At 44.0% G+C, this 71,556-nt stretch overlaps 4 protein-coding genes across 11 annotated transcripts in view; 3 read left to right on the top strand and 1 right to left on the bottom strand.

The window, feature by feature from the left end:
* The first annotated feature begins 4,850 nt into the window (after positions 1 to 4,850).
* klc1b (kinesin light chain 1b) lies at positions 4,851 to 38,948 on the top strand. 5 transcript variants are annotated; one of them, XM_083658525.1, is made up of 16 exons: positions 4,851 to 4,901; positions 14,108 to 14,378; positions 14,958 to 15,188; positions 17,820 to 17,901; positions 18,564 to 18,792; positions 19,332 to 19,419; positions 20,359 to 20,460; positions 21,448 to 21,621; positions 22,362 to 22,461; positions 24,244 to 24,296; positions 24,573 to 24,640; positions 24,987 to 25,095; positions 26,096 to 26,245; positions 36,079 to 36,203; positions 36,523 to 36,580; positions 37,236 to 38,948. In XM_083658525.1, the coding sequence occupies exons 2-16, from the start codon at positions 14,130 to 14,132 to the stop codon at positions 37,308 to 37,310; spliced, it is 1,893 nt and encodes a 630-aa protein (XP_083514651.1). In that variant the 5' UTR covers positions 4,851 to 4,901; positions 14,108 to 14,129; the 3' UTR covers positions 37,311 to 38,948. The 5 variants fall into 5 exon arrangements, with proteins under 5 accessions (XP_083514651.1, XP_083514653.1, XP_083514654.1 ...); XM_083658527.1 differs by having other exon boundaries at positions 26,096 to 26,218; XM_083658526.1 differs by lacking the exon at positions 4,851 to 4,901 and adding an exon at positions 8,098 to 8,315.
* A 1,300-nt stretch (positions 38,949 to 40,248) lies between these two features.
* On the top strand, positions 40,249 to 51,546 carry erlec1 (endoplasmic reticulum lectin 1). 4 transcript variants are annotated; one of them, XR_014553667.1, is made up of 15 exons: positions 40,249 to 40,500; positions 40,692 to 40,796; positions 41,390 to 41,470; positions 41,638 to 41,721; positions 41,823 to 41,886; positions 43,195 to 43,241; positions 43,333 to 43,556; positions 45,021 to 45,162; positions 46,228 to 46,389; positions 46,970 to 47,029; positions 47,595 to 47,719; positions 47,969 to 48,046; positions 48,663 to 48,738; positions 49,491 to 50,806; positions 50,939 to 51,546. XR_014553667.1 is itself a non-coding variant. In XM_083658441.1 (14 exons), exons 1-14 carry the CDS (start codon positions 40,357 to 40,359, stop codon positions 49,560 to 49,562), a joined length of 1,464 nt encoding a protein of 487 aa, XP_083514567.1. In that variant the 5' UTR covers positions 40,249 to 40,356; the 3' UTR covers positions 49,563 to 51,546. The 4 variants fall into 4 exon arrangements, 2 of the variants coding, with proteins under 2 accessions (XP_083514567.1, XP_083514568.1); XR_014553668.1 differs by having other exon boundaries at positions 49,491 to 50,498; positions 50,543 to 51,546; XM_083658441.1 differs by having other exon boundaries at positions 49,491 to 51,546.
* A 2,651-nt stretch (positions 51,547 to 54,197) lies between these two features.
* Positions 54,198 to 56,510, bottom strand: gpr75 (G protein-coupled receptor 75; the record flags this gene model as incomplete). Its single annotated transcript, XM_083658172.1, has 2 exons — positions 54,198 to 55,115; positions 55,812 to 56,510. 2 exons carry the CDS (start codon positions 56,508 to 56,510, stop codon positions 54,198 to 54,200), a joined length of 1,617 nt encoding a protein of 538 aa, XP_083514298.1.
* Positions 56,511 to 61,716: 5,206 nt separating this feature from the next.
* Positions 61,717 to 71,556, top strand: part of ptk7b (protein tyrosine kinase 7b) — a 123,546-nt gene continuing 113,706 nt past the window's right edge. Inside the window, exon 1 of the mRNA XM_083658009.1 lies at positions 61,717 to 61,955. Within this exon, the coding sequence (XP_083514135.1) occupies positions 61,832 to 61,955 (124 nt within the window). The 5' untranslated portion in view covers positions 61,717 to 61,831. The remainder of the gene's footprint in view (positions 61,956 to 71,556) is intronic.

The raw sequence follows: 71,556 nt of genomic DNA on the forward strand, positions 1-71,556 counted from the left end.
ACCCGAGGTTAAAACCACGGCAACGCACTTCTGACGGAGTGGACGACAGCCGCATTAGCTATTTATCTTGGAAAAAACTAAACAAAGAAAACGAAAAATTTTGCTTAGTTTCCACAATATGGTTGTTGTTTTACATCCCTGCACTACACCACTTCAATCAAGATTTGCAGTACGCCCAGAAAAGATGTGAATCCACGAAATTTAGAGTGTTCTCCCGTTGAGTTACTGTTTAGAGAGGCTGATTATAGGGGCCCGCGCTACCGCAGCTGACCACTGCGAGCCTGTGCGAGGTTCTTTTGGCGCTGTCACGCTTCCAAAAATAAAAAATGGCGGAGGCTGCTGGGCGCTGATGTTGCAATGGGGCAATATGGAGCTGTCATTTCTTTCCATAAAAGTTCTTTGCTCATGGTTCTCAATGGTTTAGCTGTGAAGCTAACGTTAGCTGTAAAGCTAGTGGAGCTTTGAAGGATAAAGTTTGTCAGTAAAGTTCAGGAGGAAAAGTTCCTTTGACCGTGTAAAAACGAAAATGTCTAAAGTCCAGAAGCTGAGAGCTGTGGTGAAGCAGCGTCTAACTGCGGCTGTTGAAGATAAACTGCTGGACGCTGTGCGGTTACACAGAGAAGCCTTGCAACCAGACCTCCAGCAGCTGTTGGTAGAAGAGGATCCCGCTGAGCAGCAGGAGTGGAGCCCCAGTCTGCACCAGGAGGACCCAGAGCCCCCACAAATTAAAGAGGAACTCGGCATCGGTCAGGAGGACCCAGAGCCCCCAAACATGAAAGAGGAACAGGAGGAACTATGGACCAGTCATGAGGGAAAGCATCTTCAGGAGGACCCAGAGCCCCCACACATTAAAGATGAACTCTGGATCAGTCAGGAGGGAGAGCAACTTCAGGAGGACCCAGAGACCCCACACATTAAAGAGGAACAGGAGGAACTATGGACCAGTCAGGAGGGAGAGGAGCTTCAGGAGGACCCAGAGCTCCCACACATTAAAGAGGAACAGGAGGACCCAGAGCATCCACACATTAAAGAGGAACAGGAGGAGCTCTGGATCAGTCAGGAGGCAGAGCAGCTTCAAGGGCTGGAGGAGGCTCATATCACCAAGTTCCCATTCACAGCTGTCCCTGTGAAGAGTGAATACGAGGAAGAGAAACCTCAGTCCTCACAACTTCTTCAAAGCCAGTCTGAGGAGAACAGAGAGGCAGAGTCTCTAGCCAGCTGCTCCTCAACTGAACAGATGAAAACAGAAGCTGATAAAGAGGACTGTGGAGTATCAGAACCAGCCAGGAACTTATATCTTATATACTTCTATCCAGCTAGTAATTCACAACCAACTAGTGATGACAAAACTTCAGACTCTTCTGAGACTGAAGACAATGATGATAAATGGATGGTAAATAGTGAATCCCAGTCAGGTTTATACTCACAGAAAAACAGTGAAGTTCTTAGGAAGAAACACTTCAGCTGCTCAGTTTGTGGTAAAAGATTTAGTCATAAAGGAAACTTGAAGGCACACATGGTAGTCCACACAGGAGATAAACAATTTCATTGCTCAGTCTGTGGTAAAGGTTTTACTCGTAAACACCAGTTGAAGATACACATGATAGTCCACACAGGGGCTTATCAATTTAACTGCTCAGTCTGTGGTAAAGGTTTTACTCGTCAAGACCACTTGAAGACACACATGATAATCCACACAGGAGATAAACCATTTTCTTGCTCAGACTGTGGTAAAGCTTTTGGTCAAAAAAGCAAGTTGAAGAGACACATGATAGTCCACACAGGAGATAAACAATTTAAGTGCTCTCTCTGTGGTAACAGTTTTGGTCATAAAGGAGACTTGAAGAGACACATGATAGTCCACACAGGAGATAAACAATTGAAGTGCTCTCTCTGTGGTAACAGTTTTGCTCAGAAAGGATACTTGAAGACACACATGATAGTCCACACAGGAGATAAACAATTTAATTGCTCAGTCTGTGGTAAAGCTTTTGGTCGTAAAGGAGACTTGAAGAGACACATGATAGTCCAACACACGAGTTAAACAATTTAATTGCTCAGTCTGTGGTAAAGGCTTTGGTCGTGAAGGAGACTTGAAGAGACACATTTTGGGGCGGCTGTAGCTCAGGAGGTAGAGTGGGTCGTCCATGAATCGCTTTGGATAAAGGAGGTTGGTGGTTCGATTCCCGCCTCCTCCAGTCTGCATGTCAAAGTGTCCTTGGGCAAGATACTGAACACCAAATTGCTGTGTACATACTGATTGTAAAGCGCTATATAAATGCAGGCCATTTACCATTTTACATGAAAAACCACACAAAAGACTAAACGTTTAGTTCAAGGTTCCATGGAAAACCTGGAAAAGTCATGGGATTTCAAAATGTTGTTTTCCAGGCCTGGAAAAGTCCTGGAATTAGTAAAATCCTTGAAAGTGTAGGAATACAAGTCATGAAATGTTGTGTGTAATGAAATTGTTACAGTAATCTTCCTGTGGATAACCTTCCATGTAATGTAAAATAACTGCAAATTTATTCTCTGTAGCTGTTGACGTTAACGTAGCTCACGTCTAAGTCTAATAATTATGTCTATTTTAGTACTTCTTGTATACAGTATATGTGTATGTATATATATGTATATATATATATACCGGTATATATTAATATCTTTATCTGTATGTAAAATTGAAATTCCTGTTTTAGTTCAAGTTTAGGTCTTTAGTGTCATGCAGTGACACTAAAGACCAATATAAAGAGCAGCTGTCCTATTTGTCCATAGTAATCATTTCTGGTATTGATTCAGAGTCACATTACATGGAAATTCTATTATCGATCATTAAAAAGTCATGGAAACCTTTTTAAAATGTATCTGTGAAAGTGTAATCCCATCCAAGACCCCCCCCCCCCCCCCCACACACACACACACAAAAAATTATTAAATGTAACTGTTTGTCCTGTAGACACCCTTTTAGCACTGCACATACTCAATATTATTCACAGGATTGAGAGTAAATTTGAATTGTTAAAGACATAATCCGTAATATGATGCAAATGTCATGCCCCCTTTGGGGCAAATTTACATTTGAAAATGAATTATTTGCTTTGCATGAAGTCCTTGAAAAACAAAAGTACTTGAAAGTCATTTTTGTAATGTCTGTATGAACCCATCATCACCAACTAACAAAGTCATGTGCAGTTAACTAGATCCAGCAGAGGGTGCTAGTTAGTGACTGACTGTGCCATGCCCTTTCATCCAGAACAGCATTGCCTGACTACACAGTGAGCCAGAACCCCAAATTTGGGCCACCGGTACCAACTGGGACAATTCATTCTCATAATCATTTTTTGCCAGGTATAGATCTCGAGTTAGAAATAATCCTTTACCGACTACATTTTAGACTTAGTCTTAGGCTTAGAAAACGCCAAGAGAAAACTATATGATGCATCGTAGTAGGCTATAGGCTAACAATAATCAGAGTCACTCTGATATTTTTTTATTGACAAAGAGTAAGGTGAATAATTTCAGCACATATAGAATACATTTACAGATATATGAAATGAGAAGTTAAAACCAGACATTAAAGAAAAGAAAAAAATGACAAGGATACATTTAAACATACATACAAAACATGATTATGCGAGAGGTTCACGGAAAAAGGTTTCATAATGTCTCAAAAGTGTATTACTTTTTACTTATTTATTTATTTAATCAATGATAGAGATTTCAGTTCCAAGAGAAAAGGAGTGAATTTAGGAAGTGAGTTGGAGAACTTTTGCTTATGAATAAAAAAAACTTTGTATATTAAAATGATAATGAAATTAATCAGAAATTCAAGAGCCCCATCATCAGAATTTTCATAGTAACAGATAGACTAAGACTGACAACAACATAGACAACATTAGCACTCAAAGAAATGATATTCCAAATCTATCCAAAATCTTCGGGATATTCACAATCAAAAAATAAACGAGAAATTGTTTCAGTATGGCGTTTGCAGAATGTACAAGAATCATTGTCTGTAAATTTAGCAATAAGACAATTAACAGGGTATATCTTATGTAAGATTTTGAAATGTACTTCCTTAACCTTGTTTGAAACACAGTAGGCTGCTACTGTAGCTACTTATATGGTAAGCCGTTCAGTCTATGTCCTCAATTTGAGACCTCCAGAAAAAAATCCCTCTAGGAGTGGTTTGGTTCTTTTTCTGAAAAATCTGGCAAATATGCTTGTTGTTACATTTAATATCTGTCAGTTTAATTTCATCCAACATCATAAAGGCTGTAAAGTATAATTTCCATTATAACACAGGTGATTCTTGACAAGTTGAAGAGTTAAAAGTTTAATTCTCTGAAAGGAATTGAAAAACTGTAGGCCTACAGCCATCAACTGTTCATATAGGACAATATATTACCAGATTCATCAGAAAGATTAATCATAATGTGATTTTTACCTCTCTGGAACCAAAAAGAATAAAGATTTGTTCAGCTTCCAGTATAGAGGGCTTGCTCACTACTGATGGAATTTAGATAATTTAACTAGTAATCTTTGTGGTCGAAATTTACACATCAAAAGAACAGCTAAAGACCTAAAAATGTATTGAAAACATGGTGTAGGAAAAATTACCAAATTGAATCAGGGTTTTTAAGACACTTTTTTTTATCCAGGTAGAGGTATTAACAGTATAAACAAAATCCAGGACTTCAAAACGTCCTTCTGTAGACAGTAGGCCTATACATTTCTTACGTTTATGTTTAGAGTCGCTCTGATAAGTGTTAACCAGATAAGTGTCGAAAACAAAACATGACGTCACTCTACATCAACTCAGGCGCAGAGGCTGCTGGGAGAATCTTGTTGGAGAGACATTTTGGATTTAAAGGGGCTGAGCTAGCCGTCAGTCCTAGCTCTCGGTAAGTAAGTGCTCTATTTACACGAATATATCAGTGTTTGAGGCCTGTACCTGACAGTAGCAAAACCAAATAGCGATAAGGTAAACCGTGACTTCTATACTGTATCGGCGTAGCGGGTTTGCACGTTAGGAACTCGTAGCAAATAGGGAGTGGTAATGCTAAGCTCGTTAGCTGAAGCTAGCTAGCAGTCGCTCGCTGATACGGGACCGCAAAAACGGAGCAAACAGGCTTTTTCCTGCTTTTCGGAGGGGATGGTGTACTGTAAATTGTCGAGCCCCCTTCCATGGAAATGTAATAGCAGAAATTCTTATTGAGTCTCGGATGAGGTAAAAGGTTAATCTGGCTTTACGCTTAGCCAATAAATCTAAAATTAAATCACAATGAAATTGTACGTGCGAGTGTGATCTTTCTGATGCGGTTGAGCAGATCACCTGATCCGTCGTTTGGTGCTTTCAACTGAGGTAAACATGTTATTATCACCTTTGGAGGAATCCCTGTCTGTGTTTCATGCAATTGTGCTGCAGTGCAGAGTCATTCACATTCATCGCAACTTCCAAATCAAATCTGCATATTTCTGTTTTTGCTTGAATTTATTGTCATGATGATGTTCCATTTGTAGGAGGTTGTCCAGTCCAGAGAGAGTTCTGTAGTCTAGTATATAGTAATAATAGTTTCCATACTTTCCAGTCAATGAGAGAGATGTTGTCCTGCATCAATAAGTAACCATACACACAGGCAGGCCTAGTCAGTCAGCTATACGTGGGGGAAAACACCCCCTCTAGCAGTTGATTTCACTGGGGTGATGGATGGTTTTGGACAGTGTCATTGCCACTTCCCTCCGAGCTGTACCATGTCCTGCCAGCCACACCCTCTTTGTTGGCTGGTGCTCCTTTGTGTCTGCTAGGGGCTGTGAGAAGGGTTGCTGTGTGTGCAGGAAACGGAGGAAGATGAAATGATCTGGTGATGTTCAGGAAATGCATCTCTGGGGAGATGGCACAGAGCACCAGTGGGCCTGTTGATGCACTGCAGTCTGTCTTTCCTTTCTAAAAAAAATATAGTCAAGGATCAACATCAACCACACCATTTCTGGGGAAAGCTCTATGCCCGGAGTGTGTGCCATGTCCTGCACTTGCTCATTTATAAGTAATTCATTTGGTTTATTTATTTATTTGACTTCTTTTATGGCTTTTCCTAGAAGCAGCTTTCAGTTCTGGCAAATTCAGTGACCAAGGCATGATTTTAGTTTAGAGTTTTGTGTTTGGTAAGGATAAAATATTTTTACTTGAAATTAAAAGCAAGCCACAGCAAAGTCAATGAAAAAAATGGCAGCTAGCTACTCGGCTATCTCAATTCATGAACACACATTTCTGTTCTGCCCTGAAGGCAGAGAGCTGCAGTGAGCTATTGCACTTGGCAGCACCAGCTATGCCATTTCAGGGTGACTCAGTTCATCCCTCTCCTCTGGACTTGGGGATGATTATATGCTGATATATGATGATGGTAGGGTGCCATTAGGACAGAAATGAGTTTCCAGTGCTGATCGGGACTGAGTGGTGACTGAGTGAGTGACGATGGCCAAAGGCGAGATACAGTGTATGATGTAATGCGAGGGTCAAGGGCACCCTGGAGATGGACACTAATGAGGAAGGGACAGGGCTCTGGCAACTAGGAGGGGACAGGCTAAGAAGCAGAGGGAGGCTGCTGGCTTCTACTGCGAACCACACACCGCTCAGAGGGTAATGGCTTCTACTGCAAACCACACACCGCTCAGTGGCTTCTACTGCGAACCACACACTCCTCAGAGGGGAATGAATGAACCAGTGAAAGCGGACTCTGATTCCTTATAGTGTCCATCAAAAAATGTCGCTTTCTCCCCTGTCACGCCACATCACTGCTCTGTATTCGGCTTGTGGGTAAGGGTTGCGATGTTTAGTGGTTGCTCAGCATTATGGTATTATAACCTTTGAACCCCCTTTAAACCGGAGTCATCTTACTTGTCAATAAACTTCACTTCCTGATCCATCTCATAAAAAAAAGACAAATTTACACTTGGCTGTTTTAAAGTAAAACATTGCCTAGCAGGCTTTCTCATGTTATTCCTATGATCCTGGACGATCAATGTTTGAACGAAGTCGTCTGTGCTGAAGCTAAACTTTGCAGATACAGTGACAGTACCAAAGGTTATATTCCTGCGCATCAGACCTGTTGTCAACACTAAAATCCAAGCGCATTTGGATGTAAAACGTGAAACAAGTATTATACGACAAACAAACCAAGCCTCTTCTAATGTCAATGCAGCTGCTGCAGTAAGTGCATTGCATGATTGCACATTCTAGGCTCTCTGGGATTCTAGCTGTGCGAGTGGGTTGTCAGCAAATATTGATTCAAATGCTCAGGATGACTGGAAATAAATTAATTCTGTTTTATTAGAGATTTCCCCTTTTCAAAAAGCTCATACCAGCAGGCAGTGCTAGTCCAGTGTTTACCCACAGGTCGCTGTTTGTCTTAGGCAAATTCCAACCCATATTTTCTGCTGCCTGCACTGCCGTCAAACCATGAAGGTCGTCCAAGAGTTGTTCCTGTATGACAACGATGTACAGTTGTCCGCCTAGTCTTGTATTAATGACCATCACCTCATGTATAACCCGTTTATATTATAATCTCTTGTCGCGTGTGTGTTCCGTTTGGTCGGCTCTACACGTCCCCATCACTTTGTGACCATTTGCTGGACCTCAGAAGGAAAAATGGTTATTCTTGGGATTAGACATTGAGTTGGCTTAGGCATTTACCACTTAAGGCGTGAGGATAAGGCGCCATGCAAGTCAATGGAGTATTTTTTACATAACGCAAAAAACTGGATTTGTAACCTTTAATGCCCACAATGTGCACACAGCAATGGCAGCATGTGAAAACTCCTTGTGAGCTTGCAGACAGTGTCATAATAATGCTAATACTCCTTTGTATCCGATGAGTGTAGAGAAGCAGTGTCTCAATCGGGAGTGCTCCCTCCCCCCGTCTGACCCGCTCCTCTGCTCTCCTCGCACTGTGGGCGGGGCCTCTGCTCTCCTCGCACTGTGGGCGGGGCCTCTGCTCTCCTCGCACTGTGGGCGGGACCGCTCCCCGATGGGCGCCCGGAGATGTCTGTTGTTCTGACGGAGCAGTAGGAAGGTCACCATCCTGCAGGGAGCTCCCGTTCTCTCCTCTATATCGGCACTTATCATTGGTCACTGCTGCCCTGTTTAATCGGCTGTTTCATTCTGAAGGTGTTTTTCCCCCATTTGAAAGAGAATCTCTTTGGATTAGCAAAGGCATTTTATGATACACTTTGCTGGAGTGTAACCTGATTGCTGGAGGAGGAGACATTATCTCATCAGCTTTTCTCCATGCCAAGCATGATCTGCCACGGAAACTGAGGTTAGTTTTGGGGTCCGGTCCAGCAAGTCGTAATGGTTGCAAACACTGTGAATTCTGGATCCTCCTTCAGCAGGTGTTCAGTGGGTTTGCTTCGGGATGTAAGCATTCTCATGGACTCTCAGCAGTCCCTATAATGTCTTTATTTGTGTAAGGACATCACTTAATACAACTACCTAATGGTTCTAGATTGCAACTTGATTCTGATAAGCTACATTTTGTGAATTGCAAATTAAGTACCATAATGAGAATAATCATCGGTTATGCACCACTCCTCCTTATCTATGTTGTGTATTAACTTGGTAGTATTCAAATGGTTAGAATATGTAATATTGCCTAGTGTAATATATAGCGTTTATATGTGAGTGCATATTTTGTGTGCTTTGATATTTTATGTATCAAACAAAACCCACCAGGGCCCATATCAGCCATGTAAGATAAACAATTCATATTAATTCCTTCGAGAACTAGGGCAAATACCTATTACTGTCTTGTTACTTCAGTTCATTAAGCCGTTTGTTATGATGCTTGTATTTTCACCTGATCCTACTTTGTTTATTTGCACATGCATTTGATGAAACACAGAAGAAAGAAAGAAATTAAGATTAAAGATTAATTCAAGAGCCACATTTTTCAAGAACAACTAACAGGTCTGTTGGACTTTAAAACTCTTTAAAGACTTGGAAAATATTAACTAGCTCTCTGAAGAATGTAGAGGTCCTGTACGAAGGCTAGACCACCGGATCCTCTTCCAAATAGCATGAAAATACCACTTCTCCTTACTACCCCATATTCCCAAAACATGGAATACCCTGCCTCCAATGTAGCTGAGTTAGTCACTCCTTCATCCACAGCAGTGTTAAACCGCTGAGACCCAGACTCACAGACTGTTCAGTGTAATACGCTGTCTACATCGTGAATACACTTGATCTTTCAAAGAGCTCATAAATATTATAGCATAAATGCTAAGCTAGCAGCGAACCCTAAGCAGCTAAGAGCTTTGGTGCCAGACCTCATCAGGAGACAGGAAGAAATATAAAGCTTAAGTGGCAAAGCAAAGTCCTCTGATTGCCTGAGATATTTCCAATCCCCCTTCACTCTATGTAGGGGTGGCTCTCAAAACCCGTTGTGGACTATTGAGCTGTATGGAATAACACTGTAGCGAATGTTTTCCAAAATCCACCCTTATAGCTTAAAGAAAGTGGCCTAGCTTCATATCACATTTCGTTTGTTTTAGCAGTTTGTTTGGCTGTGTACGGCATGTCATTTCAAATTTTATCCTAAACTATAATCTCTTTGACAGTTACTGACAATCATGCAGTTGAGAGTTCAGCATTTCAGGCATTGGAATTGGCTTTTATGTAAATGTAGCAAGTTTGGCAATTATCCTGTGTGGCACTTTCCTTACATACGGCATGGCTTCCAGTTATTTGTGCTCTGTGTTTCTTTAATGCAGCTCTCCTAAAAAACATGTTTGCTCTTGTCTCTGCTGACGAGCGTCACCGTGAAGTGCAGTTATGCAGCATGATGCTCAGCTCGCTACTGCTGACTGGAAGCCCCCTGTTCATTATCTGCTCGGCATACCTTGCATATGCACATACATACTGTACATGCCATGGTCACAGCACTCAGACATCCACATTTCTGGACATTAATGAGTTTTCCCCCAGATATGAAAAGGTGTTTTTTGTTGTTGAGTTGAATGCTTGCTTGATTTTTATTGGTACCTGTTTTCAATGCTGGCCTTGTTTGACAAAAATGTAGAAAATATAGAAGACGACGTGGCACTGAACTCATATGAATTGATGTGATTAACTGTTGAGGTACTATCTAATCTAGTATCCATCCACTCCTTCAGTTCAGTTCAGCTTGTAGGTTAAATGATCTGCAAATTGTTGAGTGGTTCACAACTGAATCATCGGCTACTGTTCTTTTGAACGGATCTTTGTCTCAGTGGAATGGGAGCAACTGGTGTTTATCTGTGATGATCAAATGTTGAATGCCACTCATCAAGTCGTTGCTTTTGTGAAGAAGTCAGAAGCTTTTCAGTGCTCCTCTGTTGCCTGGGTCCAGACCTTCCAATCCACCCACTCCACCAAGTTGGCCGCTGCTTTTAACACCTTTAGCCGAGATGCTAGCTACACTCCATCAGGCTACAGACAGAGGGACTTGAGGGACTTGCGTAGGCCTGCACACTTGCCCTCCCTGCCCTGAGGGTTTTTGCATTGAGCACAAACGTGTTTCATCGCCAAAATGTAATTATAATAATGATCAAATAATCTCCGTCTGTCTTCTTTTTATCTTCTCTTAACTTTCTCATTGAACACACAAAGCATTTTTTGAATTCTTCAATGGATTTGAAATAAGCAGGTTTGTGAGCTCTCGAGCGTCACGAAGATTTAGGGGGGCTTAAAGGGGCTATTTGGGTAACATTTGCTAAAGTTATAGGTGAGAGGTTTTCATCCGACAGAGAAGAGTTGCACCTACCCAGGCTAACCACCAGGGTGGGAATTTCGTCATTTTAGGGCACATGGCCACATGCCAGGGCACAAAGGCCATTGCTCTATTGCCATCACGAAGAGTGATTTTTCTGAAATGTGTGTTAAAAGGAGCCGATGACACATCCTTTGCATAGGGCAGCTACATTAAACTGAGACTACTGACGCTTTTAAAGCAACTGACAGTAGCAGGCTGCTAGCAGCTAGCAGGGCACTGCCAAGGTGGCCTTATTAGGGATCTCAGGGCATCACGGCTAGAGATGTAACGGTATGAAAATTTCACATCATGATTATCGTGACCAAAATTATCACGGTTATCGTATTATCACGGCATTCGTAAAAAATGGCTGAAAATGTTCAAAAAGTACTGAGAGACTCACTGAAATCATTTTACAACGTTTTATATTGAAAACTCAGACCCAAAAAGGATTGATACACTCACTGAAATCATTTCTCCAAGGCTGCACGTTTGCATCTGGGAGACGGTTGCCAACTTTGGTTGATGATGGACAGTATTTACCATGTTTTTCAAAGCACTGTAATCACGGTACCACGGTTTTAATGATAATGAACATTTTTAAACGGTACGGTTATCCTAAGGAATTTTATCACGGTTATCATTAAAAACCGGTTATCGTTACATCCCTAATCACGGCCAGAGGGAGGGGCAACGGAGGCCATGGCCTCCATGTAATTCCCACCCTGCTAACCACCCACACTGTCCTCCATAGGGTTCTCCATATGTCCTCCCCTCCATAGGGTGAGGTCCTTCTGTTGATCACCGTTGCTCTACTCATGCTCATCCACAGTATGCAGTTTATAGCTGTTACACACAGGCTCCTCCAAATCATCCAGATTAGATTCAGCTCCGTAGCCTGTGTGCAGTGCACGCCCAGCAGCCATCATTCAATGAGTCTCTTAAATAACATTCTCCTGACACAGAGCCCAGCTGTGGTTACATGGTGTGACATGCGTAACATGGGAGGGGCAACGAACAAACCTGGTTTTGTCGGTTTGTTTTTTTTGCCAGTGCAAGTGTTGCATGTAAAGTCATGCCAAGATCCACTGAAAACCCACAAACAAATGAGAAGTTTCTCTACGAGATGAGTTCTTATTAAGACCCGTTAACACAACATGCTTCATGGCCATGCTGCTGAGATGTTTTGCTGGTGTGTGTGTGTGTGTGAGATACCTGTCCTGACTGTGAAACCCAGCAGTCGCTCACAGTCACAGAAGATGGTGTGTTCTTCTTTCACAAGTGGCTCTGGTTTGATCTGGACAGGCAATGGCTGAAAACAAAGAGAGGAGCAAATAAGCAAGAAGTGGAGAGTTCCGCTAATAGTGTTGTATATTATTCCATCCTGAGGAGGCAGATGGTTCTCGCAGCTGGTGTCATTGCTGCAACCCCCCCACTCCCCACCCCCCCACCCCCCACTTGTACTGAAATAGAATGCAGTCCTATACTGTTGGTGTTGGATTCAGCAGACCACAGCTACGAGGGCAGGGCTGGCTACCTCATGCACTGACCAACATTTGGATGATGTAATGGACCATGTGACATGGCACAGTGAGTCATAGGCTGTCTCCAGGTTGTTTGGGGAAGAAGCACTCCCCTAAGGTCTATAGGGTTTTGCTCTAGAATACAATATTATTGAGTCTACTGCTCAGCAGTCCTACTGAATAATTTGTGTTGAAGTAGACAGCGTGGCCTCTGTCTTGTTGCTACTGTTCACGAGTTTCCTGGTGAGACCGCGGGCGCTTCCATGACACCCTCCCTCCCTGTTTCCAGCTCCATGACACCCTCCCTCCCTGTTTCCAGCTCCATGACACCCTCCCTCCCTGTTTCCAGCTGCCGGTTGCCTGTTTCCGCCCAGGACCGTTCACAGCGAAAGAGACTGAAAATAATCATCATAATAATTGTTGTGACTTTGTACCTACCTATGTCTTGTAATGGAGCCTCCCAGCACAATAATTTCACACGTGCATAATTGTACAACGGAGTGACAATATCTTGAATCTTGAAAGAGAAAGACCGCTAAAGCTCCGTTCAATGACCAAATAATAAGAGTTCCGGTTTGGACGTTTAGCCTCCAAAACAAAAGCGGCCGCTATGCAACCACATACTATTTTTAGCCATTTCGGCTAAAATAAGCCCGTACAGTACGAGTGAATTGACATTCACCTCGTTTTTGTAAAATATCGCCGCTATGCAACCGCACAGCGTTACTATTTCTAGCCATTTCGGTTAAAATAAGCCAAACGTTCCCACTCTTTGACAGCGGCGCGCACCTCCTTGCTAGTGAAAAAAATGTAAACAGGAAGTCGACAACCGGCAACCGCTGAGAATCATGGGAAACGTCGGTCCAGGAATAAGGTGAATAAAGGCAGACAGCTTGGTCTCTGTCTTGTTGCTGCTGTAAAGCGCTGGCTGGCACCAGCAAGCAGACATCCTGCAGCATCTGTGTGCCCTCTGCTCTTGTCACACTGCAAGCTTGCAGCTCAACGCTCAACGAGGGCTTATTATCTGTGCTGAAACCTGACAGTCTGTCCACCAGATATACATGTACCATGTACTGTACGTCAAGTCTGGCTCTCGGCCATACATACATACAGTATAGCAGGCATTTCATGCATGTCATTAGCATGTAGCATGATGCATGTTGCCATTCAGCCAACATTCTGAGCAGCTGAGAAATTCGCCAAACATACTTGGGGCATGGTCCGTTTAATGAATATATTTTATTACTTGATGGGATGCAAACACACATTTTGAATTTGTATAATTTGACAGCTCAAAGAGATATGGACCTATCTCAGCCATGAAATGTGACTCCCTCATCTGCGGTGTAGTGATAAAATGGCAGTTCATTTCCTCTTTGATGACTGTCACGTTGCTGGCGGGGGGGGGGGGGGGGGGGTCATGCTATGATCTTATTAGCGGAGCAGAGGAATGGCTCTCTGTCAGCAGCATCATGGGCGGGGCTGGCAGTGTGACACAGCAATATCCTAGACAGTGTTGAGCGGCTCCTCTCCTGTCGCCTGGATAGTATCATATATTGTGAAGGGTCTCCTGAAATAGAGGAAACGGTCCATTGACAGGAGGGACAGTAACGAGAGTTTTTCTGACTGTCGGTGCAGCCAAGCTAAATCCACTGCAGTCGGAGGTAAACAAGCCTCAAGTCATGAATATTTCCTTTCACGTGACAGATGCTGCTGTGGCCTGTCTGTACACCTTTCCACAGAATCCCTAGGGTGAGCCTACTGTAACAGCCTGTTCCCCTGGTGTGCTCCTTATAGGTTTCCCTGAGCTACTTAGAAGATGTCCACCATGGTGTACCCACGGGAAGAGAAGCTCGAGAAGCTCTCTCAGGAGGAGATCATCTCCAACACTAAGCTGGTGATCCAGGGCCTGGAGGCCCTGAAGAACGAGCACAACTCCATCCTCCACAGCCTGCTGGAGACCATCAAGTGCCTAAAGAAGGACGAGGAGGCCAACCTGGTGCACGAGAAGTCCAACCTGCTGCGCAAGTCGGTGGAGATGATTGAACTGGGCCTAGGAGAGGCACAGGTAAGATGGGCGTGGTGGTGATATGGGGAAGACCAAAGGGGACAACGGGGAAATGATGACTCAAATAGTGCTTAGTTAATCTGAAATACAGGACAAGCTGCCATTGTTCTTGAGAAGATGTAGATTGGTTTATTCAATGAGGCTTGTGGTGTTGTTTTTTGACACCACAGTGAAATGGTAGCCAGGATGACACCTCCAGGAGCAGAGTTTTTGATAAAAATGAAAAACTAAATCTGCTCTTGTAAATTAAGGAGGGTCTCAAGTATTAATATCAGGATTAGCAGAATTGATTCAGAATTGTTGAGGTGGGTTGTTTTGTTGTTGTTGTTGTTCTCCCCAACCGCCCCATCTATGTTGTTTTATTCTACATTGGATCTCTGAGAGTTGGTGCTTCTTCACAGCTTCCCCATTCTATATTGAGTTTGAAACGGTGATCATGATTCACTCAGAATCAGCCCCTGGTGTTTGTGCTCTCTTGCCTTCCCGTCCCGAGTCATTCCAACCACCTCGTTTGCCTCTTGGGCCGGTTCTCCTCCTCGCTCCAAGCCCGTAATGCTACGCGGCCTCTCTCTCTCCCAGGTGATGATGGCCCTGTCCAACCACCTGAACGCCGTCGAGTCGGAGAAGCAGAAGCTGCGGGCCCAGGTGAGGAGGCTCTGCCAGGAGAACCAGTGGCTGCGCGACGAGCTGGCCAACACCCAGCAGAAGCTGCAGAAGAGCGAGCAGAGCGTGGCCCAGCTGGAGGAGGAGAAGAAGCACCTGGAGTTCATGAACCAGCTCAAGAAGTACGACGAGGATGTGTCGCCCACCGTGAGTACCTTCTGAACACTCAAGATCCTTCATTAGGGGGATATGAACATGGTACCTTCTGTACACTCAAGCTCCTTCATTAGGGGGATATTAACATGGTACCTTCTGAACACTCAAGATCCTTCATTAGGGGGGATATGAACATGGTACCTTCTGAACACTCAAGATCCTTCATTAGGGGGGATATGAACATGGTACCTTCTGAACACTCAAGCTCCTTCATTAGGGGGATATGAACATGGTACCTTCTGAACACTCAAGATCCTTCATTAGGGGGATATGAACATGGTACCTTCTGTACACTCAAGCTCCTTCATTAGGGGGATATGAACATGGTACCTTCTGAACACTCGAGCTCCTTCATTAGGGGGATATGAACATGGTACCTTCTGAACACTCGAGCTCCTTCATTCGGGGGGATATGAACATGGATATGAACATGGTACCTTCTGAACACTCAAGATCCTTCATTAGGGGGGATATGAACATGGTACCTTCTGAACACTCAAGCTCCTTCATTAGGGGGATATGAACATGGTACCTTCTGAACACTCAAGCTCCTTCATTAGGGGGGATATGAACATGGTACCTTCTGAACACTCAAGCTCCTTCATTAGGGGGGATATGAACATGGTACCATCTGAACACTCAAGCTCCTTCATTAGGGGGGATATGAACATGGTACCTTCTGAACACTCAAGCTCCTTCATTAGGGGGATATGAACATGGTACTGTACCTTCTGAACACTCAAGCTCCTTCATTAGGGGGATATGAACATGGTACCTTCTGAACACTCAAGCTCCTTCATTAGGGGGGATATGAACATGGTACCTTCTGAACACTCAAGCTCCTTCATTAGGGGGATATGAACATGGTACCTTCTGAACACTCAAACTCCTTCATTCGGGGGGATATGAACATGGTACCTTCTGAACACTCAAGCTCCTTCATTAGAGGGGGATATGAACATGGTACCTTCTGAACACTCAAGCTCCTTCATTAGGGGGATATGAACATGGTACCTTCTGAACACTCAAGCTCCTTCATTAGGGGGGATATGAACATGGTACCTTCTGAACACTCAAGCTCCTTCATTAGGGTGGATATGAGCACATACAGTATAATGCTACATTTTGGTATATTTCTTCTGGGTTTATTTCCTTCTGTTGAGATTTAATTTTGTGCGAGATCAGGTCGATACATTTTGAGGTATTTAATTTCTGCTACAGTGCTTTTTTAATGTATAGAGCTTAGATTGTAGGTCCTCACTGTAACAGGATTCTTTAAAAAGACGTTGGATGGTCATCTTTCTTACTAAGAGCATTATGTCCAATTGATTGGTTTCAGTTTTCATTCATTATTTAGCCTCAGCATTGTAATGGAAATGCACCCCCCCCCACACACAAAAAAACCTGGTTTATTTCAAGCTCAAACATACACATACATCAATACATACATACATACATCTAGTAAGAGAATACATACTATATACAACCTGAATGTTGTCGAGGTATATAACGAGAAAGAAAAATAAATAAGTAATGGCAGTGGTTTGCCAGTTGTCATCGACAGGATTTGATAGAAAAACTGCTGCATATTAGAAAAAGCGAAGACAGCTCCTGCACTATGAACCCTCGTGGAGAAGTTATGTTTAGCTGGGTGTTGTGTTTGCCTTGATCTATTGATTTGACTGAGAAAGGTGGCAAACTAAAGAGGAAATCCAGGAATCCAGGATTGGGCAATGAACACAGCTGTTGGTGCTGGGAAGAGCAAATGACCTGCATGGTCTTCCAGGAAGGAGCCTCATTGATTTGGTGGTGGTGGGGATGAATCTCTGCATACTCTGTTAGTCACAGAAAGTCTCCAACCCAGTCACCCACTGACCGCTTAACTCGGCACCAACCAAATTCAGACAATTCTTTGCTGGAAGCAGCTGTTCAATTTTTTAATAGCCTGCCCTGTTAAAGGAAAATTTTGGTTTTTTACACCACGGTCCTCATTTCCAGCTTAAAATATGATGTTTTACTCACCCAAATACGTTTGGCTTCATTTGGATGCCCACGGAAGATTTTGAGCTCGGAGTAGTATCCTCAAACAGGCTATTAACGAGAGCAAACGGGGCAAGGTGCATGCGCTCAGTAAATAACACTTTTTCTGTCACATCGCGGTTCATTATGGTTGTAAATATAATTATGAGAACATGAAATCGATATCTAACTAACCATCCTCTGCTGCGAGAAAAAAACGAAATTCTCCTTTAAGAAAATATTTTAGTAAATGTGGATGCATCCAGCTTATTCTTGGCCTAAAGACAAATGTATCTAATCAAGGTGAAATAAGTTTATGTTAAAGTGAACATTTCCATGTAGAGCATTGGCGATATTGAAATGGTCTAAATCTAATACTAGTATATCTAAGAACTTCTCTCATGGATGTAGCTTTTGAGAGAATCAGATTCATGACCTTCTTGTCGTGCTTAGTTTTCGGCCTAGCCCTCTGCAGTTGCTATTATTACCATTGTGATGTCGGTGGTTCCTGTATGTCTGTTCGAGGGTCTAATGGGCTGTGACTTGATCTATCATGATCTATCATCTATCATCATGATCTATCAATGTGACTTGATCTATCAGCAGGAGGAAAAGGATGGAGAAACACCCAAGGACTCTCTGGATGACCTCTTCCCCAACGACGAAGAGGAGCACGGCCCAGGCAGTAAGAACATCAACCCATCCCCACATTATTATGCTTCTCGCAGATGAGAGTGAGAGAATAGAACCTGATAATATTGTTTTTCTGTGCTTTCAATGTTTCATTCTGATATGAGGTATCCACCATTAGGGGGAAGAAATAATACACATTCTTCCAAAATGATTGATAGCAAATGAACACACAATTCTAGCACTTTCAAAGGCGAGTACATTTTTTGTGTCAACACATTTAGATACGGGGTACATTGTATATTGTTGTTCACCAATCTACTATATTGTTGTTCAACAATGTACTTGAGATGATGTCTTTTTTCTTTCAAATATGTACAAAGCTTATTTTTCAGAAGAACCCTTCACTAGTATTTTAGCCATACAGCTAGTAGCAATGGGTCCAAAATGTTCTGACATCTTAGGTCTGGTATGAAGATGACTGTGGGCTGGATCTTCTGGCATCGCATCCCTCTCTGAGTAAATCAACCCAACTAGTAAATAAACACAGCTAAACCCAGCCTATTTGGGGAGACCTTTATTGAACTAATTCAATTGTTCACAGAAACCACAATATTATCAGTATGCAAACGTAGCCTGTAATGTAATCAGGCCCGGTGTTTGACTCCAAAGTTGACCGTTGCCCCCTGCGTGTCGTGTGGCCTCTCCACCCTACAGGTCAGCACCAGCACAACAGTGCAGCCGTGGCAGCGGCCCAGCAGGGAGGCTATGAGATCCCAGCCCGTCTCAGGACCCTCCACAACCTGGTGATCCAGTACGCCTCCCAGGGCCGCTACGAGGTGGCCGTGCCCCTGTGCAAGCAGGCCCTGGAGGACCTGGAGAAGACCTCTGGACACGACCACCCCGACGTGGCCACCATGCTCAACATCCTGGCCCTGGTCTATAGGTCAGAATACAACATCACTCCTACTGGAGCTTTAGCTTGTCCATGAAGTGATGTATGGTTTTCTTGTTATTTTTCGACTTTTTACTTGCTGCATATTGTCTCGTCGGCAACACAGAGGTCTTTGAAGAGTGACAAAATGCTTTTAAAGTCCTCATGAAAAGAACTCGCATTACTTTTACTTTCTAGAACCCAGAGTATCTCATGCAGCACTAGCAAGCGGAATATACATTTCTAACCAATAAAACCATGATTTTCTTTTTTTACAATCTTGCCCCTTTGACGTCGCACCCCACCCATCACATAAAATTCCCTTTCTCTCCCTGACTCATTCCATTAGACTTTTGAATGATCCCTCACTGAATCATGTGCCCCCTCCAACATCCTGTTTCAACAGGAAATCAAATCAAGGAAGTAAAGATGCCATTTCACAGGGTCTTTAAATTTGACAACACATTCATCTGATTTTGCCGCCGTCTGTGTTGAACCCTGCAGATTCATGACATTGTGTCGTCTTGTCTCTCCCTCTCTCTCCTGTACAGGGATCAGAACAAATACAAAGAGGCCGCCCATCTGCTGAACGATGCTCTGTCCATCCGTGAGAAGACCCTGGGCAAAGACCACCCCGCCGTAAGACTCCCACCGTCGTCGACATGGCAACCATATCTCCACGTGGACACATCCATCTTTAGATAGATCAGATTAGTTGGTTGGTTCATAATCACTCAAAAACTCTGTCAACTGGGAGGCAATAACCCGCCCGGTCTGCCTTATTTACTGCCTCACTCAGTGACTCTGTATGGATTTCTTCCTCTATTGGAGTATGGATTTTTTGACCATGTGCTCACAAGCATGAAAGTCATCAATCACAGCTGTTCAATACCCGCTCATACATCTAGCCCTAACCAAATCACACAATCCATGCAGTTGGAAGTGGGAAGATATATGGAGTATTGCTTGACTTCTGTGAAGGAAAATCGACTCACATTGATTGAGGCACCAAGAGGTGACCACATTGAGACAAAACGAGGCAATTAAAGCATGCAGTCTGGTCCCTATTCTCACTGGTGTTATACCACCTGATCACAATAACAACAATAACAACAACAACACAATGATATATTGGGAGGCAATCTCTGTTGTTTATTCTGACAAAAGCAAACAAATAATATTCTCCGGTCAAGCGTGATTTCCCCTCGGGGATCAATAAAGTTATTCTGATTCTGATTCTGAGCACATCTACCAGTGCACTGACACATGCATCCTCAAATTCACCAGCAACTTGAACTAAACAGTAAATCACTATATTGTGTCTCAAAAAAAGGCGTTGGCAGCATTCGCAGACAGAATAATGAAACACCAGGACAAGTTACTGCCTTCCCACTCATCCCAGGAGACTTGTAGCTTTTTAAAGCGACAGCTAGATTAGACCATATACATTTTTACGATTATGATAAGTCATCTGACGACAGTAAAAGAAGATCTGCTTTGTGCCCAACTGCCAGGAATTCAGCACAATAAAGGTGGCATTAGTTTCTGGTTTCCTCTGACTGTGTATGTCCCGTCCAGGTCGCTGCCACGCTGAACAACTTGGCCGTGCTGTATGGAAAGAGGGGGAAGTACAAGGAGGCGGAGCCCCTGTGTAAGAGGGCCCTGGAGATCAGAGAAAAGGTAGGCCATGTCCCTGGACTGCACCAGAAGAGCTGTCCACAGTCTATCTAGACCTCGTTCTCAAGGCTAAACCAGCGAACAATTAGCTCATTGTAGTCGAGTAATTAACAGGGATTATATTTTCAAAATGTCAGCGGGGAGCCACCGTTACACCAGTTACTATAAAAAGGGAAAAGACCAAATTATTTTCTTAAATTGTCCGTGAAGTTCCCGCCGGGGGCCGTTCCTGTGTCTGTGAGGAATCCAAGGGTTTAATTGAGAGCACAGCCCAGAATGGATCACAGGCGTTAGGGAAGCAAGAGGCAGGAGATGGATGGGACAAACGACGAAGCTTCAGAGTGCAGCATGGTACTACACTCAACAGGCTCTTTTTCCCCCTGAAAGCCCCATTCAGTACCTTCTCATTGATTAGCCAAACTTTTATTAGATCTTCTCGGCCGTGAGTGCCTCCAGCAGACAGACATGCTGCCTGATGAAAGCAGCATGGGGAGATGGGAGGAAGAAAGGGGGGACAGATGCATGGTGGAGAAACGGTAGCCTGGGTAAACCCATCCCCCACGTGACCTGCTCTCAGACCTGTTCTCAGTCACTATGTGACACTAGTGACTGGGAACTGAGAGAGCAGGTCACGTGGGGGCTGGGTTTACCTAGGCTAGAGAAACGGAGGCAGAGCCACAAACTGAAATGTTGATTCAATTCAAAAAATGAAAACTCCTACGGTGTACTCTATGAGATACTTTGGAGCATCTAGTCAATCACAGCCAACTGTTCCTGGTCTCTTTATAGACAGTTTTCAATTCGACAACATAAGCATGCTAAATTGCCCCCAGCTTACTACCTGTTGCAGTGTTTGCTGGTACAATAACTGACAGGATATAGGCTAGGTTGCAAACGGTGCCCAAGCAGCACAATTCTGTGAAAACCTAATTTATTAATGATCACACTGTGTGTGTGTGTGTGTGTGTGTGTGTGTGTGTGTCCCATCAGGTCCTTGGGAAGGATCACCCAGACGTGGCTAAGCAGCTGAACAATCTGGCTCTGCTGTGTCAGAACCAGGGCAAGTATGAAGAGGTGGAGTACTACTACTGCCGTGCCCTGGAGATCTACGAGTCCAGGCTGGGCCCAGACGACCCCAACGTGGCCAAGACCAAGAACAACCTGGTAAGAGAGGAACTCGATCTTACCGCTGTGTCAGCATTTAGGCTCCCTTTGGTCACATTCTGAACCCTCAAAACTCTTCCGGTTTGATTTGCGCTAGTTCATTTTGATGAGAGCCACAGTCTATTAAACTGTACACTGGTAGAGGCAAGAAGAGCGTACATTTATTGAGAGCATGACTACTCGGTTGTTCCCATCAACTTAGTATGTGTGGAGGTGTTCAGCATGTTTTACACTCACTGTTTTCTCTCTGCAAAGCTTTTTCCTCAGTATGCCAAACATCATGAAAGTCACAGGATTCTATTCAACATGGGTCCATGTTTGTATTTCATATGTCAGACATTCAGAGTCATTCAAGGTGTAAAAAAAAGATTTTTTTTTTTTGGTGGTACACATTTGTGGTTTTTGTTTCTTTTTTGTTTCATGTTTAAAAATTTAAATCTGTAAAAAACATTGATTGAAAAAAATAGCGTTGCGTGGCACCGATCCAGCAGGGTTTTGTCTGTTTCCTCGCCTCCTGCAGCTGCTCTCTGTGGCCTCGCCTCCTGCTGCCATCTTGTCTGAATAGTGATGGAGAGACAGTCAGGGAGGCACACAGCGCTACTCGCTCGTTATTCACCAGCCGTACTCTGCAGGAGAAAGAGATGCCCCCCCTGTTCTCTCAAGGCCCGGGCACGCTGTGATTCAATAGGCCCATTTGATCCAACACCAATACGACCTTTGTCTCCTCCTCTCTCCTCCAGGCATCCTGCTTCCTCAAACAGGGCAAATACAAGGAGGCTGAGATTCTGTACAAAGAGATTCTGACCCGCGCCCACGAGAAAGAGTTTGGATCCGTTGATGGTAAGCGGTTGTAGTTGGCCGAGCAGCTTATACGGCGTCACATGTCCGTTAGTGTCTTGTTACATCGCTGTGGGGAGGTTATTGGTTCAAATAACCTTTAACCAAGATGGATATATGTATGTTGGCCTAAGGAAAAAATGGTGGTGGTATTACAGTGAGCTGTCCCTCAAAATATGCCGATGTGTTTTGTTGTCTTTACATTCCTCCATCGTCACTTTCTCCTCCATCTTCTGCTCTGTCTTATGCCAGCGAGCACGCTCAGTGATGAGCACGCTCAGTGATGAGCACGCTCAGTGATGGACACAGGGATAAAAAGCAGGGTGCCCACCGTCACCGTTCAGAGGACTCTCAAAGGATCTTTGAAGAAATAAAAGAGTCTTGAGACTTGTTTGAAAGATGATCTCCTTTTGTAGTTTCCTCTCTTTTAGGTTAAACTGAAGTTATTTGATGCTTTGCCTCCAGGGAATACATTTGCTGACTTTGAAATGCTGCATTACCACAAAAAAAGGAAAGAAAGTGACTTGGCTCGATGCTCCGCTCTGAAGCTTATTTAGCAAAACCACAAGAGTTCCAGAATATTCTCAAGGCTTTTCCCCCCATCAATCACTTATCTTGAGAGTAGTGCTTAGATGTACTTTTCTTTGTTGTTTCGACTTGTTGGTTGCCTGAAGGATGAGGAAAGCACAGCAACATTTTCTGTCCCAATGAATGATTATATTATGTTCATGTCTTTACTAAACCAGTCTTGAGAGTATGTTCAATTGAATATTAAAGTCATTGGAATTTGGAATTTCACATTTGTGTTTTAAATGCATAGTCTTTCATGAATCCACGTGCATCAATGAATGGTAATGTTAAATGACTTGTTAAATGACTTGTTAAATGACTTTTACCAATATGTTTTCAAGTGCATTGTTGGACATCATAAGCACATTGAATGTAATTCGAGCATCAGAAAAGGGGATATTACTCTGTTGAGACTTGCTACAGTAGGTTTATTGTCTCTTCAGAAAGTATTCATCTCCCTTCACTTCTTGCTTAGGTTGTTGAACAACCGTTTCACAGTGCATTTGCTCTTTTGTTTTGATTTTGTTTTGTTTTTCTGTCTTAAGATCCGCACATTTTATTTGATTGGAGTTGGTGAAGAAATTCCCAAAATGTATATAAAAGTTTTAAGAACAATGATCTAATATTTGAAAATATCCACTCCTTAGGGACATACTCAGGGGCATGCTTTTGTTCAATCAATCTAATTTATGTTCTTAACAAATTGTAATAAAGGGTTTTTGGCCAGTGTTTGAATAATTCTGTATCCTAACCTACTGTGCTTCTAGCCTGGAAAGAAACACTTCTCATCTAGTGGTGTTGGTGCTATTTCACTAGCCAAATAGATGGAAATAATCCCCAAAAAGATGGTTACCTTCCGAGGAGCAGGCAGGTTTGACAACCTCTCAAAACAAACACAATTTCCCACTGTGTGGCCTGAGCCAGGTTTCAATTTGCCTGCTCTATTCCTAGACAGACGGGTCATGTGACTAGTGACTCACTGTTGGTTTATTGCATCCAGCTGCCACCAGTCGTTAACACGAACAGACTGGAACAATGGAGTCATGTCTTTATGTCGTTTTGAAACTCCAGCGCATCTTTCATCCACTTTAGCCCTCCTCTAGTCCTGTGGTACTCTGTGTAGAACACCTCTCCTGTCTCTCTGTCTGCGGTTTAGTCCTCCTCTAGTCCTGTGGTACTCTGTGTAGAACACCTCTCCTGTCTCTCTGTCTGCAGCTGAGAACAAGCCTATCTGGATGCATGCAGAGGAGAGGGAGGAGATGAGCAAGGTGAGCAATGTTGGCGCTTGTGTATTCCTCTCATTCTGATCAAAAACCCAGTCAAAATGCATGAGTGCCAATGGGTAAAATGTACCATGTTCTCTCGCCGCATTAAATAATTTGGACGTGCAATTCTATTACGGGACACTGCCCTTCATATACAGAATAAGCCCTAGCTGCAACGCTAGTTATATGTAAACACCGCAAGAAATGCTGTTGATCCAGTTCAAAGCACCACCCTCCCTTCACACACTTTCTTTCCTCCTCTCCCTGAATTACTTCCAGGGCAAGCACAGAGACAACACTCCGTACGGAGAGTATGGAGGCTGGTACAAGGCCTGCAAAGTCAACAGGTGAGGCAGAGCCCAGAAACACATGACATCACAACCTATACTCACACAACATATATTCATTACTAGAGCCTTTCAGACTTTTTTTTTTTTTATCAACAAATGTCAATTTGCATTGTGGAAAATATTTTTTTTCCCCGCTGTAATTTGTCTTCATTTTTCTCTTTCAACTAAATTAGCAATATATATATATTTTTCAATCTGAGAATTAATACCGTTTTAATCTGATACTTTCGATCGCAAATGCACCACATGACACGATCGATCTGCTTTGACATAGTCTGTTGTTCCATGTGTGACCTCTTGTGTAAATATTGGTGTGTGCCCCCCTGTCTTGTGTGTTTCGCAGCCCCACAGTGAACACCACCCTGAGGAACCTGGGTGCCCTGTACCGCCGACAGGGCAAACTAGAGGCAGCCGAGACCCTGGAGGAATGTGCCATGAGGTCTCGCAAGCAGGTCAGCAGCAGCGCCTCCACACTCACAAACCGCTCAGACTGGCCTTTTGCTGCACACAGATAGATTATCAGTTCATTTTGTTATACGTTACGGAGTGTGTTGCCCCATGCTAGGGCAGCCGATCTCACGATATTTTTCCCCCTTTCTCTGCATTGCTTTGGATCCAGAGCAACACAGTAAGTGGTTTCTCTCTGATCGCCTCAATAGCGCCTCCACTACTCACTCCTAACATTGCTGCCATTTCACAGCCATTTGAATGTGTCTTTGTCTCTGTGATGCCACTCTGCCGATGCTCTCACGCATCGAACCAACATCACTTTAACACCTCCATATCATTCAATCGACTATTATGCCAGCTAAATGTCCCCCTCAAAGGTACAGTAGCTAGGGGGCACGGTGGCTCAGTGGTAGATCCGTCGCCTCACAGCTAGAAGGTCCTGGGTTCGATTCCCACCTGGGACGCTGTAAGCGCTGAAGGAGTGCGTGCCCGTCCGCATGTCCTCGAGTGCCCACCGCCCGGGTGGGGTCGTCAAAAAAGAGCCTTTCTGTGTGGAGTTTGCATGTTCTTCCCGTGCCCCCTGGGGGCTTCCTTCATATAGGAACCCCTTCACCAAAACATGCAATATCCTGGTTGCTGATGTGGTGCCCCCTCTGGTCGTTAGGGGCGCCTGTTCGGAGGGAGTGGAACCGGTTGGAATAGCGTGATCCTCCCATGTGCTATGTCCTACCGGTGAAGCTTCCCCTGTCAGGTGAAAAGAAGCTGCTGGCTACTGCCCATGTCTCGGAGGAAGCATGGAGCCAGTTTCGGCTCTCCCCAGGTCGACAGAGGGTGGAGCAGCAACCAGGATAAATACATTAAAATTAGCACTAATGGGGGATAAAAATGGGTTAAAAAATTGGGGGGAAATATAATAAGAAACAAGTAAAAAAAATAAAAAAAATACAGTAGCTTTGATTATGAAGTGTGTGTATTTGTGTGCGTCTGTGTTACCTCCACCAGGGCATTGACCCGATCCACCAGACACGTGTGGTGGAGATCCTGAAGGATGGCGAGGAGAGGCGGAGGAGCAGGGACAGCCTGTCCAGCGTTAAGTACGAGAGCGGCTCCGAGACCGGCGAGGAAGTGAGTATGGGCGTGGAGTGGAACGGGGTGAGTACAAATCCACTATAGTCCAGTCTCATGGCCAGCGGCCTCACTGCAGGGGGCGGGACAGGGTGGCTTTAGTCACCACAGAGTTTGTGGGCTGGTACAGAACGTCCTGAACGTCCTAGCCTCTCAGACTGTGCTGCAAAAGCCTGGAAACAAAATCATAGAGCATTACTTGTTATGTAACCGAGTTGTGTTCACACTATTCAGCAAGTACAACAATTTGGTTAGGGTTAGGAGTTTGGGTCCGGTCGTGGTTAAATAAGAAAACCCTAACTCTAATCTTAACCACATCTTTTTTTACTTGCCACACATTTTCAGGAAGAAGCAGTTGCCGTGACCAATCAAATGAGTTGGGGGGTATAGTTGAATCAAAAGTAGGTTGGCAAAAGTGTACACGCGTCCTGGTCGCATCACTAGTGCCTCCTCTGGTCGGTCGGGGCGCCTGTTCGGGGGAAATAGCGTGATGCTACATCACATGCTACGTCCTGCCGGTGAAACCCCCCTCGCTGTCAGGTGAAAAGAAGTGGCTGGCGACTGCACATGTATTGGAGGAAGCATGTGCTAGTCTACAACTCTCTCCAGATCAGCAGAGGAGGTGGAGCAACGACCGGGACAGCAGGGGGAATTGGCCAAGTACAATTGGGGAGAAAATGGGGTGGTCCGAAAAAAAGAAAAAAAAAAGTTTTCATAAAATACTGTTGTGTTGTTGTTTTTTTTGTACTAAATAAGTGGAATAGTGTGAACACACCCACAGGCTGCTCAGTCCCATGTCTGGAGTCATATGCATTCAAAGAACTGTACCTGCACCAGTGGATCAGCTCGTGCCCTGTCCTGCCCATACATAGAGCGAACTGAAAATCCCTTTTGGGAAACGTAAAGCTGATTGAGTGTCTTGGCATGCTGCCTTTGATATTTGACAGCAGCCCAGTTTGCTCTGGACTAAGTCCTCCATGTTTTATCATCCATTGCTTGTGAATGACGTCTTGTTTTAATAAGTGGTTGTGTTAAATGTTGCTGGTAATGCTTCTACACAAGTGGAGGGCGGTGGTGATAAACAGGCACAAGCTCATTCTGGGGCGTCCCGACTACATTAAATTTGCATTCATAGGATTCACAAAGATATATAATCTGTTCACATCCCTATTAGGATGTCTTGTTTTGACCATTCAACACAATTCCCCAGGATGCCAATATCCTTCATGCTTCTCCCTCAGCGCAGTAAAGGGGGAGAGGGGGGTGATGCACCGTGCTGTTTTATCACTTCATCAGAACATCCAGCACGCCTGTGTTTCACCCAGACCAACACTCGTTAGTGTCATTTAACTGCCGGGCTTTTACCTCTGCGCTGCTCGTTAAATTGGGCTGTTGGACCGGTGGCCCGCCTCCTCGCCGTGAGAGAGCGAGACATTGTCCTCCGGCAGTTGGCGCGGTTTTATAGCCAACTGCCAGAGATGAGCCCCACCTCCGAGAAGCCCCACTCATGAGCCTCACATTAGGCCACAGGGCCAGGCAGGCATCGTGCCACCAGAGATGCCTTGTTTGAGTTTGTGCCTACCTACGCCCCTCCTCTCACTAGTGCCCCCTACGCCCCTCCCCTCACTAGTGCACCCACGCCCTTCACCGCCCACCCCGGCCCAGTTCAGACATGCATGTAGCGCTGCCGGGCTCACCCTCCTTAACACGCACACTCACTCACGGACTCACTCGTTTGTGTTTCGCTGTGTTTTCACTCGGGCTGAAATGCACAACCTTGTCTGTTGTTAACCCGTCTGCCTCGTCGTCTGACTGAGAGTCATATTAAGAAGAAAGGTGGGGGTTATGTTTGCTGGGTCTTGTGTGGTTGCTGAACGAATCCCTCTATCGAGATGTACACCCATTTTCATAAAGCATAACAGAACCGCTCGACACCACCCTAAAACTCCAATGCATTGGCATGGTGGATATGCATGTGAGTCGATGCAGTCTGCTGCACCCACCTATCTGTCTCTGGGGCATGTGATAGCATGCGGAGGATGTGCTGGGCGCCTGCTCGCTCTTCTCATAAAGGTCACAGCAGTTAAAAATGATATTGACGGGATCCAAGGTAGAAATGTGCTCGAGACATTTTCATGCTTCCTCCTGCACAACTGGACTTTTCTGGGAGCTAGTATCTCTAATAACTTTAAGCTTTTGGACTAAAAGATTGTTTTGCTTATTCCATCCATCCACTCATTATTCAAAGTTGCAAAAATTAATAACTACCATTATAATTATTAGTCTCGTTCTGCCATAGTATCAGTCGGCCCTAATGTAGAATAGAACGTGCATCTGCAAATTACAGTCTTATCTCCTGTTTCCTCATTAGGCTGTGTAGATATCTGATGACGGATGATGTGACGGGTATCTAGGCTCGACCAGTCACCCATCATTTGCCTGTTATGAAACCTAGTCACCGAGACAAAGGTCTGCTTTACATCATGGGGGTAAAGCAGTACCTGCTTTACCCCATGATGTAAAGAAGTACCTGCTTTACATCATGGGGTAAAGCAGTACCCCATGATGTAAAGAAGTACCTGCTTTACATCATGGGGTAAAGCAGTACCTGCTTTACATCATGGGGTAAAGCAGTACCTGCTTTACCCCATGATGTAAAGAAGTACCTGCTTTACATCATGGGGTAAAGCAGTACCTGCTTTACATCATGGGGTAAAGCAGTACCTGCTTTACCCCATGATGTAAAGAAGTACCTGCTTTACATCATGGGGTAAAGCAGTACCTGCTTTACATCATGGGGTAAAGCAGTACCTGCTTTACCCCATGATGTAAAGAAGTACCTGCTTTACATCATGGGGTAAAGCAGTACTTACGATGGTCGTCATTCAACAACAGTCAGACATAAATCATGTGAAACCTTCCAAGTTTCAAATGTGTCATTTATCAAGGCGTCGGCCCTCTGATAGGGGTGGGAATGACTGATGCCCCACGATAACGATATTATCACGGTACTTAAGTCACGATCCGATAGTATTGCGATATTGCGATATGCTAGTACTATTGCGATATATTGAGTATTGCGATATTGCGATATACTACCTTTTTTCAACTGCAAATGATGTCCCAAAGGTCAACATCTGTTTTATCTAATGATATAAAGTTTCCAGTCTGTTCGTCTCACTTCAATCATTTTTATTGCAGCAAAATGGGATTGTCAAGCAGACAGACTGATCAACACTGTCATAAATGTTGCATGATGCACATTTGACATTTTGTATAATAAAATATCACAATTGGCATTCGATACGATACAATATATTGCCCAAATATCACAATACTATATCGATTCCCCCCCCCCCCCCACCCCTACCCTCCGACACCCTTCGCTCTTGCCATGCATCATTTAATAACAGCGAAGAGATGTCAGTAGTGCTATGTAAAGCTAGCCTGTCAGCAGTTTTGTGGTTGCCCTATTCAGGTTCCATGAATAATATGTCTCTGCGTGTCTGTTTAAAATGCATGATTTGGTTCGTGTATGTGTGTGGCTGTGCTTTTGGTATTTTGCTATTGGCTAGGTTGCTTCTGTGTATTGCCTGTTTTAATCTGCATGCTCTCTTAAGTGTCATCCCGTGCTTTTTCCTTTTCTGTGTGTCACTAACCCACTTCCTTGTTGATTACCGTTGCCATGACAACCAATCAGCCTATCAAATCAAATTTCCTTTCCTCACTCAGTGGATTGTACTCTCCCTCTTGACCCTCCCATTCCACACAATAAGCTTTTGGGGGCTGATATTGACCAAATAGGCTAGGTAACTTAGCAACGTAGCAAAGTGAAATCCTGGGCTAGATTTTAGATCGTTTGATCAAGGCTATATATGTTTTCATCATTTTATCAAATACAAATTGGGGTTTAGGTTTTGGGGCATTTTACCCTGCTTAGGTTTATGGAAGATTTCCACAGCAATGGAGGAGAATTCAAAATGCCATAGCCTAAAGATAGCAATATTATTCACAACGAGGGCTCAGCTTCTCATCAGTGCAATGAGTATATGAGGATGTGTGTTGCAGTGCTTGGAGATGTCTTGCGTCTGCAGTGCACAGTCACTGGCTGGGTGCAGCGTGCCAAGTTCATTTTTCCGGCCACCCGGAGAGACGGGGGGGGGGGGGGGAAACAGCTGAGTCACGGTGATGGCAACCAACAGCCTACTGCATCACTGACCTGCTCGCTCACCGCAGCACAACTCATAAGACGGCCGTAAACTTTCCAAACGGAAACGTGGCTCTCAGTTTTGTACTTAAGAACCTGCGCTTCTTGTGTACAAGGTTTTAGAAACCTCAAGCCATAATTGCTAATAGGACAGACTTGGCCGAGGAGAGTGTAGATTAATGTAGAAAAGGGATGAAGCCTAGACAGCGTAGGAAGCACATCCCAAAGCTCTTAATCTTACGATGTGTGTCGTTTGTCTTTGTCTCTCTCTCTCTTTTCTCTTTTATCAGGCCTAAGCCATCAAGATTATTCCTCCATCCTTCTCTCCTTCCCCAACACAATAGCAAAAGGATGTGTGTTGTCGTTCCCTCTGGCCTTCTCTCTCCCGCCAAACGAACAGCTCCTCTACCATTCCCGGTGCCCCCCCTCCCCCCCGGCAGAGACTCAGAGAGAGCCCCTCCTGGTTGTCACCTCTGTCCCCTGTTCAGCTGACACCTGCTGGGACGTTTGGTCTTCTCATCTCTGCTCTTCCCCTTTTTTTCCCTCATTCTCCATCTTCTCTCTCTCTCTCTCTCTCCATTTACTCTCACTAACCTTGTGTCGTCCACTCTTCTCTCTCTCTCTCTCTCTCTCTTTGTCTTAGTAATGCATTGAATTGTCATTGTGTGTAACCTTTCCCTTCTAAGGAGCTCGCCCACACTTTCCCTCTCTCTCTCCGAACATCCATTTGTAATTTTCCACGTGTGCTTAAGTAGATTTCTCTGACTAAAGGGGAGCAGTAACATTTGAATTTGAAGCTATTGAAAGAAGGCAAAACATAAAAATGCCGAATGTCTGATTTTGAACAAGGAGGATCAGTGTCCCCCCTGTGACTAGTACACCCTTTGCTCCACACATCACTCCAAACCACAGTCTGACACGTTGTAGAAAGTTACTGTCACTATAGCCTGAAATTTGTTTGGATAGCATAGGGGAAAAAAATATTTTCACAGTTGTTCTTCTGCATTGGTCTCACTCTGTATTTGTGTTTATTGCTAGCCTTCTTGAGCACTTGCAGCCTATTCCTAGAACAAGAGAAGATTGACATAGATGGCCTCAAGCTGGCTTCCAAACCTGGTGCCTGTATTTAGCCATAGTATCTTCTTCTTTTGAGAACGTTGTTTTCTTCTTCGTTGCTTTGATTTGCTACCTTAAAGTTGCATCTATTTAAATGTATACACATTGCTTGAGATCAAACGCCTAAGCAGTTTTAACAGGTACTGTATAGTTCTAAATGCTTATCGCTTTTAACGGCCTAGTTGGGAAGAGACGAGAAGGGAGCATTAGCATTTTTTGTTTTTATAAATATATTTCCTATTCAGTTAAATTTTATATGATTTTGTTTACATTTTTTAAATGCTTTTTATGATTTTATTTTGTGGGCTGAATATAAAGGAAAATCATGTATTTCACACTACCATAGCTGTTGCCTGTCAGGAACGACCAGAAGACATTGTGCCACCCCCCCCCCCCACTCTGCAGTTAGGCCCATGCCGTTAGCAAATTGCTCTGATCAAAGCAAGCTGCTGTTGCCATGGTAATTTATGTTTTGGAGTCGCTCTAAACTGGCCAGAACGTCCTTGGTGCAGCATTCACACAGGCTGTACACCATGTACAGTGCATGTTCACTTGCGTTTTACAAAGGGAAATGGCAACAATGGCACATGCTGAAAACCTAGAAATGATAGAGACCAACCTGGAGCAGCTAGCACGGATCATGGCCATGTACCTGTATGAGATTGCAGCATAATATATTTCAACAAAAATTTGAATGGACTTCAATGCCCAGGAAATGGCCTTTGACTTATTTGTTGGTGTAGCGATAGAATAGACAAGCTAGTCTTACAGTTTGATGGAAGTCTGGATTCCACAGTAGTGTTGGTGTGTAGTATTTGTGTGTGTTTTGGTGGTACAAGCAGGCCAACGCTGGCTATGGATACTGTATATTAAACACAGCTTAATGGAGTGTGTGTTGCCTTTGTCACATGGTTCATTGCAAGTGAGCAACTGACTGTTTACATGCACACAATATTACGTTTTTTTGCCCATATTCGGAAAATGACAATATTCCGACTAAATGAATAATCCACTAATATTCCCGTTTACGTGCAGCCGTAGCTCACCCTCCCCCACACGTTAGGGATGGGGGAGAGAGAGAGATATGCAGGTAGAATCAGCTGAGTTTTTCTGTTGAGGATAAACAGAGCAGCTCTATTCTTACCAGCATCACTTGGTCCATTTCAGGAGCTTGCTGCTGGAAAGTTTGGCGTTGCGATATTTTGCACATCTTAAAAAGTAGGCTAGTAGCCTACTTTATTACCTCGCAGGCTCGCAAGCATTTTGGACTTCCGTGGGCACCACTCTTTCTTTAAATATCTCTCTCTTTTAAATCGATGTTTCTCATCTCCTCCCGATCAGAAATGTGAGATTTTCTTTTTGCATGCCAGAGATGATGGATTATATGATTATATCGCCTCTTCTAGAGCTTTCTAGCACACATCAGCTGACCGCAAACAGGCAACATGCGTCGCAAACTGTGGTAAGAAACCCTGATTGAGACGCATATTCCGAATGCGCTGTATACATGATCAAAGAATCCTGCTAAAACCTGAATAATACTGGAATAACCCACGTCTTAATCGGAAAATGCTAAATTCGGAAAAAGGCCAAATTCGTAAAATGCAACTGGAATATGCTGTTTACATGACCCTCATCAAATTCAGAATATTGTCATTTTCCGAATAATAGTGGAATATTGTGTGCATGTAAACATAGTCATTGTCACTTTGGTGGAGTGTCTTTTTAGATGCCAAAAGTACAGTGCAAGTGTTTCCTCAAGAGCAAATGTTATTTCAGATGTTCAACTAACTGAATGTAAAATTACTTTTAACATCTTGGAAGTGTAGGCTCTATTTATAGATTTGATAAGTGCATTGATTATGCGGCTTTCAGTATGCTACTTGCCTTGATTCTCCATTCCTTCCAATGAGTAGGCCTATACGTCTAATGCAACTCTGAACATGAGAATTGACTGTTCATCACATAATTATCACAATATTGTTGTGTTAGTGGAATGCTGATTATTTATTGACCTGTCTGTTCTTGACATATATAGTGTGACTTCAGTTTCCTAAAGCCCAAGAACCTCAATGGTTAGAGGTCTATAAACTCTATCTTAGTAAGTAGGACTGCATTATATTTACCATTCTGCATTGTGAAGATTATTGCATCAACACTTGTTGGTATTCTCAAATAAAGTTTTTCATTTGTGAAGTTTGTCTTTTCTCTTCATCAAGATTATACACTTCATAAAAAGGTCTTATCTATTTGCAACCAGTGGGAGTTGAGATTCTTCAATGTTTTCTCCGGAGCCACCTAGTGGAAAAGTAATGTTGCTTCTAGCTAACTTCAACTTGCACCTAGTGCCCCCTGCTGGTGATGATGCTCAGTTGTGTTATGAAGACCCCACCTCAAACTGTTTTTTTTTACCTTTCTGTGCATCATGCCCAGACCAGAGGAAGGCAGACAAGTTATAATCGGGGATGCAAACTAGTCACCTTTATGTGATCGTCACCTTTTAATCCCAAAATATTCTGCCTTGGTATCTGTCACCTTCTTCTCTCCATGCGTTTGCATCCCTGTATAATTGATGATTGTATTGTTTGTATAGCTAAAACACACAAATGATCCAAAACGGCCTCAAAAGTAACAATGAATGGATGGATGGATAAGTTACCCCTAAAACATAATTATCATACTTGTGCTCATACTTGGCACACATCTTATGTAGGAACACTTTTGAGTATTGCCTTATGAACAGAACCTGTGGGTTGTGTACTGTTGGTGAACAGGGCTACTGCACAACCACTGGATCATCATAAGAAAGACTATGCTATAACTATAACCCCTCTTCTATATAAGCCCTACTCACACTTATGGGTCACAATATAAATGATGCCCAGTTATTGACAGAAAATTAGATGATTGCGCACATTTCATGTTATTGTAAGATGTCAATGCTGTACAAACATACACAAATCTAGCTAAATATGTCCGTAGCATCCAATTCACACAGCACACTATTTTGTAGTGGTTGTGCCTGTAAGGTCACATGGGTACATACATACCATTGGCACCAACATACCAAGACTCATTTATAGGCTCTTTTGTGTGAGTAGCTACTGTACAATGAATAGGGCTGACCTACTGTATATGACAAATAATGTACAACATGTTGCTGAAAGAAAACCATGCGTCTGTAAAAGTAAGGTTTTCAGAATAGTTTTCTTTTTTCATTGACGGATTCATTTTTAAATCAGGGGTTTTCAAAGACTGAGACTGCGGGCCTCCCCTCAGACAGAGCTTTGGGACAAAGCCCCCCCACCTCCCCTAGTTTACTTGCTTAAGACCCCCTAAAGTCATGCTTCAAGATGTGTATAAAATACTCTACTGTGAATAATAATTTGTGTCTGATGGTCCCCCCCCCAAAAAAAAGGTTAAATTATTTTGTTAAAATGCTTAAAATGGCTTCCCCTTCTTCCTCATTTAAAAATCCAAAGCAACCAATCATGGTTATCTAGAGCATAACTAGCCAATCACAGCATACAGCACAGGCTTTCAACACATTCTCACTCATGACAAAGTGACAACAAGAGTTCCTGACCGATCTTCAGTATATGATGAGTTGTGAGTGAGAATATGTTGGGGCTTTTTAACTGCTGAATACTGGATAGGGATTGGTTCCAGGATTCGTGATGTCACGAATCTTGCTTGTTGGAAAACGGCCTTTTCAGTGAGCTCAGAGAAACGTTCCACTTTCAGCAGACTATTGTGGAAACAGTCTTCTAGTGTCAAACTCTGCACAGACATCATTCTGCACAGTGAAGCTCAGACTCCAACTGTAGGAACAAGAAGAAAAACAGATTTCTGACTTTAAAGGGGTCTTTAACATAGGTTTGCTCAATTCCTCAATGCTTATAGGATCATGATTGTTACTTGATCCCATAGATAGACACTCAACAATTTATACTTAAATTTAGACTATAAAAAAGGGTCTGTCTAAAGGCATTTATTTGTTTCTCTCTCTGGGAAAGTGGGGAAAAACAGTAGTATTCCCTACTGTTTCTCTCTCTGAACTATCTCTTTAACCAAATCACACATTTAGGCTATTCTATGTGATCTCCTCTTGATAACTAATGTAATATTTTTTCACTTCCATTCACTGAGCCTCCCCTGAAACTGTTTGGAGCCCACCTGGGGAGGCCCGCCTCCCACTTTGAAAACCTCTATTTTAAATTATACAGTGGCTTTGGTAACAGTTGTCAACTCACTCAACACACAAATGGAGTTGTATATTTTCAGTTCAACTCTGAAAAAAATAAACGCTGCATTTCTGACTTGTAATAGACCCTTTTCACGGGGGCCATTTTGTGTCGAAAAGGCAGGATAAACTCAGGTGCAAGCAAAACACTAATTATTAATTAGTGTTTTGCTTGAACCTGAGTTTATCTTGCCTTTTTGTCACAAAATGGCCCCCGTGAGAAGCGTATACCGTATTTCCCCCCAAATAGCGGTGATAAGAGGACCGGTGGCTGATGAGTGTGTGTGCCTGCAGGATGGCAGTGGCGCGCTGCAGCGCAGCGGCTCTCTGGGGAAGCTGAGGGATGTGTTGCGGCGCAGCAGTGAGCTGCTGGTGAAGAAACTGCAGGGCAACGGACCGCCTGAACCTCGCAGCACCAAGTAAGAACTGAAGACGTGTTTGAAAGAAAGTGCCACACAGAATGTTGATTTGATTTTCTTTGATTTTTTTTTATGATTGTAGTTATGATAACACTTGCAGAATGGCTTCTCTATGTTTTACACGATGATTAAGGTTTAGGTCGTGTTTTCTTGATTTATTTTTTACTAAACGTATTTTAGAAATGAACTCGACTACATAATAAATAAACCTGATGAACTCAATAGACCTGGAGTGAAATCCCGGCCACCATCACTTATACGTGTACAACTTCCTTAGTTGCAAATTTGTTCCTAACTATTTTCCTTTGCCATTCAACAGCATGAAGAGAGCTGCTTCCTTAAATTACCTGAACAAGACCAGTGATGACCCATTCCAGGTGAGCAACAGTTTGTGGGAAAGTTTTGAAATGGGAATAAATGCATTCAATTAATTTATTCCCATTCCCAAAACAAAAATGTTCTTTTGTTTTTTCCTGGTTTTTCTCCCCAATTGGACTTGGCCAATTATCCCTGCTGCCTCGGTTGTTGCTCCACCCCCTCTGCTGATCTGGAGAGAGTTGTAGACTAGCACATGATTCCTCTGATACATGTGCAGTTGCCAGTCACTTCTTTTCACCTGACAGCGAGCAGCAGGATGTAGCGCGTGAGTTGATGATCATGCTGTTCCACCCAGTTCCCGTCCCCGCTGAACAGGCACACGGTCACCAACTGACCAGAGGAGGCGCTAGTGCAGCGACCAGGACTCATACCCCACCAGCTTCAAAGCCGCAGACACGGTCAATTGTGTCTGTAGGAACTTTTGACCAAGCCGGAAGTACCGCTGCCGGGAATTTAACTCGGGTCTCCGCGGTGGTAGGCGAGTGATTTTACATCTACACTACCCAGACTACCAGAAATCCATTTTCTAACTCTTAAAATCCCATCTGCTTTGCTTTACTCTATCTATCTATCTATCTATCTATCTATCTATCTATCTATCTATCTATCTATCTATCTATCTATCTATCTATCTATCATCTATCTATCTATCAGACTCAGGGCAGCAGTAAGTTAAGGGAGAGCCGGGGCCTGAGCTCCAGCACGGTGGATCTGTACAGTGGAAACTGAGCAGGTGGGTCTGTCACCACTGTCCCAAAGATACTCTCACTCTCCCTCTGCCTGCTCTCTGAGCCACAGTGTCAACGGTACCAACACCAGCACAGCTTCAGCCTCCACCCGCACCCCAAAACCAGCCTAGCTTCAGCCCCACATACCTCCACCTCCACCTCACACCCCACACAACCCCTCAGCCATCTGAGCATCTGACCCAAAGAAATTTTCACTCCTATTATATAGGTATGTTCCTGGGGTGTGGCGTTTCACTTTTTTTTTAATTCAGGATTTTAGTTTTTTGGACTTCATTCAGAGATGACTGTTTTCTGTTCCTGATCATGATCCTGATATTAGGACCAGTCACCTCAGTGCCTCATACCCCCCCCCCCCCCCCTTCCCCATGTATAATCACTGACTCTGTGCTTTCACTTATCAATTTACTCTGTTGCCATTAAATGTCAACTGTGCTGGTACATTTCTCATTTTGTTATGTTGTTTCGCTTGAGATGTTCTCATTACTGAAAGTCCCTATCAGGATTTTGTCTTCCTGTGCCATTCCTTGTTTTCATAATGTTGATTGTTTTTATCTACATGTTAAAAATATGCTCTATAGATTTTGATTTATTTCCCCCAAAATAGAAATAATTGTTGGGGTTTTGGGGTCAAAATCGTATCGTGTAAACGTGGCACCTGATTATGCTTTGTTAAAAGAAAGTTTTATTTTCATTTTAATAGTTAGACATTTGCCTGTTGAGATTTATTTTGAGGATGCAAGGTAGCTGGTGGTTAAAACTTTGGAAAACAGGGTGAAATGTTTATCCTACTGGATTACTTTTTATTGATCATTTTTGTTCATACAATGTTGGGGGAAATTTTGAATCTTAGGCTGCTACTTTATTCTCTCCAAGTGCATGTCATCGCTGCTCTTCCGTTAGACTGCGTATCGTCTCAGAACAGCTCATGGTCTCAGAGAGTGGGTTAGAGAAGAAAACACAACCATAAGAGAACCTGTTGCTTGAAAGCCGTACACCTTTTAAAGTTGTCTAAAATGATGAAGCTGGACTGGGTTGTGTAATTCGGCCCGGTCATCCTGAATGATCTCTGGTGCCATGCAAGACTCTGCTGAAAGCTAAACTGTTGCAAAGTTCAGACTCAGACTTTCTTAGTGCTTGTGTCGAGTCTTCCGTTAGTTGCCAACCACGGGCACATCTCATCCTAGTGTTTACAGATCTTAGGATTTGAATGATACATTTCTAGATGTAAACTGTAAATGATAGATTTTGCACAATTCTCCGATCTCTTCTCTCTTTGATTGCTTTTTTTTTAAAGAAACTACCGTACTCAAAACAACTGGAATGTTCTAATTATGTTTGATTGTTCTTGTTTTACATATCATGTTTTCCTGTCCTCCATTCTAATTCATTCATGTACAAAATAGGATCTGATCATAATTTGATGTTGCAGTTCCTAATCAGGGATTATGGGCGACAGAATTGAAGTGAATTTCCTTTGGATGAGAATCAGTCATTGTTAGTAAGAAATAATCATGAGATTGCATCTATTTTGGTTTAGTTGTCATAATTCTCCATCTATTAGTAAATCTTAACCATTTTCCAATCTTCATTCAAAAATAAAACCAGCAATTTTCCTGTTCATCAGTGTGTCTTTATTATTTATTCCTATAGCTGAACCTGTATCTCACTAGACATCCATAACACTCATTATATAGTCTCATTTGAGGGAAACGCAATGAGGGATCGATATCAGTGTTGATAGAGCAGTTTTAAAATGAAGGATTTTGCCACAATTTATTGACAAGGTCATAAGTAATGTTTAATTATGACGATTAAATCATGTCTTACCCTTGCCTGGGTCCAGACCCGTACAAGTTAATAATTCAGTCTGAAAAGCCTTCTAACTATTCATATTTGACTGCATCACATGTACATTTGGAGTAATATTGATAGAAAACTACCTGTTATTATTGATGCAGTCAAATATGAATAGTTAGAAGGCTTTTATTCTGAAATGCTACATCAGTTTGGTCTAAAATTTTCTGGGTGACCCCCCGGGGTGGAGTACTATGAGTCTGAAGTGGAATGGTTCAATAATAACAGGTAGTTTTCTATCAATATTACTCCAAATGTACATGTGATGCAGTCAAATATGAATAGTTAGAAGGCTTTTATTCTGAAGGCTTTTATTCTGAAATGCTACATCAGATTGTTATGAAATTGTCTGGATGACACCCTGGGGTTGAGTACTATCAGTCTGAAGTATAATTATTTTGTAATAACAGGCAGTTTCCTTTAACTATCCATTTGAATGTTCAGAAAACAGTGAAAACAAAAAAATAGTAGGCTTTTACTTTGAAATTGTACATCAACTCTCATAGCGTGCAATTGTAATTATAATATGTAAAAATTAGAACATTTAATTAGTATAGATTTGTTCTGGGAGTGCGCTTTTATTTTGAAATCAGTTCTCGCACGCTTTTACAGTAATGCCACGCACCACAAAACGCACCACAAAACAAGTGGGGGCTAGAATGACAGTGCTTTCCGAGGTGAGGGCTGGCTTGACTGCAGTGAAATACTAGCGATGTGGGCACGCCGCACAACTCATACTAGTTAACTGTCGCGGGTTCCGCATTTCTGGATGGCAGTGACGTCACGCGGATTCGTCCTATAATAAAATGCACAAAGTTGTAACACTGCATATTTCGAACATAAACTCATTAATGTATTCCTCAAGCGCTGCGTTTATATTTTTGTGAAAGTCAAATGAACATGTAATGGTCTCCTGCCGTAGGCAGAGGGCGCTGCTGTCGGCACAGCTCGACGTACAGACGGAAAACGACGTGGCAAGTAAATCATTCCCTTCCGGTGCTACATTCTGTCTGTTGACATTCTCTCCGAGTCACTCTAATGCTGTCAGAGCACGGTTTGAGATTAACCAGCTAATGTGAGAGAAACTAGTCATATCGCAGGCCGTTTAGGACCGAGTCTCATGGTCAGGTCAGCGGAACGTTAGGAGCTCGACAGCCGCGCACGGGGTGACGATGGCCGGACTGCTCGTGCTGCTGCTCAGCGGTCTGCTGGAGGTCTGCAGCGGAGTTTCGGCAAACAGAGGAGGGTCAGGGTACCCCTCCTTTACCGACGAGATCCCCTTCAAAATCACCTGGCCAGGCGCCCAAGTCACGCTGGTAAGCTACGCCCTGCATTTTAGCTGCACTCTTATCATTCACATAATTTTCCTATGAGCTGGAGGACATGTTACGAGGACATGTGACTTGTTTCCTACTATTAAACGTTATGCAGCCGTATGTTAGTTCGCTTTACATCTTATCCATGTTTTCTCCTGCAAGTGACGTCACTTTTCAACTGTGTATTTCAGCCGGTGTCTGGTGCATTTTACAACGAAGATGACTTCGTCATCATGACAACAACAGAGAAGGAGAAATACAAATGCCTCTTACCTTCCGTATCAGCTGGCGATGAGGTGAGACTCCACATCCTTTAATCATTTTCAGCTCAGCAAACTTATCAACTAATGTTAAGTTAACATTACCACCAATTGAAACAAGCAAGAGGGTATATCTTATCTTTCTATGTGGATTGTGACTAGTGAGTAGGGCTGGCCGATAATTCAGTAAGTCATTGTTATTAGTGATCGGGCCAGCAAAGCGGCAGGGCCAGTGTTTGCCAATATTCTTCTTCTTCAAGTTAGACTTCCCATCATCATCATCATCATCATCATCATCATCATCAGTATATAAATGGGAGCTAGGACTCTGTCTGTCTCTCTGTTTCTCTGTCCCACTGATGACTAGCCTGGGTAAATCCAGCCCCCACGTGACCTGCTCTCAGACCTCTGGTTCTCAGCCTGCAGTAGTTGGTGGGTGTAGTTCGGTCGAAATAAAATAGTTCCAACATGAAACTGTTCACAACAAGGTCTGTAAATTATCAGAAGGCCGAAGTCTCTGCGGCCGATATCTCCAAAACTCAGGCAACTAACACAAAATGGTCGAGATGGATAAATAGCACTCACTGCAAGTGAGGTGTGTTGGTTGTGTTCTTGTGTTTGTGTGTCAGGATGAGGACAAGCTGTATGACGGGCCGGATCCAGGAGCCTTGCTGGAGCCACTGTTCGAACAGAGCAGCTGCTCCTACAGGGTGAGTCCTCTGTTTACCTTCTGTTTCCTTCTGCTAAGTTAGTAGAGCCTATCCCAGATCTTCTCAACATGATTTTTCTGATGGTGATTGGTGAATTGAAGACTCATCTGAAACTCTGTACTGTAGTCGCCGTGATACCTAACTCTCCTGGGTGGTGAACATTGCAGATTGAGTCGTACTGGACATATGAAGTATGCCATGGGAAGCATATAAGACAGTACCATGAAGAGAAGGAGACTGGGCAGGTCAGCGTGAGTGGATCATATGATTTTCACAGCCTTAGTGTTAACTTTGTTCTTACAATTTATTACAATATTGATTGAAAGCAATAATTTAATTCATATTTCCACAGAAAATCAGCGTTCAGGAGTACTTCTTGGGAAACATGGCGCAGAAAAGCCAATCTACAGGGACAGGTGAGTTTGTTTGTTAACTTTATTGCATTGCGTGTTTGGTTGATAGTATTTGTATAATTATCAGCTCATTCATAGTTTTTAGCGAATGGCTGCTCAATGGTTAGCACTGTCTCCTCATAGCAAGAAGAACGTGGGTTTGAATCTCCACTCCGGTCCTTTCTGTGTGGAGTTTGCATGTTCTCCCCGTGTTTTGTATGGGTTTCCTCCCACAGTCTAAAGACATGCTGTGCTTGTGTAGTATCCTAATGTATATAATAACCCAGGGGTTCCCAAACTTTTTTGGCTTGTGACCCTATTTTGACGTCACAAAAATCTAGGGACCCGAGACATTTCAAATTCCGGTACACCATCCATAATATCATCAGTGACATCGTCAGTGATGTCACATAATGCTTCTTTTTGCCCGCAGAATTCTGAATTTAATCTGAGAATTCTGACTTTAATCTAAAAATTCTGACGTTTTTCCTCGAAATTCTGACAGTAACTTTGAATTCTGACTTTAATCTCAGAATTCTGACTTTATTCTCAGAATCCTGATTTAAAGTTATAATCTAAAAGATTTTCATCTAAAAAAAAGAGTCACTCACAATGTTGATTGAGGCTATAGGTCCATTTGGTTGAAGCCTTTGCAGTATATATAGTGACATTATGTGACATTATTAGGGGCGGCTGTAGCTCAGGAGGTAGAGCGGGTCGTCCACTAATTGCGCCTCCTCCAGTCTGCATGTCGAAGTGTCCTTGGGCAAGATACTGAACCCCAAATTGCTCCCGATGGTGTGCCAGCACCCTGCGTGGCAGCCTGCCGCCATCGGTGTATGAATGGGTGAATGTGCCTACTGACTGTAAAGCGCTTTGGATAAAAGCGCTATATAAATGCTATATAACGCTATATAAATGCAGGCCATTTACCATTATTACACTGTTTGGCTCTCACCTGCAATTACCACCCACCCAAGAGAACAAAACTGAAATCTTAGAGATTATCACTTTAAACTCAAAACAAAACAAAACAAAAATCGCAAGTGACCTTAATCATCTTCGGTAATATTAAATTGCGTGTGGTGTATTTTCTTTCTTTTTCTTAAGAAATTTCAGGCGACCCTATTTAAATTCTAGGCGACCCCACTTTGTGTTGGGACCCTAAGCTGGGGAACCACTGATGTAACCTATATGCTGTCTGTAGATATAGGATGTATATGACTGTGATGGCGCTATGTGAAGCCCTTTGAGACATGAGGGGAGCTAAACAACTGAACTGAACTGAAGGGTTTTCTTTCCTTACTAAAGCAATGCGATCTTTCTTTGCAGAAAAAGGGGACGAGGCAGATAATGTGAAATCAGAACCAGAGAAAGAGGTAGGCGTAACGACGAAGCACCTCTGGGCAGCCAAGTTTGTCAGTTTAGTCGTTCACCTGTTTCACCTTCTCGGCTTTGATCTGTGTCCAGGTGCCCAGTAAGAACATCGAAGGCCAGCTGACTCCCTACTTCTCTGTGGAGATGGGCAACGGGACTCCGTGCGTGCTGAAAGACGGCGAGCCGCGCGGCACCTCCGTGCTGTACGTGTGCCACCCCGAGGCCAAGCACGAGATCCTGTCCATCGCCGAGGTCACCACCTGTGAATACGAGGTGGTGGTGCTGACGCCACTGCTCTGTGCGCACCCTAAATACAGGTACAACATCTAGAGTTGGTTATGAAGTCTAAATAGAAGTACAACATCTAGAGTTGGTTATGAAGTCTAAATAGAAGTACAACATCTAGAGTTGGTTATGAAGTCTAAAATAGAAGTACAACATCTAGAGTTGGATATGAAGTCTAAATAGAAGTACAACATCTAGAGTTGGTTATGAAGTCTAAAATAGAAGTACCACATCTAGAGTTGGATATGATGTCTAGCGGGACAGGATCAGGCCTCTTCTGATTTTGTCAGTTTTAGTAGGGGGTGATGTGGCTCAGGAGGTAGAGCGGGTCGTCCACTAATCACTTTGGATAAAAGAGGTCGGTGGTTCGATTCCCCCGGCTCCTCTAGTCCGCACGTCGAAGTGTCCTGGGTGAACGATACTGAACCCCAGAGTGCCACAGGGATGACGTATTTTTGTAGGGCAACCCAGAAGTCATGCACTTCCTGGTTCCCTCGTCTCAAAGTCAATGGGATTTTTGCATGGGGATTTTGGTTAAATGCCGCAAATCAGATCGGTGGTTAACAAACATTTGTGAAATGTCGAACTTTGCTATCTTGACTGTTCATTTAAAACCTAATAAAGACCCCACCCTTTGCAGTAGCTATAGGCCCGTATCAATTCTAAATGCTGAAATGAAGATATATGCTAAGGTGTTAGCCATGAGACTGGAGACACATATGACCAAACTTAAACATTATGATCAGACTGGCTTCATTAAGACCCGTCAAGCGGCAGACAACATACGTAGACTACTTCATGTGATTAACTCGTCTCAGGACATGCCCTCACCCTGTGCTGTCCTCTCACTGGATGCCAAGCAGGCTTTTGACCGTTTGGAGATTATATTATTATTTCTTATTATTATCTCACACGTATATCAGTTAATGTGGTATTACCTAACTTGCTTTTTGCTACATTACCTATTATGCTCCCATCTGATTATCGCTACTTTTGTGACACAAGTGCAGCACACAACAGGTTGCCTCTTCAGCAACTTGTGTAGTTTAACTTTCAAACTTCACTCTAATCAGTTTGTGTTTGCACAGATGGCACGACTCACGCGCTCTGTCAGAGGCGCAGTGAATTATGGGCATTGGAGTTGACTAACTCGCTTTCAGTGCTCAACAGCGTTAGCTTTTTTTCCCTCCACCAAACTTAATTATATCAAAGAGAAATGCCAGGTCTGAACGTCAATTTTGAGCATCACAGCACACAAGATGAATACAACTAAAATGTACTTGGACAACTGTTAATTTACCATAGTAAATATATGGTGGTAGAATATGGAGTTCTTTATTTAAACCAAAGCGTTGCGGCTATAGGAGCCTTCATCTGGCTCTATTTCTGTCACGGTGATAGTGACTTGTTCCAGCAGATGAGGTTCTGGCTTAAAATCTTCCTGTATCCAAACACTGTTGAAAGTGACGGGGTCTAACTACAGTATGTTGTTCCAGGTTCAAGTCTTCCCCGGTCAACGCCATCTTCTGCCAGGCTCTGTCAGGCTCCCCTCTGAGGCCCCAGCGCCTCGGCCAGCTGGACCGAGATCAAGAGGATCAACTCAAACCTCCTTTCAGTGCCGTCCCCGAGCCCAGAGAGGTGAGAGCCACCTTACCTGCGGGTAAAAAAAAACACAGGGAGAGCGAGAAGTGGGTGCTGCGCGTAGGGGTTGCAAAGGGGCAGAAAATGTCTGGTAACTTTCCGTATTTTATTTTCTTTTTTCCATGGGAAGTTAAGCTTGGGAATTTTTGGAAATTTTGACTCCTAGGGTGGAGACTCTGAAGATGATGGGTCATTGCTGCAGTTATGGACTCCGGGGAGTCCCAAAATCGTCACTGACAGACACCGCCCACCCACCTAGGCACCATCGTGCAACTGTGTGCCATCGGCTCATACATACTACATCACAGTTGCTCGAGTGACATTGCTGATGACGTCACAATTGCTCAAGTGACATCACTGATGATGTCACAATTGCTCAAGTGACATCACTGATGACATCATCGCTGATGACATCACAATCGTGACACACATTGCCGCCACAGACAGACACCACTAGCCAATTTTTGACAAACAATATTTTTGTGTGTGTTGCGAATATTCAAAATTTGAATCTTTCCACGGGAATTTGTGAACAGGGACTGACTGGTGTTTTGGGTAATGTCATTTCTTTCTTTTTCTTTTGCAGATTATGAAAGTGCAGTGCAGATTGTGACCTTTCAAATGACGTGTCATACATTGAAATCTGACAATAGTTGAAGATTATGCTTATTTTGTTCATACCCCCCCCCACACACACACACACACGCACACACTCCAAAAATAATAATAATGGGAGTTTGGGAGTTAACGGGAATAAACAAATGTATTTTATACTAACTGCATTTACCATATACAGACAGTAAATATAGACATTTTGTTTTGAAGTGGACGATTTTGTTCAATTTTTTATTTATTTATTTGCATTAGAAATGTTTGTATGGCAAAAAACAAAATGTTTATATTTAGGTCTTGTATATGACAAGGTAAATACAGTTAGAGTAAATTAATTCCCATATATTCCTGTTAATTCCCATGGAAAGTTTCCAACTTTGAATATTCTGCAACCCTAGCTGCGTGTGAAAATGACACCGAGCTCATTCGTCCCTGTTTGACCTGTTCCAGGAGGAGGTGTCTCCAGTGAGAGAGGAGGCCTTCACCTCCACCCACAGGCCCCTGGCTGTGGGCGGGCAGAGCCAGGTCACTGTGGGCTCCACACACATCTCCCGTCTCACAGACGAGCAGCTCATCAACGAGTTCCTCAGCGGCTCCTACTGTCTGCATGGGGTGAGGCCAGAGAGGGAGACTTAGACTCGAGGCTGCACACACAGTGATTTGAGACTCGTCCTCAAAAGACTTGAGATTTGGACTTGAGATTTGGGACTCATGAGCAATCTTTATTTTTTGTTTGTATTTGTTGGTGCATTATCGTTAAGGGTACTACTAATAATAATGTCAAGTAATCAATGCTGATACTGTTTGCTAATAAAGAAGTGAGGATAACAAAGTAAATTAAAGGTAAAGTCCCACTGATTGTCACACACCTGAGTGTGCGAAATTTGTTCTCCACATTTGACCCATCCCCTGGGGGAGCGGGGAGCGGCAGCAGTGCCGCGCTCGGGAATCATATGGTAATACAGTAGCCTACATGCTTTGAATCCCTTAGTTTTAGCTATGCAGTGTTCTAAGCAGACTGGATGGCATGCAGCAGATGATAGAACGCTCATCCATAAGAGACTTGACTTGGACTTGGCCAAAAATGACTTATGAGCATCTCTGTATGTTGACTGAACTGTAGACTGGAATCTAATGATGATGATGTGTGTGTGTGTGTGTGTGTGTGTGTGTGTGTGTGTGTGTGTTTCAGGGCGTGGGCTGGTGGAAATATGAATTCTGTTATGGGAAGCATGTGCATCAGTACCATGAGGTAAGTCCTATCTTGGTAGTGTGGTAATGTGGAGTATTCTCAAATCTACTACAATTGCCTGAAGCTGTTAGCATATGCACACGCACGCACACACACACACACACACACACACACACACACACACACACACACACACACACACACAAAATGTGACTGAGGATTTCAAATAGCATAATGGTATTTTTAACTGGATATATAATTTAAATCAGGATTCCCAGAGGCCTTGGAAATCCTTGAAAGTTTGAAATTTAATGGATGGCCTTGACTATTTTCTTGAAATTCCTCAGTATGCCTCAGCTCTTCCCATACTGAGGAAAAGCCTGTAATGAGATTTACAGGTTTAAAATGAAGGATTTCACCACGAGGTCTTTATGAATGTCTAATTCTGACCCACGTCACGGCTTATCCCAAAACATGCCCATTTAGAGTCCTTGAATTTCACCAAAACAGACCTTGGAAGTCACTCAAAACTCATTGAATTTGATGTCCAAAGTGAGCATGGGAACCCTGATAAAAGTACTGGATTGAAATGTACCACCGGTCAAAATGTTCCTTTCCCTCCCAGGATAAAGAGCAAGGCAAGAACATTGTGGTGGTGGGCAGCTGGAGTGCCGAGGAGCATCTTGATTGGGCCAAGAAGAACGTTGCTCGCTCCTACCAGCTCAAAGATGACGGCGTGCAGAAAGTCAAGTATGCCATTCATACTTCTGTGAACTTGTCTGTCATGTCACGTGACAGACAAGTGTCATGTGACAGACAAGTGTCATGTGACAGACATGTGTCATGTGTGTTGTTGTCTTGGACCCCAGGAAGACTAGCTGTCATCTAGGCGTCAGCTAACGGGGATCCTTATAATAAAAAAATAAACAAACACAACATGGGTAGAACACATAAAGCTGGTTTCTATGATTCCTCGTCGTTTCTTGTTTCCCGCCACAGGTTGGTTTCGCACCTCTACGGCCACGGGGACGTGTGTGATCTGACCGGGAAGCCCAGACAGGTCATCGTCAAGCTCAAGTGAGTCAAGGAGCCTTAATAAGAAGGATAAGACATCACTCATGTCACGACGTTGAAATCTTGCATTGGGGCCAGTTCTATTGAAGTGAATGGGACAGGCAGGATAAGTCCCACTATAAAGCATCATATCTGTGTCGTTTCACCTTTGATTGAAAAATGCATCCACCAGATTCAAGAAAAGACATTATGTGATGTTGATTGATGGGGTTTTTATGTAAATGTGTGCATTTGTTTTCCTTTTTAATGGTCTCCAAACAGATCATGGCTCTGTCCAGCAGCTGCATATAGCTCAACTCAAGCCCCTGTTTGGTCCAAAATTGAGCGAGATTAGCTAACTAGTATACATCATGATACATGACCGAACAGGGCATCAGTCAACATCACATAATGCGTTTCCTTTAATCTGGCATTTTTCAATCCAATATGAAACGACACAGATATGATGGTTATAGCAGGACTTACATGCCCATCGCCATTCACTTCAATACAACTGGCCCCATTGTAAACTTTGAACGCTGTGATACGAGTGATCATTTTAGGATCATTGTGGAAACTGCACATTCCCGGGCTGACGCATGAGTCAGGAAATAGCCTGACCCCATCTTCTCTCTGTCAGATGCAAAGAGTCTGAGTCTCCCCACGCTGTGACCGTCTATATGCTGGAGCCACAGACCTGTCAGTACATCCTGGGGGTAAGTTCACCTCTGACGTCTGACGAAGTGAGTCAGGAAGTGACCCACACACGTCGTGACAGCGTATCGTATGAGGGTCACGCTGAACCTCACATACAGTCGTGCTCAGTGCTGCTGAATGCTGACAACTGAATTAAAATAGAATACGGATGTCGGTTAGAAACCCAACTTCATTTTTAAAATACAAAACATATGCAGCCACACTTAGCGAAATTGACTGCTGTCCCAGTTAACTCATTCCCTGCCACTGTTTCAAAGGAAGATTTGCCAGCCACCTCCAGGCTTTCTGATCATTTTCAATAATCTTCCAAGACCCAGGGAATATTTTCTTCTAGGACTATGTAAGGACTGAATATCCCAAAAGACAGAACAGAGCCTAGTCTACTTTCATAGAAAAAAACACTCAGAAATGTTTCAGTGAAAAAGGGGACTGTCACCTAAAGGTGACTAGTTTGTATCCCTGCTTTACCTGACTACATTTTGCTTAGAAAACTGCAAGATAAAACTATAGCATACATATGCAAGGATAACCCACCTTTTGAAGACTGAGAGTACAAAATAAGAAATGGAGTGAAGGAGTTGTAATTAGTGCCTGATGAGATATTTATTTTAACATTTAATTTATGTTCATGATTCATTCTTAAATCTTTAGATTTCCCCTTTCTCTCAAGTAGCCTACTCCCTGTAGTACCTCCATGTACCCCAGTTTGGGAAGCACTGACACAAAGGTATTATTTGTTGTTGTTGATCAGGTTGAGTCTCCAGTCATATGCAGGATTCTGGACACTGCTGATGAGCATGGACTTCTGTCAATCTCCAACTAAATGGACAAAGATGCCACGACAGCAAGAGGACATGAAGGACCTGGAGGACAGACGTAGAGGAGTGTACTTGAAGAGACAGGACATGATGTAGAAACAAGACTGACTGGAGGGAGAAGAGAGGCGCCCACCACACTACGCTGAGGCCTAGACTGGAGGTTGAGGGAGGTACAGGTCGGCCCTCAATGTAACCCAGGACCACAGCCCATCTGTGCCAGGCGCATGCTGCACTCCAGCAGACAGACTTATTCAGACTCTTAGAAAACAAAAATAAACTAGAAGTGCACTCAGAGAGTGCAGGCCTCCACCAAGGCCAATACTCCAGTCTGCTATGATGTGCACATTTTGTGAGACGGATCAGAAGCCTGACCCTGACCTACCCACATCCCCCCCAGCCACTGCCCCCTACCCACCCCTCGAACCCTGACTCTCGACGACCTTGCTATCCCTAGCTACGGCCCCTTTTCCCTAGCCCCGCCCCTCCCTTGACCCGAATCGGATTGGATCCGCCCCAAAATGTAACGGGTTCTTCCTGGGCCCATGCTACCCCCTCCCACCAAGTTTCATTAAAATCAGCCCAGTACAAACAAACAGGACCAAAAAACACAACTCCCTTTGGCGGAGGCAACGAGGCAGACACCTCACTCCAGAAGGCAGTGGACTTCCTGCCTGAACTTCATCTCTATGCTTCAACTTGTGTGTATCATCAGAGGAATCAATGTCCATGGTGTTTTTCATTGTCATTTTAAGTCTTGGTATGTGGGTAATTTGAAATGATCAGCTGTCTGACTGCAGTACAGTATGTAGGTAATTTAAAATTGTCAGCTGGTTGACTGCAGTACAGTATGTAGGTAATTTGAAATGATCAGCTGCTTGACTGCAGTACAGTATGTAGGTAATTTGAAATGATCAGCTGGTTGACTGCAGTACAGTATGTAGGTAATTTAAAATGATCAGCTGCTTGACTGCAGTACAGTATGTAGGTAATTTAAAATGATCAGCTGGTTGACTGCAGTACAGTATGTAGGTAATTTAAAATGATCAGCTGCTTGACTGCAGTACAGTATGTAGGTAATTTAAAATGATCAGCTGCTTGACTGCAGTACAGTATGTAGGTAATTTAAAATGATCAGCTGCTTGACTGCAGTACAGTATGTAGGTAATTTGAAATGATCAGCTGCTTGACTGCAGTACAGTATGTAGGTAATTTGAAATGATCAGCTGGTTGACTGCAGTACAGTATGTAGGTAATTTGAAATGATCAGCTGCTTGACTGCAGTACAGTAAGTGGGTAATTTGAAATGATCAGCTGCTTGACTGCAGTACAGTATGTAGGTAATTTGAAATGATCAGCTGCTTGACTGCAGTACAGTATGTAGGTAATTTAAAATGATCAGCTGCTTGACTGCAGTACAGTATGTAGGTAATTTGAAATGATCAGCTGGTTGACTGCAGTACATTATGTAGGTAATTTGAAATGATCAGCTGCTTGACTGCAGTACAGTAAGTGGGTAATTTGAAATGATCAGCTGCTTGACTGCAGTACAGTAAGTAGGTAATTTAAAATGATCAGCTGGTTGACTGCAGTACAGTATGTAGGTAATTTAAAATGATCAGCTGCTTGACTGCAGTACAGTATGTAGGTAATTTAAAATGATCAGCTGCTTGACTGCAGTACAGTAAGTGGGTAATTTGAAATGATCAGCTGCTTGACTGTGGCACTTTGCACTTGTAGATATACCATAATGCAACAAAGCGAGTTTGAAAATGTGTTGTGCAGAACTGAGTGTACTGTTGTGTTCTTTTACAGGATGAGTGAGTGAGTAACTTAAGATGAACTAGCTCGTGCTGCAGAAAGGCGAGTGTTTGAAATGTCATAAATGGATGATTGTCTGTGGGTCTCTATAAGAGGTAGTCTGTGGTGTTTCTAAGGATGCACACTGGGACTCTGATCACTATTGTACCATGGACAAAAAGGAATAAATTGGCTGCAAAGAATAAAATTAAAACATGAAACCGTGTTCAGCTATATATTACCACTATATATACAGTATGTATATATATATATATATATATTATATATATAATTTTTCTCTCTCATCAATTGTCCACTCATGCTAGGTATATGTGAAGTCATATTTCCTTGTTGGAGAGAATGTATTTGGCGAGCCTCTGGCTGCTAAAAGGATGTTTTTATGCAGACTTTTGAATAGCAGCATCAATTGAGGGCCACCGAAGGGTGCTGTTGCTGTGTTTTGTTCTTTACATATAAAGACATTCAGATTTTTGTTCATTTACCCAAAACTGATCACAAATACAAAATGACATGGTAATTAATTCATGGCAACATTTGCACAGAACTTACAACAGTAGCAACTGCAGTTGTTATTAAACTATTTGTATTCTTATTCATATCAACCATTTTTTATTCCAAAAGTGAGCTGTAACTTTACAAGACTAGTTCACCCAAAAAGGAACATGTTGTCATGATCTCCTCCCCCTCATGCCAGTTGAAAGTCAAGTTTGTCCATATAACACAGGGGGTGGCCAGCACAACTCCTCATACTATAGCAGCCTTATCCAAAACAACTGAAGTCAGTGGGGACTGTTCTTCAGAGTTCCAAAAATACCTATTTACACCAGCCTGGATCCAGACCTTTTCTCCAGATCAATTCCAACTCCAGAAAAATACCTCCAGACCAATTCAGTTTGAATATCACCCCAAATGCCCCCCCCCCCCCCCCCGAAATATATAATAAATAATGTTTACCGAAATACTCTCATTCATTAGTCTAAATCGTATTTTATTGAATGCAAAAAAGTTTTTTTTTAAATTCTGCATTATATATCGGCCACCCTGCTCTCTAAATATCAACATCGGCCATTGAAAACCCCATACCGGTCGACCCCTAGTTTTTATGACAGTGTTGGTCAGTCTGTCTGCTTGACAATCCCATTTTTCTGCTGTAAAAATGATCGAAGTGAGATGAACAGACTAAAAGCTTTATCTCATTAGATAAAACAGATGTTGACCAGGTTTTTTCCTTTAAGGACATAATTTGCAGTTGAAAAAAAGTAATAAATCACAATATATTGCAATATCGCAATACTCAATATATCGCAATACTAGCACAATACTATCGTATTGTGACTTAAGTATCGTGATAATATCGTATCATGGGGCATCTGGTGATTCCCACCCCCGACACTGCTGGCAGGAATGTCAACAAAACAGGTAACGCTCAGATCCACTGCACTTGCCAAACATTTATTAAGTTAGAAAATGTATGAGGTTCATAAATACAATTTTCTTCTGAAGAGAAAGAATTTAAAGTGCCACATAGGGGTGTCACAGACTAGTTGACTATCAAAACCACTAGTTGACAATGTGCATCATAGTCGACTAATCATTAATCTGTGGTTTTAAGAACAAATAGATAAATTGAACATAGATTTGTTTGAACAATCATTTTCTACATTAGGCCAAGTTAAATAAACAGGATTTGGGGTACTTAGGCCATATTCAGACTAGGAGGCCAAATCTGATTTGTGAACTTTAGTGACCTATTAATGACTTTATCCAGATTGGTTTTATGAGTCTGGACGCTCCAAGTCTGATTTGTGTCACGAGTCCCAAACCACATATGGAGGTAGTTTCCAATCTGCTTTCGACCTGCTGTGACTTCAGTGTGGACGCGCTGATCACCCAAATCTGATTTGAACGTCACGCGTAACTCGTCATCAAATGCTTCTGGCAGGAAAACCACGTACGTATTTACTGACGCCCACGTTGTTACCATAGCAACCCATGCAGATAGGCTTTTTAGGTCTGAACATACAGATCCAACTAGAAAATCAGATTTGTGGCAGTGCGGACACACTCCCAAATCAGATTTGGGAAACCAATCAAGATAATGATGATTAATGACTTTATCAGCAAATCAGATTTACCTGTAATGTGAACATGGCCTTAGAGACAAACAGGCGGTATCTCCAGCTCAGACAAGTTGCCGGGGTTTAGCGGCTCATTACTGGCTGTTTCTGGGACCTTTTGATGAGAATTGATCATTTCTATTGGGTGAAAAGAAAAGATGTATCTCCCGTGACTATTCGAGTAAGCGACTACTTTTTGGGAGTAGTCAACTACCAAAATGCAGTAGTTGTGAATGCCCCTACCGTATGCCATCGAAAGCCATGTGTTGGCAGGTCCAGGTTTTCACTCAAACTACTACAGTAGTTTATAATCATTTGGTTGGATTGAAAACCCGGAGAGTCTTGGCTCAGGGTGGCACATGGTTGAGTACCACTGGTGTACAACATGAAAATGTCTGTAAAAAATAGTCAGTTCATTAACACCAAATAACACTGGGACAGACATTTCCATTACAAATCTCTTGCTTCTAAACAAGGCTGTAGTTACTTATTTTCCACGGCGAAGCCTAGAGTATAGCTTCTTAATTCACTGTTTCCACACAACTGAACTTTACATGTATGTCCACTGCAGAAGAGAACAAAAGTTTTAAATACTGAATCCATATACAGAAAATGGGCTGTTGTTGTGTTACTCTTGTGAATCAGTGAGATTTAAAGCCATGACAAGGGGAATCCAAATCTTGTTTCTGTTTTGCAGCTCACCGACTAGACTGAGGGTATGGGAATCTGGTGCACAGAGGTGCTGTCAAAGTCGTGCAGTGTGTCCTGGTGAGTGTGGTAGTGCATGGCTATGTAGGACTTCGCAAAGCCAAACGTCTGCGAGCCGACAGGCTGCTGCAGGCTGTTGGGGGAGCTGGGCTCTGCGGAGGGACTGCTGTTATAGATACTGTAGTAGGGCTCGATGCGGGTGTTGATGGGCGTGGAGGTACTGGGGGGGCGAGCTTTGCGTCCGCCTGTGGCCCTGGGGCTGCCGGCACAATCCCTGGAGTGACTGGGCCCACACGCCTGGTCCACCAGCCTCCTGTGGGGCTTGGGCGACAGCACATAGGCCGAGTTGGTCTCGTGATGGGAGGACTTATTGCGGTTGACTTCCAGGCTGCCCTTGCCCATGGCGTGCAGGCGGGTCTTTTGCGTGCAACAGAGAAACCCCAGCGCCACCCACTGGAGGCAGCACAGCACGCGGCGGCGGAGGCCCGCGCTGTTGCGCGAGTACACAAACGGGTTGATGCCCGACTTGAGGAAGATGAGCACGAAGCCGCACAGCTCAAACTGGTAGTGTGCAAAGCTGCTCTCCGGACACAGGACATCTTGGGCCAGCGACACGCCCATCGGCAGGCAGCACAGCAGCACGGAGAGCACGATCACCACGCACGTCAGCACCGCCTTGGAGTCCTTGGGCGTGGACAGGTTAAGCGTAGAGACCCGCTGGCAGCAGGTGGCTCCTCGGGCAGCTCCGGGCACCGGGGGCTGGCTCCCCCTGTTGGCGTAGGAATGCGTCTGCATGTGCTGCTGCGGGTTGTTGTAAGCCTGGTCGCGGTAGAGAGGCGGGCCCTGGACTGCCATGAGAGGGGGAGGGAGCGGGGGTCGCGAGGCGTCTACGGAGATGGCGGGACACTTCCTCACCTGTAGGTGTGGGGGGGAAATTGATACAATAGCATCGCAATATTTTGTGTGGGAATATATCACATTACATGAATGCCAAGTATCGCAATATTTTATTATATAAATTGTCAGGTGTGTGCAACATTTATGACAGGTTTTTATGACAGTGTTTGTTTGTCTGTCTCCTTGACAATTTTGCTGCAATAAAAATGATTGAAGTGAGATGAACAGACTGGAAACTAGCTTAGATAAAACTGATGTTGACAAAGTTTTCTTTTGGGGACATAATTTTCAGTGGGGGGGGGGGGGAGGTAATAAATCGCAATACTAGCACATCACAATACTATCGTATCGTGACCTAAAGGAGAACGTCACCAAAAACAATGCTGATTTATTTTGCGCCATGACCTCACACACATCGGAAAACTGTAAACAGTTTTGCATTCGTTCATTTAGTTTGACAGTTATTGAGAGTTGATTTGAGTTAAAGTTGATGCCAGTGATGTCATTCATGCACAAATGACATCACTGGTCCACAACTTCAAAATCATCTCTCGAAATGCCATTTAGGAACCTATTGTTGGTATATGCGAGGGAAACTTGGAGGGTATCACGCCAGGTCACGCAGGGTCAAAGCCTTCCTTCAGCAAAAAAAAGGGCAAGATCACGTGCAAAATAAACCAGCATTGTTTTTCGGTGCTTCCCACCTCTGCTCACCTGGGCGTTCTTCCTCAGCGTCTGGGCGATGGTCAGGTAGGACACCGACACCACGGCCACGCAGAAGGCAAAGTCGGCCAGGTAGACGTACAGCAGCACCCCGGGCCGCCCGCCTGCAAGGCCGAAGTGAGGCAGGCACGGTCCGTCTCTCCGCGGGTACGCCCGCACTGTGAGGAGGGCGGCCAGGCTGAAGCTGGATGTCCACAGCAGGGCAGTGAGCGCCAGGGTGCAGGGGAGCGAGGCGCTGCGGTTGGGCCGCTGCCCCAGGACCATGCGCAGGCGGTGCAGGGCGATGACGGCCACCGTCTCCAGGGACATGAGGACGAAGCCCGAGCTGCTCAGGTGGAAGGCGGAGCAGAAGCTCCTGGAGACTCCGCCGCCTCCCCCGGCCTCCAGGAAGAGCACCAGCGCAAACACGGGCGCGCTCACGCAGCAGACGAACAGGTCGCAGAAGGACAGGTTGAGGATCATGAAGTCGAAGTTGGTGCGGAACTTGCGGAAGGCGGGGTCAAAGAAGGACAGGAAGACCAGCAGGTTGCCGTAGGAGCCCAGGCAGAAGATGAGGACGAGGAGGAGAGAGCAGGAGGTCAAGGTGGCCGTGTGGATCACGGCCCAGCCTAGGGGTGCGTGTGACCCCCCGCTCAGGTTCTGCTGTCTGGGCACATCCACCAGCTCTGATGGTGCACCAGTGCTGTTCATGGTATCAGTGACAAGCTATGAGGATCACCAGCTCATTGGTTTGAACATCATCCCTCTGTACGGAGGGCTTCAGGGGGGTGGCAAGTTCTGCCGCCTCCTTGGTAGAGTGCTAGGACGGATACAAATCATTATTAGCAAGGCTATTTAAAAGGCAGTGCACACTGCTCATCCACGTTAAATAGAACATAGCCTGAGCCTACCATTCCTCCACCCCTGAACACGCACACATGCATCTGCTTGCTGAAATCCATGAACAGTGGGTTATGGACCACATCAGTGCTCGAATCTTCTAATGCGGGTTTGAGCCCATTATACATCGTCAAAATGGCTTATTAACCGTTCATAGGCTACACATTGGGGATCCATCCACACCGACCGATACACACTGAGAAAACACAACCTACCTACCGTGTGTAAATGGCCGTGAGTCTATCATCTTCTTACGTCAGCCCATCTTCGTGTTTGAAGCTGGCAGTGATTGAGCGCACCGCGGCTTGAAATAAACACGTTTTTCTGCGGAACGTTGCGCAAAAAAATGAGCAGGCTATAGGAAAATACTGAAATAGACGACGTTACCTTCCACGTCCACGCAATCTTCACTGCGTGTAGTACAGCGCAAATAGTCTGTCAGAAGAGCGGCTATAACGTTACCCATTCTCTTTACAGGAGCGATGGCCACTGGACGCGCACTGCAAAACATGAGTATGAAGTCACTGCCTACGTATCAAAGCTCAGCTGCTGTCAGCTCTGCTCCCTCTCAATCAGAAGGGGGACCAAAACTAGTTCTTTAGTAGAACTATCGACGTCATGCCACAGTTTTCTTCTTTAGACCTATCTCTGCGTCACAGACTTTGAATAAGGAATGGAGCTGGACTGAGAACATGTTAGACTAGCCAATAAAGGGTATAACGTCGGGCCAAATACACAGATACCTATGTGGGGGCGGGGGGGGGGGGGGGGTGTGAATAAGCACCTCACACTGAGAGTGGGTGGCTACAGTGATTTTGGAGCAGTTTGGCACGACTGGATTCGAAGCACACCATTAAAAAAAAAAAGACCTCAAACGTTTAAGAAATATTTATTAAAATATGAATTGTATAATTGTAAGGCGTAAATATAATATAGCCTACCGTCCTTGAATAGTGGCTCAACAACGTGGTTGCTAGGCAACACGTGCCTATTCAAGAGTACTTGGCTGCAGACAGTGGGGAGCCTCACGCCTCCGCAACTGACAGGAAGTCACGTGACCTCCGCAGCGGAAGTTCATCTTTTTTTAATCTTTATCGACATATTGCACAGCCATATAATAGAAGAGTTCCGACATCTCCATTCACTCCAATGGACCAGTTTTTTTCCAGGAAGTAGAAAGTGGAACTCTTGAGTAAAAAAAGCAGCACTGTCGAGTTGCAGCAAAATAGACAGTTTGTGTTGTACTTTGAAAGGGTTTTTCATCCCTTTAATCAAATTGTACATTATCAGCTTTATTTTAGCATGCAAAAGTAGCGCGAGACCCATTCCTGGCTGTTCATTGGCTAATGAGTCTCGCATTTTGGTCCTCCGCTGACACCACTCTCTTAGAGGACACTAACATATTGAAGTTAAACAGACACACAACGAACATAAATGCAACTTTGCCAATGAAGTAGCCTACATGACGTCGGCAGTTCGTCTTCATGTTTTGAACACAGATTTAAAAGGCTTTATACAATATATAAAACTGAGAAGTTAGCAGGTAAATGTGCTATGGATAGCATTTAAAAGTAAAAATCTAACTATAAGTGACAGTCGGAATTATTGGTCGCCATGGAGACCTCCACACACACCTAGGCTACATAGCCCTGTCAAAAACGTGTAAACAGAACATTCATATTGGACCCTTCAAAAAATTGTATACTGTAGTCTACAGTCTATACTGTAGCCTGCACTGTAGCCTACAGTCTATATTGATCTACTGTAGCATAGTCTATATTTATATAGCCTACTGTGGCCTATGTAGCCTATACAGTCTATACTGTAGCCTACAGTCTATATTTATATAGGCTACTGTAGCCTACAGTCTATATTGATCTACTGTAGCATACAGTCTATATTTATATAGCCTACTGTGGCCTAGTAAGTAACCCAATTTAGAGTGCAGTGGACTAATCATGCACGTCCTTGTTTTGACCTGTTTTAAGCACACTTTAATTTCCGAACAGAACAGCTCATGGTCTCAGAGAGTGGGTTAGAGAAGAAAACACAACCATAAGAGAACCTGTTGCTTGAAAACCGTACACCTTTTAAAGTTGTCTAAAATGATGAAGCTGGACTGGGTTGTGTAATTCGGCCCGGTCATCCTGAATGATCTCTGGTGCCATGCAAGACTCTGCTGAAAGCTAAACTGTTGCAAAGTTCAGACTCAGACTTTCTTAGTGCTTGTGTCGAGTCTTCCGTTAGTTGCCAACCACGGGCACATCTCATCCTAGTGTTTACAGATTTTAGGATTTGAATAATACATTTCTAGATGTAAACTGTAAATGATAGATTTTGCACAATTCTCCGATCTCTTCTCTCTTTGATTGCTTTAAAAAAAAAACTACTCAAAACAACTGGAATGTTCTAATTATGTTTGCTTGTTCTTGTTTTACATACAGTATCATGTTTTCCTGTCCATTCTAATGCACTCATGTACAAAATAGGATCTGATCATAATTTGATGTTGCAGTTCCTAATCAGGGATTATGGGCGACAGAATTGAAGTGAATTTCCTTTGGATGAGAATCAGTCATTGTTAGTAAGAAATAATCATGAGATTGCATCTATTTTGGTTTAGTTGTCATAATTCTCCATCTATTAGTAAATCTTAACCATTTTCCAATCTTCATTCAAAAATAAAACCAGCAATTTTCCTGTTAATCAGTGTGTCTTTATTATTTATTCCTATAGCTGAACCTGTATCTCACTAGACATCCATAACACTCATTATATAGTCTCATTTGAGGGAAACGCAATGAGGGATCAATATCAGTGTTGATAGAGCAGTTTTAAAATGAAGGATTTTGCCACAATTTCTTGACAAGGTCATAAGTAATGTCTAATTATTTACGACGAAAATCATGTCTTACCCTTGCCTGGGTCCAGACCTTTGAATCCACCCGCACAAGTTAATAATTCAGTCTGATATCAGGCTAGTCTTACCCCAAATGTTACTTTCTTACTTTAAATTTAATGTCCAAGTCAATGTGGGAACTCTATAAACATGTATAGTGTGCCTCGTCCATACATGATGATTCTACCAGAGTTTCCTCCCTGCTGCTAGAAGTCTGACTGAGGTTTCTACACTCAGTGGGAGTCTCTGCCTGCTTTGAGATGCTTCAGGCTTCAGAGCTGTCAGACTCCCTCTCCCAGGTCTGCAGCTGTCAGGGAAGCAAACAGCATGTTGGAGTAGCTGAGTTCATTAGTGCATGAGACTTGACACCGTGCCCTGAGAAACAAACTTCAAACGAACAGAGCAGGGAGGTTGGAGCTCCTGGGTATATTATCTGAGGAATTCATATCGAGGAGGATGAATGAGGTGACAGGCTGTCAGGTTTTTGTACAACGTAGTTGGGATTGAGGGGTGCAGGGTGCTGAAGCTGTGATGGTGTTCTGAATTTTGCAAACAGATAGGTTTTGAGTTATTTGCCCCGGTCACAGTTAGCTACAGTGAACTACATGCTCACTCTGGAACTCAGTGAGTGAGCGAGTCACCCAGAGGCAGCAAGGCGCCATCTGGTCCAGCAACATGGCACCAGTCACACACAGAGCCACCAGTGGTGCCAGCAGCCCTTGTGCAGAGAATGATGTCACTATGATGATTACAGGTATGAATTAGGATGGTCCAGATTCATGGCTCTGTGCAGCTGATGCTATTTATTACCGGTTAAATGTCAAATGTGGACAGACACACTTAAAAATAGACACATAACTGAGAACATCATCAAGGTTAGACCCCTTACCAAAAACAATATTATAATGCATTTCATACGATAGGCCTACTGTGCAAATATCATGGGGAAACTAGAATTCCATGTTAGAGTGATGCCATGTGGAATAAATACCACACAGAAGGATATGGTCACTCACGATGGTGGGCCCACTGAGATATTGGGTGGGCCACACTCCCACTGTAAATCACTATAGAAATATAGGAATATTAAAGGGATTAGTTGTTAGGGTCAAATTACAGCATTGTGCAATTATGCACAACCACAGAGGTATGGCGTTGTAAATAAAAACATACTGGATTCATTTGACTGTTGATAGACAAGATAGTTAAACCCAAAACAAATCCTATTCCGCCAGAGGGCAGTATTGTATTCCTTATCCCAGCTCAGGGCTCAGGTATCGGGCACCGGAAGCTGCACAGTGGGGATGAGAGAGGCTGCGTCAAGCTGGCAGAGACATGAACTAAAATAGGAAGTTAGATGATTTTGACTTCAAAAGTAAACGGTCCGGAGATCGCTCACACGTTTCCCACACATCCCACGCGTTTTACACTGTTTGTACACAAACGTGCGGTCAGTCCAGTCACACCCCCACCTTGGAGAAAAGGCGAGGGAGGCGGGAGCTACCCGGGAGAGATCTACCGACTCCGAGAGAAGAGCCCCGTTAAGAGCTAAACTTAGATTAAACTTAAAATTATCCCCGTGATTAAGTTTGCTCGTAAGATATATGAAAACACGTGAGAAACCAAAAACAAAACCGTGAACTATGAATATATCCTGCGAAAGGATATTTGGGGAAAAACTTTTATTTTGAAAACAGTATCCAGAAGTGGTGCCTTTTATTCCCGTTGGCTTGACACTGACGAAAAAAAAATAGTGGGAGGAAGCCAGCCAAGTTGGAAGCACCGAGGATAGAGGGGGGAGCGAAACTCCCTCTTGTTGCAGGCTGAAGTGCTCCTTTGGTCGGCGGCTCTGGACGCGGGGAGACGGCGGAGAGACGGCGGAGAGACAGACGGGGTTGTAATGTCCGACTGGAGAGTAAATTCCCATTTTTCCACCTAGTGTAAACCACTAGGCTGCCTGGAAGTCTAAACTATCATTACAAACTTTCACCGGTGCTTCGCGGTCTGAACTCCTCGACAACTCGTTCGCCTGGCTCTAGCCTAGACCGCAGCGTCTCGGTCCCACATGTTCCTGCCTTCTACCTAGTCTCCAGTACAACCAGGTGAGCAGGCCAGTCTGCTCTCCCGGGAGACCTGCACAGGTAGCCGGGGTTAGCTTCGCTTTAGTTACCCTTTTCCCCTAGGGGGTGGTCTCCCAACAGCCGGAGAACAGCGCGTGCAGCACCGCACAATCATGGATCTATCACGCGCGAGCGCAAAACGGCGGAGGGAAGGCAGAAGTCACTCCACAGCCTGCATCAAGAAGAGAAAGACACCGGTGGAAACGCTCTACGCCGTCGGCATTATCTGCCTCCAAGGTTGGTAACAAGCTCCCTGGACACTTTTGTACACCTTTCTCCCTGTTTAACGTTCGATGTTCAAACGTTATAGACTAGCGCTTCACAAACATTTTCCTAACCACAGACCTCCACATAGACACACACATCATCACGACGCCCCGGGGAGCCTCAGTCATTATAGACCCCCGCTTTTGTCCCCTGGGGACCCCCCCCCCCCCCATACAAAGAGATGGTTGTTGCTGTTGATTGACTGTACGCGAGAAGAAAACGCCGCTGTGAGTCAAACCTATGCTTAGTATTGTCATTGTTATGCATTGTCTGACTGGGGTAACCGCTGTTTAATTACATTCTAGACAAATTCAACTATTCTTCATTTTGTTTGGGTGGGACGGACCCCCCACGCGCCTCCCGCCCCCCACACACCCCAGTTTGAGAACGTTAGAGGAAAACTCAACTCTTCCAAAAAGAACATCAGTTATCACAAAAAACAACATGTCTATCAGGGCATTAGTAACCTACGCAATCATCACACAGTAATTAAATGTCCCCATTACGGAACTGAGGAATTCACAGAAGGCAGCCCCGTCTCCCCCACTATGTATTCCCGGGAGAACACTTCCAACCTCGCATAACACATCGATACGCCATTTCTGATTATCATATTCATATCTCCCTGGTTTGCATTTCTGAGCTGCCTGTCTGAGCGCGAGCTTGGCATGCTTGCATGGGTCTCACTCATGTGTGCTGATGGAGAGCCGTGCTGTATGTATGAGTATGTATGTATGAGTATGTATGTATGTATGAGTATGTACTGTGTATGTATGTATGAGTATGTGTGTATGTATGTGTGTGTATGTATGTATGTATGAGTATGTGTGTATGTGTGTATGTATGAGTATGTGTGTATGTATGTATGAGTATCTGTGTATGTATGAATGAGTATGTATGTACTGTATGTATGTATGAGAGTATGTATGTATGTATGAGTATGTCTGTATCTTGGGTTGGTGTGCTTCAAACAGAGCCTCTAGCAGTGGTTCAAAGTGGGGTCCTTGAAGGGGTTCCAGGGGGTCCCCACCAAAAAGGGGGATATAATTTATTTTCACTATAATTCCATCCACAAGTAGCACAATGACAGAATGTATGACTATTTTGGTCATGGCTTTCATACACTTTTTGTAATAAAACATCTAAAAGCAAAAACCTTACCAGATGGCGGACTGTGGGACAAAAGCTTATCAAATGTGGGTCCATCTAATTTGTGTCAGTTTACTGGTCGTTGATGTGACAACGTTTGAGAACCTAAAGTTCCTATAACCTCAGCAGAGTGTAAAAGCCGGCGATGCTTCCTGGTTTGAGCAGGGGAATGTTGCTATCCTGCCAAGCTCACAAACTCATAGCTCATCATGTCAAAACGCGGTGAGTTTTGATCTGATCTCTACATGCAGCCTGTAATGTAGACGGCCTGCAGTGCACACACAGCCTGCCATGATACTCACAGTGCCTTCAAAAAATTCCGTTAAAGGTGAAGTGTGTCTGCCCTCCCCCTCCCCTCCCCTAACCCTCCCTCCCTCTCCTCCCTCCCCTCCCTCCTCATGGTGCCCACTTATGGATGAATGTGTCCTCTGTGTGGGCAGCAGGAGAGAGAGAGAGAGAGAGGGAGGTTTGCTGCTCTGGACTCCTGTTTATAAAGAGGCATGAATAGAGCCAAGCCAGGTACTGTCACGACGACAGCCGAGCATGTGAGGCGGCTTTACAAATGTCCTTCTTGTGAAGGCACTCCAAAAGGGCCAGAGTGGTTCTGACTGAGCACTCCTAACGCTGTAGACCAGTGGGCACACAACCTTGCCCTACTCGGGAGCCACATTGGGGAAAATAAAAAATTGAAAATCTTTGCAAGAGCCACCACAAAAAAAAAATCCCTTTCATCCCTTTATTTATTTGTATTTATTTATTCATTTTAAGTAGGACTTAAAAGAGCCACAACTACCCATAAAGGAGCCGCATGTGGCTCTAGTCTAGAGCCTCGGGTTGAGTATCACCGCTGTAGACACTAGACACTAGTGATTTTATTTCTATAACAGTCCAGGGGTGCTGTCTGATCTACAGAATCTGGGCACTGTGATCAAATATTTATCCATGTGTGTGTGTGTACGTATATATATATTCTTTTCTTTTAATCTTTTTACAATAACCACTCATTTCCACCATTCCAGTATTTGCTTTTGAGTTCTTTGTCTTGATCTGGTTTCCATTCCAAGTGCTCTTGATGCAGCTCTCAGGGCAGATGAAAGCCACTTATGAAGTTAAACATGTAATGTAAATGCAGCATCTACCCCCTCCCCCCATCCATGCCCCCCCCCCTCCTCACCTCTCTCACTGTATTCCCTCCTCCCCTTTTTCTCCTGCTTCAGTCTCAGACCTGAAGGATTTCTGTAAAGTAGGGATGCACCGATATGAACATTTTGGCCAATACTGATCACAGATATTAAACATTGCTATTATGGCCGATAACCTATCAGAACCTTCTCCTATCACGTTAATCATTTCGATGCCTGGCTGACGTAAAGTAATATTCGCTCCATGGCGACTTACAGAGTAAAGCCTCCAAGTTGAAATGATCATCATGGATTTCAGAAGCGAGACCTCCTTAATGTGGCTTTATTGACTTTATTGATTCTGAATCATCAGCCCATCTTCTGCTGCCGCCTGTAAACTGGACAACAAACGGGACTGGTTTTAGCTCAGAGGTTTGCATACAGGAAGCAGGTATTACGCAGGCTCTCGGCTTAGTTTAGCAGAAAGGAATCCTGACCTGAACGCAGCGTTTGTCCGCCGACGAGTGTTTTGCTAATCGGTGGTTCCACTAGCATGATTAGAGAACCCATAAAGCTAATCTAGAACATTTGTACTGTATCAGCTTGAGGTCTGGAGGCCGGGGCCGAGCAGATACCATGTGGGCTTTCTGAATGCTTTGTTGGCATGCTCCCCCCCTGCTGCTGCTTTCTGTTCAAATCCATACGCTTGGCTTTTATTAACCCTGCCGTGGCCATAGGCCATTTGGCTGCAAACTGCTCCTCCTGACTCTGTGAATGCAGAGAGATTCATAGGGGATAAGAGATGTAAATAAACACAGGAATAGATCGTTGTGATGAGTGAAATAGCTTCCTTTACAGACACACACACACACACACACACACACACACAGTTTGTCTCCTGAGGGTGACATCAATCATCATATTTAGAATGTTGTCTGGGTTATTTTTTATGTGGTAGATGTGAATGGATTACAAAAATAGGGGGCACATCATTTATTTTGTGATTGGTATCTTTGACCGGCAGCTATTATATTTGTGCGTTAAACTGCTAACTGTATGCACGGCACGCATCGCATGGGAGTCGTGATTTACTTTGTATCATATTACAAAACATTTTTGTTTTACTTTGAAGCAAAACTCCAGTCATTCTTTGTCTATCATCATACCAATCGATTCTGACCAGAATCTTGTCAGTTGTTTTACTATATACAGCTTCCATGTGTTGAAAAAGACATGCTTTGGATGCATTTGGGGTTGATTTTTTTTTAGAGTGTATAATATTGGCCCAATAGGACCGTATCAGAGAGCTTCGCCAAGGCAAGCAAAATCTAAGTAGCTCTGCAGTGGAGCAATTTGTGAATCAACATTTTTGTCAGAGTCGGTATGATGGAAAAAGATGGGGTTAAAAATGGCAGGAGTTCTGCCTTAAAACGTCGTCCCCCGTCGAGCTTATAAGAGGAAGAAATGTTGGTCATTAGGGTAACGTTGGCAGGCCTTTTCCACAGTTCGCCAAAGCCGGCTGTACTCTGAGAGCCAAGCGTGACAGCACAACAAAGCCATTCACACAGCGCAGAGAAAAGCTTGATGGACAGAGTGGAATAAACAGATCTGCTTCTCCCTGAGGTTCTGCTGCACATCAGAGGGCTGCATCGCTCGCTAACACAAGTTGTGGAACTGGGGGAGGATTCCCCGAAGGTCTTCCCAGGCTCTTGTTTCTGCTCATTCATCAGACCAATGTTTACCCAATTTTAGGTGCAGCCTTTTTGAACTTGAGAGCCTCCTTTTTCACCCAGATGTATGTGGCGTTTGCAGTCACTCCATTAGAGAGGGGGACGGACTGGGCTCTCTCTTCCCAGGGGAGGATCCTCTCTCACACTCAGTCAGAAGTTACATTCAATCATGGCTGCTCACTTTTTCAGACTTGACCTAATCCTTCACCTCCTTCTTCCTCCATCTTGTCGTCTCCTTATTTTCCTCATAAATAAAATAATTTGTAGGAGAGATTAGAGAGAGAGAAACGCATGCCTCTCCACTTGAGTTGTGTTTCTAAGATGTGTTGATGTTGATTGGAGTAATTTTGAAGTCATGGATCAAATGCTTGCCAAAACACAACTGGCTCATCAGCCTGAGGCGGAGGTGAGAGAGAGAGAGAGAGGGAAGGAGAAAAACAGCACAACAAAGTGAAATGGGATCAAAGCATGTTTTCCAGTTCATAGAAATGGTTCTGCCTTCAAATGCATTGGCTCACATTCGTCCTGTATGGATATCCATTACATGAGCAGGCCAGGACGTGGAGAGGTTCCCGTTGCCTCTGCATGAGCAGCCCAAGCAGAGTGGAGAGGTTACCGCTGCATGAGCAGGCCAGGACGTGGAGAGGTTACCACGGCCTCTGCATGAGCAGGCCAGGACGTGGAGAGGTTACCACTGCCTCTGCATGAGCAGGCCAGGACGTGGAGAGGTTACCACTGCATAAGCAGGCCAGGATGTGGAGAGGTTACCACTGCATGAGCAGGCCAGGACGTGGATAGGTTACCACTGCATGAGCAGGCCAGGACGTGGAGAGGTTACCACTGCATGAGCAGGCCAGGACGTGGAGAGGTTACCTCTGCATGAGCAGGCCAGGACGTGGAGAGGTTACCACTGCATGAGCAGGCCAGGACGTGGAGAGGTTACCACTGCATGAGCAGGCCAGGATGTGGAGAGGTTACCTCTGCATGAGCAGGCCAGGACGTGGAGAGGTTACCACTGCATGAGCAGGCCAGGATGTGGAGAGGTTACCACTGCATGAGCAGGCCAGGATGTGGAGAGGTTACCTCTGCATGAGCAGGCCAGGACGTGGAGAGGTTACCACTGCATGAGCAGGCCAGGATGTGGAGAGGTTACCGCTGCATGAGCAGGCCAGGACGTGGAGAGGTTACCACAGCATGAGCAGGCCAGGACGTGGAGAGGTTACCACTGCATGAGCAGGCCAGGATGTGGAGAGGTTACCTCTGCATGAGCAGGCCAGGACGTGGAGAGGTTACCACCACTGTCTGCCTCTGCATGCAGCCTCAGTGGGAACATTCCTTTGCCTGGGACAGGAAAATAACTCATGCATAATGACCACTGCCCTCAGTGGCCTCTGTTGGCTCTGCGTGATCAATAACGCCAAATCAACAAGGCACTGCGAGGCTAATGCTAATCACTTTAAATGATGATTACTGCAGCTAATGTGGCCCATGTAGCTAGCTGGTGTGCGTTTGTGTAGCTAGCTGTTGTGCGTTTGTGTAGCTAGCTGGTGTGCGTTTTGTAGCTAGCTGGTGTGCGTCTGTGTAGCTAGCTGGTGTGCGTTTGTGCGAGTGCATGTGACAGTGTGTTGGCTCATGTGTTTTGTGGTGCCGCTGGCTCTGGGGCGGGACCCCGTGGTTGTGATTGAAGTTGGGCCTAGAACTCTGTCTCTCTCTCTCTCTCTATCTTTCTTGGTCTGTTGCCCCTTGTGGTTGAGAGCCTGGTTGACAGTCTGGAAGGCTGTCTGTTGTTTCCTATTGACTTGGTGCCTGCCTACACCACACTGTCTGGGCTGGTGGAGTGGATAGCTTGGACCCCAACCCACCACCACTCTTCTTCTCTTTGTTGTGTTATTCTCAACAATGTTCTGTTTCATGGTGCTTACTCATGGCCCTGGCTTCCCATGCTTTAGTGACATCATGGTATACAGACTGGCTTTAGTGACATCATGGTATACAGACTGGCTTTAGTGACATCATGGTATACAGACTGGCTTTAGTGACATCATGGTATACAGACTGGCTTTAGTGCGCAGTAGTTTGGACTGGAGGAGTGTGAATTTGATTCTGTTTCCTGGGATCACGATTCGATCTGATTCTCGATTCAGTACATAGTGGGATTTCAGGATCTCATCCAGTCCACTGTGTGCTAAGAAAGGCAGTGTAGCAACTAGCAAATGATGGCATGAAAGCAGAATAAAGTGTATACTATTTTTGGGGGGATTGCAATAACCAAACACAACACAGTACATATAAAGGCAAACCTAAGACAAAAGGTAACACCTAACATTTGTTCACACAAAACTTGAAATCAAAACTTATAATCTTACTACTATTTCTCAACTATTTCTCAGTGACTTCAACAATAATAACTTAAAGTAATACAAAAAGAGGAAAAAAGAATAGATTCTTGGAAGTTGTGAATCGATTCAGAATTGTGGGAATCGCGATTCTTACATTAATCGATTTTTTGGGGACACCCCTCGTAGTAGTTTCTGTCTTTATATTGTAATTTAATTGATGAATCGATTTGGTTGCTGTGATCCTCTTAGTATGACATGATTCTTCTTTCATCAGACACACTGGCTGCTGCCGTCTTCTGACCCTCTTTGACCGTAACCCCGTGTAATCTGCTGTTGCCGGATCACTTATCTCCTACGAGCCATTACTCAGGGTTTCATGTGCACGTAAAAAACCATCAATACAGATGTTTTTACTCGTTTGACACAGACGCACCCGACCGCCATAAATCCTCATGACAACTTCTTTCCCCCCGCAGGCCAGGTGTGAGTCTGGCTGAGGGGCAGCTAGCTCGCTCGCTCGCTCGCCTTTAGGAGTGAAACCAAATCCCAGTTTTGTTCCCACCTCCGTGCCAAAGCATGTGTGCTGCCTGCCGCCGCGTTCAGATCTGATGGAAACGTGCAGGAATGCCTCATTTGGCTGTAGCCCGTGTGAAGGGGGGGGGGGGGGGGGGGGGGTCTGGCGTGCCCATTGCATAATCCCACCAGCCATTAACTCTTTGTGTCCCGAGGCTGAATGAACTCATCACAGCAACGGGCCACAGGCAGAGTGACGTGAGGCAGCTCTCAATCAGCACTCGGCTCCTCCTCCTCGCCACACCGGATGATTTAAACAGGCTGAAAAGGACCACTGGTGTTTGAATTGGGAACTAAGGGGGCCGTGGATGGACTATGTTTGATCTCCAAAATGAATGGGGGGGTCAGCTGTCTACCACTGACCCTGCAGAGGTCCCACTCTGTTGTGTGGAGAGAAGAATACAATGACCTTCTCCTATCTGTACTGATTGACTATCATCCAGCTTGCTTGTCGTCGGCTGGGTGTTTTTAGATGTCTGTGATGTGGCGCCTGCCTGGCGCTGCTCCACGTCTACGTTGTGTGTCGTGAGTCTTTCAGCCGCTGTACACGACCGCAGAGCTCCTCCTAGGCCACAGGAGGGCCAGAGCCGTCTCCATGGCGGCCGATATACAGTGCTAACCTCCTAGCACCGACTACCACACTAAAGCCCTGGATCTGGGGACTTACTCTGTACCATGGAGGCTTGAAGCTGAGGCGTATGACTGAAGCTGGTGGCTTGACAGGCTCCTGGCACTGGGAGGAAGCATGTGCATGTTTTAGGGGCTTCCTGGTCTCTTTGAATCCGCGGCGGCGCTCATACATATTGGATGTGAACCCAGCATCTCTCCTCTCTCAAAGAGGAAATTCCACACAATATTTCTTGTGAGTTTTTTTTGCAAAGGACCTTCAAAGAACGTCAAAGAAAACATTTTAAGATGGATTTTGGAGACGCCTCGCTGTTGCATATTTCGCCGTGTTTTTATCTCGTGACAAGCAAGCCTAAGAAAATGTTGACTTACTTATAACATGAGTGACAAGCGGGGATGGCTGATACCGGTGCTGCACGCCTACATTTGCTCCTTGGATGTCACAATCACTGCCAAATCTGAAAGCAAGAGGCGTCACCCACACTCCATACCACCCATGATAGCCCTGTTTAATCCAGCTTGATAGTCAGATCAGATGTGATTATGATATCTCTCCCCAGCTTTTATATCCACAGACAAACATTCTAATGTTTCTCTCACACTGACTGAACTGAATGCAGCAGGAGGACACGTCATGCAGAGAGAAAAGTGTCTCTATATGTGCACATGTTTCACACAGCTTTGAACAGTTACTCGTCATCACTATAACGTTTAATGAGACTTCACACAGCTTTTTACTGTCGCAATTACTTATACTTATTATACTCCGTATAACCTTTTATCAAATCAGACCCATCACACTCTGTCAGCGCTGGCTTCAAACAGGCAGAGGCTTGCTTTGACGGTGTTACCTTTTCATGCTCTTCCCTTTTCTCCTATCACTTTCTTGTAGGTTAGTAAGTTACGGTTTAGAGAACGATTTTTCTGAATCAGTCAAGAGCTTATTCCTCCTCCCCGTTCTTTAAAAAGCAAAAATCCACCCTCTAGGCAGAAAGTCTATAATTTGCTGCAACACAAATTTCTTTAAGTTCTTACCGACAAAATGGCACATTGTGGAAAAAACAAAGGCATGTATCTTGGCTTTGGACTGCAGTGGGTAGTACTATAGGCTTGCTGGTCAGACTAGTCAAATAGATTGAACACCACCCCCCCCACTGTGTAACAGTGTGGATGGAATTGGTCTAAAATATCATGTTTGCTAGTGTGGCCTTGTGCTCCTCCTCCCCCACAAAATGGGGAGTGCAGTTGTTTTCAATCAAAGGTGGCTGTAGGGCATTTTATACTATACAAATATTGAGTGAACATGGGTCGTCTATGATCATGGCCTTATTCAAAACACAGCATGCCTTGTAGGGGTGGGACAAAATATCGATACTCACGGTATCGCGATATTTCCACTTGCGATACGTTATCGATACACTGGCACCAAGTATCGATATGTTTATTTTAAAAAGATTTTTTTTTTTTTTTTTTTAATATCTACTTTTAGAAATTATATAGGTAGGTAGGTTATATAGGTTTTCTTGTTTTAATAATAATAATAAAAAGACTTAATGTGTAACTTTTCCTCCGTGGTATCGAAAATGGTATGAGTGAGTGAGTGAACTCTGAGAGAGTTCATGTCAATTCTGCTAATAAATACATAATACCTGCTTCTTGCCTTTTAGGGGTATTTTTTTCTCTTCAGTTACACAGGTATCGTGATGTATCGTCTTCCAATATATCGAGTATCGCTGTATCGTGATAATATCGTTATCGAGGGCCAAGTATCGTGACGATATCGTATCGTGAGCTACTCAGCGATTCCCACCCCTAATGCCTTGTGGTTGCTTTGCATTATGGGCTATTGAGTCTAGTCTCTCTGTAGAGAAATGGGTTTATAGTCTTACTCTTCTATGATGGATTTCATCCTGGATGTTGTGCAAAATGGTGAGTCTAGAAATAAGCATTTTCTCTGATTCTGAGGGACTGACACTAAACCTGATGTCGAAGTTGATTTACTGTTTGAGATTTAAATAACAAACACAAAGTG

The sequence above is a fragment of the Poromitra crassiceps genome (genome assembly GCF_964638095.1).
Source record: "Poromitra crassiceps genome assembly, chromosome: 22".
NCBI classification, from domain to species: Eukaryota; Metazoa; Chordata; class Actinopteri; order Beryciformes; family Melamphaidae; genus Poromitra; species Poromitra crassiceps.

What these genes read in the sequence shown, in the direction of transcription:
- klc1b (XM_083658525.1), top strand. Translation starts at nt 14,130, where the DNA reads ATGTCCACCATGGTGTACCCACGGGAAGAGAAGCTCGAGAAGCTCTCT. An exon ending in TGGGCGTGGAGTGGAACGGG is followed by an intron (nt 26,246 to 36,078) that starts GTGAGTACAAAT and finishes GTGTGCCTGCAG; the next exon opens with GATGGCAGTGGCGCGCTGCA. An exon ending in CCTGAACCTCGCAGCACCAA is followed by an intron (nt 36,204 to 36,522) that starts GTAAGAACTGAA and finishes GCCATTCAACAG; the next exon opens with CATGAAGAGAGCTGCTTCCT.
- erlec1 (XM_083658441.1), top strand. Translation starts at nt 40,357, where the DNA reads ATGGCCGGACTGCTCGTGCTGCTGCTCAGCGGTCTGCTGGAGGTCTGC. An exon ending in ATGTGCATCAGTACCATGAG is followed by an intron (nt 47,030 to 47,594) that starts GTAAGTCCTATC and finishes TTTCCCTCCCAG; the next exon opens with GATAAAGAGCAAGGCAAGAA. An exon ending in CAGGTCATCGTCAAGCTCAA is followed by an intron (nt 48,047 to 48,662) that starts GTGAGTCAAGGA and finishes TCTCTCTGTCAG; the next exon opens with ATGCAAAGAGTCTGAGTCTC.